Source organism: Diadema setosum, chromosome 9, assembly GCF_964275005.1.
Source record: "Diadema setosum chromosome 9, eeDiaSeto1, whole genome shotgun sequence".
NCBI lineage: Eukaryota > Metazoa > Echinodermata > Echinoidea > Diadematoida > Diadematidae > Diadema > Diadema setosum.
Genome location: NC_092693.1, coordinates 10,593,392 through 10,665,480, shown reverse-complemented (window position 1 = coordinate 10,665,480; position 72,089 = coordinate 10,593,392). Strand labels below are relative to the sequence as shown.

Below are 72,089 nucleotides of genomic sequence, written 5' to 3'. Positions count from 1 at the left end.
TGTTCCTGAATATCAGTCTTTTTCCTGAAGATACTGTTTATGCATCTATTTCATCTGTTTCTTCTGGATGGCTGGTAATATCTCTTGCCTCTCTTGTTCGGTCATTGTGACAAGAATAATGAGCCGTTACAGAACAGAAGTATTAAAAAAAATCATATCAAAAAGATACCTTGAAATTATGAGTATACCAATGTATACAGAAAAGCAACATGACTATTTTGAAATACTTCTGATAATACTACAGTCGAATCCTGTTATAACGAAATGCTTGGGATCACATAAACTACTTCGTTATAAGCAAATTTCATTGTACTTCAGCTAGCATTGCTTCGTTGTAAGCTGTCATTCGTTATAAGCGACTTCGTTGTAACAGGATTAACGTGTATTGTTTTTATCAATGAATCTAAGCTTCAGGCCTTAATCTTCATATTTTTTTTTTTTACTTTATGCACCTCCCTTGTCCAAAAAAAGGGGAAAACTTAAATGATAAGTCAGGTCTTTGCGCGATTCTACATAGTCTACACTACAGCATGTTGATGGCGGCCATCTTGAAAAATGGATGCCATTTTATTTTAAGACATCAAAACATAGTAATATCCTGAAACTAACCTCAGATTTGAATTCTCCATCCCTAAAAAACCTTTAATGCCCATTTTGGGTGTGCTAGGGGGGTTAAAAGTAAGTAAATAGCATTTTCAAGATGGCCGCCTGTGGCCATCTTGGATTTCCGTGTATATCTCAAATTGCTCAATGCTGACAGAGCTCCAGCATGTGGATTGATGAAATAGAAGGTCTAAACATTCAATATCACTTAAAAAAAAAAAAAAAACTATAACATTCCAATGCAACCTTAGCCCAAAAATCAGGGTTTGGCTGCCGGACTATACCGCTTGACTCCACACCACATATTATGTACATGCTTGGTCTTTATACATTCTGCGCAAAACAAAATATTACTCGCAAATTCAATCGTCTGATTTAAAATATCAGCACTGGACTCTGCATACCCATACTATACAAACAACAGCTAACCAACACATTTGACACTGAGAACAACAGTCCTTATGATCAACCAATCATGACGTCATCTAGGCATCATTTTGTGGTTTCATATTAATCATCCGTCATTAATCATCATATGTGAAGAACGCATCCACTACTCCCAAGTTTAAATCCACCTTAAAACACCTTAAAAACACATTTGTTCAAAAAGTATTTTGAATGAGTTATATTTACAATTACCAGCATCTTTCTTAACATTTCTTTTTCTTCCTATTAAAGAAAGCATAGAGACACACTCGCAGTAATATGCGCTATATAAGCATTATGGTAAAAGAAAATAATAATAATCCATATCTTCACTACCCTTGGGCCTTAGAGTACATTGGCATTTACATATTTAGGGACAGTGATTTCCCGCGGTCGTAGAAAACGGACGGAAAACACAGAAACGGCAAAATTCTTTTAAATTACACTTTTGATTATTGAATTCAATTTTAAAGTCTGCTACCAAATATTCAAATTTCATATTGATAATATTCAGATATTAGTTTGGATTTTTGATACCACATATACAAAAGGGGAAATTTGAAGGCAAAAATGACATGTCAACAGTCAATATGTTTTACATTAACGTTAATACAGGAGATAGCAAAGCCAAGGACTAGAGAATAGAATGGAAATTTTCCAACTTGATTTCAGCCTTCCAGATATTACATTTTGAAAGTGAAACACTGTAACTTACACTTACAGGTGACAGCCTTGCCCTAAATGAAGTTTTGTCCTTGATTTGAAATACGTACCTCACTTTTGACATTGACAGTCACTTTCAGGTTCACGGCGTCCAAAGTACAGTCCCACACACCAAAGAACCTATCCCTGTCCATGGCCATTAACGACACCACTTCATCCTGATTTCGCTTCCCTGGTTCGTTAATGAACAAATCGAAAATGGCTGTCCCACCACCCTTTACTGCAACATTTCCCTTCAAAAACTCACGATCACCCTGTCCATATGGGTACGTGGACTCACTCTGGGTTGATGTTCTACGTTCCAAACGCTCCACAAGGAAGAGGTACACAGTACAAGATCTCTTACTCTTAGTCTTACACGTGTAAGCCATCTTATCTTGGATACTCTCGAGTTATAATTTTTATAAAACCCTAACGTACGTTGTATGTATATCAAGCTGTCACGGTAGCTACGTCTAACTGTACTGCACTACCCATATACTACCACGTGACCAATGGCCATGTACACGTACGTCGGTATGGAATGCGAAATCTAGCAAAATTCAAGGAACCCCTATCCCTGATCAGGGATTTTTCCCTCCACGTGCGTGCACCATAATTTGGGTCTGGACAACCAATGGAATGCCAAATGTTGCAAAATTCAAAGAACCCCTCATAATAAGGGGTTTAAATGAAGACCCCAGTTTTCCGTTTTCTAAAATACAAATTCCGTGTTCTTCTGCGTTCTAAACTTCAAAATATGTGTTCTTCCGTGATGTGTACAAAACATATGGCAGAGCACTAATTAAAATGAGTAAAAATGTACTAAAACTCAACTTAACTAAAGACTGCGAACAGGTTTTAATCATGTCTGTGCTTGCCGTGACTGATCTGTGATTGCATTTGCTTTTTTTTTAAACGTATTTTGCTGTTATTTCGTTATTCAATTTTTCTGGCCTGACAAATGGCGTTTTCCGTGAAATTCTGTGATATTCTGCGTTCTTACCAAATTCCATGAAATCTTTCCGTTTTCCGTATCGCGGAAAACTGGGGACTCTAGGTTTAAAACCCCTGATCAGGGGTTTTCTCTGCACATCCCATAGTTTTGGGGTTTTGGTCTGCGCAAGCAAACACAAACCCCTGATCAAGGGTTTTTCCCTGCACGTGCGCCATTGTTTCGGTCTAATGAAAGCAAACAGACAAAACCCCCTGATTAGGGGTTTTTTCTCTGCACGTGCAATATAATTGTGTTGTACAGCAACCACTTCTCAGATTGAGCCAAAATTTTGAACGCCTGTACCATACAAGACCAGCCCATGATCACAATATAACATCACACCAATTTGATAAAGATAAGATCATCTTATCTATACAAGGTCAGAATACAAATATCCCTTTGTTTCACGGTATCTCAGGAAGCATTGTTCCAATTGAACTGAAATTATGTATACATAATACAGAAGATGCCCAAACAATCATTTCATGAAATAACAACTGATTAAGGCGCCATCTTCGAGAATTAAATCAATATTTTATTTATATCTCAATAATCATATGTAGCTTCTGACTTCCAAATTTTGCAGACAAGTTGGCCCATAATTAACCAATCATTTCATAAGATAACACCAAATTGGTAAGGCTCCATCTTCCAAGTGTAAATTTTATTTATATCTCATTATCCAAGGGAACTCATACCTAGATATTCTGCAGGCACTTAACACATCACTAACCAATAATTTCTTATCAACATCAACTTCACTTTATTGGATATGAGGAGCTCGGTGCAATATAATCCTAAACCACATATGTATGATTCTGAGATAATCACTTTTAAAACTTTGTAAAAATCCATAAATCATCGTTTTAAGTCACATGTCTTCAAAGTTAGTCATATGAAAAAGTGGTTACAGCTCGTTATTCCGAAGGTTTGTTATTCCGAAGGCTCTTTAGTCCGAAGATTCGTTATTCCGAATTTCATTTTCGAATTAACCAATCTACGGAATAACGAACCTTCGGAATAACGCCACAAATGTTCGGATTAACGAACCCTTTTTCATTTTCGGATTAACGAACCTCTGGGTATAGGGAATTTGTGTGTTTCGGATTGACGAACCTTCGGAATAGCGAACCTTCGGAATAACGAATGGCACCTGAAAAAGTAAAGTTCTACTAAAGATAAATTTGTGTAACTTTAGAAGATCAACATTGGAATATAGTCATTCATAAATGTCATTTCTATCACGTAATTCTGATTTGTAGGTTAGCACTATACTGATCCTGAATGTAGTACCTTTGCTAATACATGCAATATCCCATAGGCAATTTTTGTCTTTCACCAAAAACTAAATTTCATCGCAAAACTCATACTTTTTCAAATATAATTTGTCGTATTTGCGTCTGTATGATGCTGATGGCATATCACCTATCTTGTCCTTGTGACAAGATCATATCTAGTTTTTACAGTGTAAGCAATTGTTGGCCCTACTCTTTTGTGCTGTGGGTTCCTTTTCCCAGTGAGACATGGAATATGCAAAGAAGACAGAGATACCAGAAAACTCTGAATAGTGATGTCTGTGAAAAGACTTTTATTTGTCATAAATTTCATGATATCATACTCATACATTCATGTACACTGTATGTTACAAGTTAGCATTTTGCATACCTTCTTCCTTTTTCTTCTCTTTCGTCGTCGGCGGCCTCTCTGCACCCATTGCTTCTTCAGTTTGGCCTTCACGTATGAACTGTGATTTCCTGGTAGGTTAACAGATGACCATGGTTTCAAGAATGGTTGAGATGTACTGTAACTCTGGTAGGTGATGGTTTGGCGGTAGAGTCTGTGGTTTAGTAACAGTACGTACTGGTTTAGACGGTTGTCTAAAACCATCAGGAGAGTCCACTGGCTTTAATTTCCCTAGCTTGCATCTGGGGATGCCATCACAGTGTTTAGTATTTCTCCTTTTCTGATCTTGTATGACTTTATCGAGAATAGTGCTGGCCAATGGCTTCAGATGAGGTGTTGGTTTCTTTTTTGGCTTTGAGGGGTGTGGATTTTTTCAGCTCTAGAGGGATCTGTATGTGGTTGCCTGGTGTATAGATGAACCTCTCATATAAAGATGAAGTCCATCTGGCTTGAAAAAAAAAAAAATCATCCTCATTGAAGAGGCTAGATGAGTCAAAAATTGCACAATCCTGAAGCTTTCTTGTGAGGTTCTCTAAGTTCTTGTTGTTAAGTAGACTCTATCCCACTTCACATCCAAGTGGACCCCATGGAAACTGGTGCAGCTAAATATGGGATACACAGACATCTCAAATGGAAATATAAAGAAAACAAACAAAAAAACAAATTAGTATAAAAGTATGCACTGCATCAAAATGTGATGTAAAAATATAATCTATGGCTTACGATTGTAGCTGTTTCTGTTTTCTTGTTCTCTTTGGTCTCTTTGGTCAAGAGATAAATCAGAACTTTCTGCTTTTCAATCAAGAGGACATATCTCGCCAGTGAAAACGCTTCTGTAGTCCCTTCAGAGTTTGCCAGATCCCGGTGAATCTCATCTCTCACGTAGTTCCCGAGAGTGCAGGACAACCGTTCAAGCAAGATATAATCTATGGCTTACGATTGTAGCTGTTTCTGTTTTCTTGTTCTCTTTGGTCTCTTTGGTCAAGAGATAATCAGAACTTTCTGCTTTTCAATCAAGAGGGCATATCTCGCCAGTGAAAACATTTCTGTAGTCCCTTCAGAGTTTGCCAGATCCTGGTGAATCTCATCTCCCACATAGTTCCCGAGAGTGCAGGACAACCGTTCAAGCATGTGCACACTGTTCTTTCCGCATGGAAAGTCCAATGACTTCAAACGCGAGAGCATGAAATCCCAGTCATCATCGGGCTAGTCTTCAAGGTCATAGGTGTACCTCCTTCGCAACAGCAATGACATGCATCATGTTCCAATTGTATCTTGCATTACAAACAAAGCAAAATGAGGCAATGGCTATGAAAGCTGGTGATTTCAAAAATTCATCGTAGTGATTATCGAGGTAGCAAAGAATAAATCAGTGTATTTTTGCTCTCTTTTCCCAGAAAGATGGGGTTTCTTTCACTTTGGGATTGTCAGATGAGCAATGATTTGGTAACCTTCTGTGGGTAGATATATTTGAACTTCACCAGTTCCTCAATGCTAGCTGATCTTTCACAGGCTACCTTTACCTTTTGCACAAATTTCTTGTGATTTTTGTGAGTTCCCTTCTAGATCTGCTATGATTGCGACAGCCCTAGCCTTTTGCACAACAGTTTTTTTGCCTATTGCAGTAAACTTTACCAAACTTGTAATATTTACAGTGTAAGCAATTGTTGGCCCGACTTTTTTGTGCCGTGGGTTCCCTTTCCCAGTGAGACATGGAATATGCAAAGAAGACAGAGATACCAGAAAACTCTGAATAGTGATGTCTGTGAAAAGACTTTATTTGTCATAAATTTCATGATATCATACTCATACATTCATGTACACTGTATGTTACAAGTTAGCATTTTGCATACCTTCTTCCTTTTTCTTCTCTTTCGTCGTCGGCTGCCTCTCTGCACCCATTGCTTCTTCAGTTTGGCCTTCACGTATGAACTGTGATTTCCTGGTAGGTTAACAAATGACCATGGTCTCAAGAATGGTTGAGATGTACTGTAACTCTGGTAGGTGATGGTTTGGCGGTAGAGTCTGTGATTTAGTAACAGTACGTACTGGTTTAGACGGTTGTCTAAAACCATCAGGAGAGTCCACTGGCTTTAATTTCCCTAGCTTGCAACTGGGGATGCCATCACAGTGTCTAGTTTTTCTCCTTTTCTGATCTTGTACGACTTTATCGAGGTCAGTGCTGGCCAATGGCTTCAGATGAGGTGGGGGTTTTTTTTGGCTTTGAGGGGTGTGGATTTTTTCAGCTCTGGAGGGATCTGTATGTGGTTGCCTGGTGTATAGATGAACCTCTCATATAAAGATGAAGTCCATCTGGCTTGAAAAAGAAATCATCCTCATTGAAGAGGCTAGATGAGTCAAAAATTGCACAATCCTGAAGCTTTCTTGTGAGGTTTTCTAAGTTCTTGTTGTTAAGTAGGCTCTATCCCACTTCACATCCAAGTGGACCCCATGGAAACTGGTGCAGCTAAATATGGGATACACAGACATCTTCTCAAATGGAAATATAAAGAAAACAAACAAAAAAACAAATTAGTATAAAAGTATGCACTGCATCAAAATGTGATGTAAAAATATAATCTATGGCTTACGATTGTAGCTGTTTCTGTTTTCTTGTTCTCTTTGGTCTCTTTGGTCAAGAGATAAATCAGAACTTTCTGCTTTTCAATCAAGAGGGCATATCTCGCCAGTGAAAACGCTTCTGTAGTCCCTTCAGAGTTTGCCAGATCCCGATGAATCTCATCTCCCACGTAGTTCCCGAGAGTGCAGGACAACCGTTCAAGCAAGATATAATCTATGGCTTACGATTGTAGCTGTTTCTGTTTTCTTGTTCCCTTTGGTCTCTTTGGTCAAGAGATAAATCAGAACTTTCTGCTTTTCAATCAAGAGGACATATCTCGCCAGTGAAAATGCTTCTGTAGTCCCTTCAGAGTTTGCCAGATCCCGGTGATTCTCATCTCCCACGTAGTTCCCGAGAGTGCAGGACAACCGTTCAAGCAAGATATAATCTATGGCTTACGATTGTAGCTGTTTCTGTTTTCTTGTTCTCTTTGGTCTCTTTAGTCAAGAGATAAATCAGAACTTTCTGCTTTTCAATCAAGAGGGCATATCTCGCCAGTGAAAACGCTTCTATAGTCCCTTCAGAGTTTGCCAGATCCTGGTGAATCTCATCTCCCACGTAGTTCCCGAGAGTGCAGGACAACCGTTCAAGCATGTGCACACTGTTCTTTCCACATTGGATGGAAAGTCCAATGACTTCAAACGCGAGAGCATGAAATCCCAGTCATCATCGGGCTAGTCTTCAAGGCCATAGGTACCTCTTTCGCAACAGCAATGACATGCTTCATGTTCCAATTGTATCTTGCATTACAAACAAAGCAAAATGAGGCAATGGCTATGAAAGCTGGTGATTTCAAAAATTCATCGTAATGATTATTGAGGTAGCAAAGAATAAATCAGTGTATTTTTGCTCTCTTTTCCCAGAAAGATGGGGTTTCTTTCGCTTTGGGATTGTCAGATGAGCAATGATTTGGTAGCCTTCTGTGGCTAAATATATTTGAACTTTTCCAGTTCCTCAATGCTAGCTGATCTTTCACAGGCTACCTTTGCCTTTTGCACAAATTTCTTGTGATTTTTGTGATTTCCCTTCTAGATCTGCAATGATTGCGACAGCCCTAGCCTGTTGCACAACAAATTTTTTGCCTATTGCAGTGAACTTTAGAGTCTGTGGTTTAGTAACAGTATGTACTGGTTTAGACGGTTGTCTAAAACCATCAGGAGAGTCCACTGGCTTTAATTTCCCTAGCTTGCATCTGGGGATGCCATCACAGTGTCTAGTTTTTCTCCTTTTCTGATCTTATCGAGGTCAGTGCTGGCCAATGGCTTCAGATGAGGTGTTTTTTTTTTTTGGCTTTGAGGGGTGTGGATTTTTTCAGCTCTGGAGGGATCTGTATGTGGTTGCCTGGTGTATAGATGAACCTCTCATATAAAGATGAAGTCCAACTGGCTTGAAAAAAAAAATCATCCCCATTGAAGAGGCTAGATGAGTCAAAAATTGCACAATCCTGAAGCTTTCTTGTGAGTTTTTCTAAGTTCTTGTTGCTAAGTAGACTCTATCCCACTTCACATCCAAGTGGACCCCATGGAAACTGGTGCAGCTAAATATGGGATACACAGACATCTTCTCAAATGGAAATATAAAGAAAACAAACAAAAAAACAAATTAGTATAAAAGTATGCACTGCATCAAAATGTGATGTAAAAATATAATCTATGGCTTACGATTGTAGCCGTTTCTGTTTTCTTGTGCTCTTTGGTCTCTTTGGTCTCTTTGGTCAAGAGATGAATCAGAACCTGCTTTTCAATCAATAGGGCATATGTCGCCATTGCTAAAAGGTTCTTCATTCCCTCTTGTTCTCTTTGGTCAACAGATAAATTTGAACCTTATCCTTTTCAGTCAAAAGGGCATATCTTGCCAGGGAAAATGGTTCTTCATCGCCAACGTAATTCCCGAGAGTGCAGGACAATTGCACACTGTTCTTTCGCATGGAAAGTCCAATGACTTCAAATGCAAGAGCATGAAATCCCAGTCGTCGTCAGGATGGCCTTCAAGATCATAGGTACCTCCTCCGCAACTTTGATACCTGTGTTTGTAAGTGCCATTGGGTTGTGGGTTATGCTTGAAAATGTAAAACACTTGCAACCTCTCAAGGTTTTGTTTGTGTGTACAAATGCTGCCCATCATCATGCCCAAGTTCTATACTAAAGTGCAGTCCTTCCCATTGTACCACTTGTCAGTCTTATATACTTTGAACAAGTTGTCCACTCTCTTTCCCAAACGTAGACGGGGCTCTGCAAGTAGGGCATTTAGATGCTGTTTTGAAGTTGCGGCAGCTCTTTTGTGACTGTCTTTATTACACTGGACAGCAAAAGAAAGTACCCACTTCTGTCAAAGGCCGCACACAAATATTCACCCCCTAGAAATAAACAATTTTTGTACACAGGTGTGCTACAATGCCCCTTACTAATCACATGCACATATTCAAAGCAAGTGAATGTCTTCATAACAAAGAAGAACTTGACATGCACAGCATCTTGGTCACTGTATCAAAAGAGTATACAGCTGAATATTTGCCAGATATTATCTCTTCTTACCTTCGGTAGCGTCCTGTCTTTCATTTGCTGCTGCATCTTCCCGCCCGGTATCCCTTATTAGGGCAATACGTTCCGTGGCATCCAATACTGCCTGCACCGTTCGATCTCTCCTCTCGCGGAGAATGAATTTCTTCTTGTAGCTTCAACAATGAAATTTAAAATGAGAGAGGAAAATATAAATACCGAAATTCAGCTATTACAAGTACATCCTTTGCCAAAGGTTTTAACAAAGTGTAATAATGCAAATCAAATAATAACATAGCACTTGCTTTATTAGTTATTCTTATGACATGAGTCAAACTTTACTTTCTGTTCGTTACAAAAAAAAACCCCACACAAAACATCAACAACAAAACATATACTATGTATTGCGAACAATGTTTATCTTGCACTGGATTTTTCCCCCTTTTTTAGCTCACCTGAGCCAAAGGCTCAAGTGAGCTATTGCGATTGCCCTTCGTCCGGCTTCCATCGTGCGTCGTCCGTCGTGCGTCGTGCGTAAACTTTTTACATTTTCATCTTCTTCTTGAAAACCCCAGGACCGATTTTCATCAAACTTGGCAGGTAGCATCCCTAGGGAGTTAGGAACTCAATTTGTTAAAATGGGCACCATGCCCCACCCATGCCAGGGGGCCCCCAGGGAGGCCCAAACCCCCCAAAATTAAGAAATCTGTAAAAATCTTCTTCTCTAGAACCAGAAGTGATAGAGCTAAGTTAATACTATGAGTTAGTACATTGATGACTGTAGTTTCAAGTTTGTTCATGGCAAAATCAGGGGTGCCCCCTTGGGACCCAGGGGAGGGGGGTGGGGAGGGGTTCTCATGGGGCCTAAATTGTACATTTTCATCTTCTTGTTGAGAACCCCATGACCCATTTTCACCAAACTTGGCAGGTAGCATCCCTAGGTGGTTAGGAACTCAATTTGTTAAAATGGGCACCATGCCCGACCCAGGGGGCCCCCAGGGGGGCAAACCCCCCCCCCAAAAAAAAAAATAAATAAATAAAAAAAAAATTAAGGAATCTTTAAAAATGTTCTTCTCTAGAACCAGAAGTGATGGAGCTAAGTTAATACTATGAGTTAGTACATTGATGGCTGTAGTTTCAAGTTTGTTCATGGCAGAATCAGGGGTGCCCCCTTGGGACCCAGGGGAGGGGGGTGAGGAGGGGTCCTAATGGGGCCTAAATTGTACATTTTTATCTTCTTCTTTAGAACCCCATGACCCATTTTCACCAAACTTGGCAGGTAGCATCCCTAAGGGGTTAGGATCTCAATTTGTTAAAATGGGCACCATGCCCCACCCAGGGGGCCCCCAGGGGGCCCAAACCCCCCAAATGAAGGAATCTTTAAAAATCTTCTCTAGAATCAGAAGTTATAGAGCTAAGATAATACTATGAGTGAGTACATTAATGACTGTAGTTTTGAGTTTGTTCATAGGAGATCCAGGGGTGCCCCTCTTGGGGGCAGGGGTGGGGGGGGGGGGGGTGGTTGGGAAGGTCCAAATGGGGGCCTGAATTGCACATTTTCATCTTCTTCCTGAAAACCTCATGATGGATTTTCATCAAACTTGGCAGGTAGCATCCCTAGGGGGTCAGGATCTAAATCTATCAAAATGGGCACCATGCCCCACCCAGAGGGCCCCAGGGGGCCCCAATCCCCAATGATTAAGGAATCTTAAAAAATTTGGGCCCTTATTGTACATTTTCATCTTCTACTTGAGAATGCCTGGTCAAATTTTAGTAGAGCTGTGAATAATTTAGATTAGTGACTGCGTGAAAGGTGAACTTGCGATACTCAGGTGAGCGCTAGACCCGAGGGTCTCTTGTTTTCAGAATGGTGTATTAGTTATCGAAAGTTTAATCCAATTATTTACTGTGGATCGAGGAGGCTTGCGGCAAGATAGACGTGGGTGTTGTCTTCGGACAAAACGCTGTATCCACGATCTCCTCCCACTTGCCTAGAAGGTGATGCTGCGTGCTCCCGACTCCTTGTACGGGAGCACGCCTCACAGATACTGGAAGCCCTCTGGAAGTCAGAAGGTATGAGGAGAGGGTGGTTTCGTTGTGGCTGGATAGCAGTGTGGCTTGATGGTAGGGGTCCAACATCCCTACCACCCTCTCCATCGTGTCACACACCTCCATCCAGTGCCTGTAGCTTCTTGGCAAAAGAACTTCATGATGTCTCATTACACGGTCCTGGATGAGGGCCTCGACCGCCAAACGTTGCGGCAGTATTACACGCAGCATTTGGAGCTTGCTGCTCCATCTCATCTCGTTGTTGAGTTTTAGTTTTGGTCTGTCGCTGCTGGGATAGTGAAGGCGAAGCAACTCCTCATATCTTCGGCGCACTGGTGCAGAGTTGTTTATCTTCGAAATTGCCTTTCGAAGCACGGTAAGTCTGTCTGCGACGCGGCGTTGCGCCGTAAGGGCGCTTTGCACGGCAATGTTTAGATTGTGCGCCATGCACGACACGGATCCGAATAACTTGCGTCGCTCTTCAGTGTCACGCAGGCACCTGCGAATGTTACTCCCATTAACGGAAACTCCGAACATCAGCCCCATCCCGGCGATGACATCTCCACACCATTCATCGAAGATGGCCTTTAACCGGTCCCATATGTTCTCCGCCGTAACAGCCTCCCGGAAGTGAGAAATACTCACTAGAGCGCTTCATGGCTTGGGTGCCTGTGCAAATGAAAAACGAAGATGCAAAACAAATCAACATATTATCAGTATCAATTCTTGTTTCTGAGTGTAATGTAGAATATTTATCAACATACCCTTCGAAATATAATGAAATCTTAGAAGTCACAAGTAGAGAACATACAAATTAATGTGACATATTTTGTTTACTTCGTTTGTGTCTCACATTAACAGTCCCCCATAATCTAACCTCTACAAGTATCATACTGTATCAGGGAAATTGTAAGATATAGGCCTATATATATGGACAATATAATTCATAAGACATTGCTACAGACGAATTTGAAAAATAATACATATAAGAAGAGAATAGAATACTAATGCTTAATGGTATTCCTCAACAAATTTTCAAAGAAGTGAATAAACCCCTTAGAAAAAATCGCCAGTCGACCTGATATTTCAATAAATGTGAGGAGAATCGTTGAAATTGAATGTGATGGATAGTTGGCACAAAATATTTGCAATTTACAGCACCAATACTGATAACAAGATTAAAGTATAAACAAATGAAGTATTATATTGTAAATCTGACTTACCATCATCTCTTCATCCTTGATGAGCCAGTGGAGAGTGACACACATGTAATCAATATGTTGTGCGCTCCTCCAGAAGTCTGTGGTGAAGCTTATTCCGGTAATTGTTCTCCGAATATCAGCCATTATGGCTGATTTTACCTCCTTGTAAAGCTCTGCAACAACTCTTCTCGAGAAGACAGGTCGTGACGGAATTCGATAACGCGGATCAAGCGTGTGTAAGAGTTCGTTAAACCCTTTGTTTTCGACGATGCTATACGGACGAAGATCTGCGGCAATCATCAACCCGATTTTCCTCGTGATCAGGCGATGCTTGGGATGATCTTGGGCATAGGGCTCGCTACGTGTGAAGTAAGAGGAAACAGATGTCTGTTGCTGTCTGGCTGTCGTAGTCGTCATTGTTGGTGCAGTTGTAGTGGATGCTTGTTCCTCAACATCGGTTTCCTGGGGCCTTTGACCAGTCCTCGGTCGAGGCGTATACAGGCAACTTGCCGAGTGACAAGTGAGGTTTGTCATCGTGCACTGTCTCCTACTTGTCCCCCTGGAGACAGCCTTATTGCAGTGAATGCATATCGCTCTGCATTCATTATTTGGATCAACTCGGAAATGATCCCACACGGCAGATCGTCTCCGAGATCGCAACTGTCGAGGATTGCTCATGATGATAATCGGTCAGAGTGTCGAAAGCGGGTGACGAGAAAACTCAAGCTTTTTTATATCATCCATAGTCTCCCTTATTCCTCTCAACAAAATCCACCCTTGAGTCATTCTTAGCAAGGCGCTGTCGCAGATTGTAAATTATGATCACTCATAGCGGCTTGTGGGTGTGGTCTCCCTTATACTTTTTTTTATGCAAAGGTACAGCTCACTCCGTGTTCTGACCTGCCAGCATGCAAAGGCTATTCATGTCCAGCCAATGAACTGCTAGATAACTACATGCTGACCACACCACACCAGGTCCCTGCAGCCAATGAACATGTCGGTAATGCAACATAGCGATTTTTCTTCTATTTTTTCCTTTAACGTTCGCATCGAGGTAAATGATAAAGGCCACGTTAGCATCGCAGATTGCCAAAAACTTTTTTTTTTTTTTGTCGGAAGTGATTAATCATTCTGCATTTTCTCAGAAAGCACTTGGTATTCCTGCAGTGCATTGTCAAATCTGTCATGACAATATAATGGAAGAGCATATTTTTTTAATCCAAAACTTATTTTGTTGTAGATTACAAATAACGAATAAAAATGAATGGAATGAACAGAAGACTGTAGCAAAAAAAAGAAAAGAAAAAGAAAGAAAAAATAAATAAATCCGCATTGTGTGAAACCTTGTAATGACCACCAATGAAACAAATTGGTGGGACAAAAAGTAGACTGATGTTTTAAAATGCATAACACATTATTTCATGCCGACAATAATTAACCTATAAGTTTCTCCCATTAAAACCAAAAAATTGAGAGACACATATCCTATTGATACTTGTTCTTGCGAGAACGCATCATCGCGGCTCTATTAAGAATATATAGTATAATCAGCAGGCTATGTGGAGGAAAATCGGGTGTCAAATTATTGGACGCGGTAAGTCTGTAACGGTGCTGTTGAAAATCCAGTACGAAGCTGTGAGGAACCTATCTCGATCTCATAAACTGAGTCACACTGCTTAATACTAATAACCAACAATTATTACGGACACTTGACAAAATCTCTTTTAGTGTCATGTAAGGAATGTTGTTTTTTTTCCTCCTTTTATCTCAAAAGGCATTGGACATATTAATAAGGACGATATCATAAATTTACATGTTACTTCAAGACACCTTTCCTTGACAGTAGCGTGCATCCCTAGAGTCAAACAGGAAGATAAATCCTGAAATGATACACATGTAGCAGGCAATAACTGGCTTTTAATAATTGGCGACGTGATCGGCTTCTTGTGCATGGTACATTTGAATTCTATAGCAGAAAAAAATGTTATCTTACACAGACGGAGAAAGAAATTTTTTTTTCTCCATCCTTCACATATACAGCGCACTTCAGTGCCGTGACCGGGACGGTCTTGACAGCTGGTTTTGGTAGCAGTTTCCCGGTTTTGAAAGTTGCCTCATGTATCTTGGAGTGAATTTCCACTCTTGCACAATTCCCCTCTGGTATGATCATCTTCGCAACCCTCCTCTTGAATACCATGTAAGTGTCCGGGCTGATGTCTGTATTTTGGAGTTTACAATCTGTGTGGTATAAACAAATCATATGTAAAACAGCTACAGTGATAATTAACTTTTATGGTACATGAAGTTGTCTCCATACATGCAACATTTTCTGAAAGGTACATGTTCAAATTATTGGATGCGGTAAGTCTGTAACGGTGCTGTTGGAAATCCACTACGAAGGCTTCTTGTGCATGGTACATCTGAATTCTATAGCAGAAAAATGCCATCTTATGAGACAGACGATCACATTCGCAATCTTACATTTTACGCTCTGCAAATCTAGTAGTAAATCTGCACAAAACAGCCACTCAAGCAACATTTACTATAGTGGAAGCAATTCATGTTGGTTGATAAGAACTTGTTTTAACATTTTACAGAAATGTTATAATGTTAGAAATATGAAATTACATAACAATGAAACATAAATGACAAATGAAATGCAAAAAAAAAGTCTGTACAGTGCACTCCCATTATAACGAACACGGTTACAACAAAATTCCGGTTACAACGAAATTAAAATCAAGGTCGCAAAATCATTGGCTCTTATGTTTTTTATTGTTCATTTGTTTAGTAGTAGCAAAATTTCAATATGATGAAAGAAAACTGCCGGTCCCTAGGACTTCGTTATAATGGGAGTCCACTGTATGTGCATAAATATTCTCACACCAGAGAAAAAGAATAAAGGTACAAACCTGTTGACTGCTGGCCGTACTTGAGGCATTTGTAGCTATTGCGCGTGATCGGCTTCTTGTGCACGGTGCATCATTAGTCTATATAGCAGAAAAATGTTATCTTACATTTCACGCTCTGCAAATCTAGTAGTAAGTCTGCACAAAACAACCACTCAGGCAACATTTACTGTAGTGGAAGCAATTCATGTTGGTTGATATATCAAGAACTTGTTTTAACATTTTATAGAAAACTTAATTGGTACATGACTAAAGCTATGATTGAAGTCATGAAACGTAAGCGAGGCATGATTACCTCAACAAAGTCTAATATTGTACAAAATAAACAATTAGAGTGATGTCTTGCCTGCAAGTAGCAATTTGTGATCATAGTGTGTTTCAATGTAAGTTCGTTGATTCCACCCTAACTTTATCTAATCTAACATGCAGCATTTTTGCGCGACCTATTTTACCTGTCAGCAATCTAGCTTTATGGTAGTACAATAGGCATTCAGGCTTGTACCTTTCATAACAATTAATAACAATTATTAACAACTATATAATAAAAGAAGAAATTAAAGCCTAGCAAAGAGGAAAAAGGAGAAATACAGGAAAGAAAAAAAAAACTTCAACTCAAGACAGCTCCCACCTCTCCTTGGGTACATTTTCTCCCATGATTATTGACAAATATGTGTTGTTCACATCATAAGAATTTTGCATTGTCATGATCATACTGTATATGACAGTTCGAATACATACTGGTTCTTCTTGTCCATGCCTGATTCAAGTCTTTTCGCACAGAGTGTGTCCATAGCACTTTTCATTTCTTGTGTCATCAAGACTGCAACGGTACGTGCCCGCTTCCCAACTAATTCTACTACATATGGGACACTGGTGCTCATTGGCTAAACAGACACTTTATTTTAAGTATACCTGTTCCACAGCACGAGCAGCTGACCACACCATCCGCGCCTGCTCCTATGTACATGTATATCTGATCCTCCTTTACAAGGAGTCCGCACTCCTTCACCTGGAAATGTGCATGTCCCGCTCTCTTCATCTCTTTGATATACGCATTCCTGGTTTCTTCCTCCATTTCTCTTCCATATTTCAGGGACGGAAGATTAGAACTTGCCGTAGAGTACCCCAGTACCCTCCGAAGCAAAGGAGCACTGTCAACTGCCTTGCCAGACCACTGGAGAAGACTTCTCCCTCTTGTCAGCACTTGATGGACAACTGAATTTGTGATGCATCCTTTTTTTATTATGTTCAAACCACACTTTGTTGCTTGACTGGCCAGGTGTGATCCTCTCCAGCTCACTTGCTGTCTGTGAGCTGTTTATTGGCACATTAGCTACAAAATCTTCCACGCTGCTGGCTTGATCTGTGAGAAATGTCAAGGGAATGGGAAGATGACTCATTTCTACTACTGTCTCGTGGTGAACATTCAAGTCTGATGATGGGTCCATGGAACATGGAGTGGCGAATGATGCTCCCTGCTGAACATATTGAAAGCTGGCTGCCTCTTCGAAGTCGAGGCAAAGAGCCCCGACCAATGTCTCCAACGCTGACGAGGGCCTTGTTCCACTTGATTTTGCCTCGACTGGCGAAAAAAGTTGCCTCCATGAGATCCAGCTGGGACTGACAACCCAATCCACAAAGTACGCCCAACCAAAATCAAACCCGAGGTGAAAGGCACGGAAAGATCTTTTGCGCCAACTTGGCTGTACATGTATAAGGTTCGAGAATAGAAGAACCCTGCAGTATTGAGGTTTTTCCTAGCAAAAATGCCCACATGTAAGGAGATGGGGGCTGGTACAGAGCAACATAATCATGTGTAGCTTTCTCAATGAGGATCAGTAGGAGGCAGTTATTCTAGTACCATTGCCACAATTGAAAGAATGTTATCTTTTCTGAATACGTGCATCTCCTATTTTGAACAATACTCCCTTTGCAGTTTAAGGACACATGCACCAGGCTGTTTGTGAACAGTTTCATTTTGTAAACTAGAGAAGCACTCTGAGAGTGCAGACCTCTGCCAAGCATGAAAATCAATTTCACTACTGATCTTGTTCTTCCATAGAGATATCAGTGCTATATGGATAGCATTGTGTGCTGAAAGGTGTCTGCTTTCCCAATATAGAAGCCTTTGTTACGTCATAAACCCTCATCTGCACAGCGCGCCTCACCCAAGCAAAAAATAGAGCACGCACTTTAGTGCGCGCAGGCAAACCTCAAATAGGCACAGCCTGAACTCCCAAGTTCATTGACTCTACCTGCTAAAATATCAAAAGTCCTTCATAAATTCCCCAAAAATTCTCAGATCACTACCAAAAGTTAATTGTTTGGTACTTGTGTCATTCTCAACCTTTCCCGCAAGTTTCATCCCAATCCGTTAACTACTTTTTGAGTTATTTTGCACACGGACAAACTAACTAACTAACTAACGAACGAACACACAAACCAACGGTAACGAAAACATAACCTCCTCCCTTGGCGGAGGTAATAAAGATAAACAGGCAAGCATTTCAGTACATGTAACAAGCCCTTTTCACACTACTCAGTAAATTCACATTCAATTGCTAAAATGCACATGAAGTTCTTAGAATTCTCTGATCTTACCTTCCTCCTCTACTACGGGTGTGCAAAACTCGGATTCACTTGCTTCACTTGCATCATGAGAACTGCACAGGCACTCTGTAAACAATTTTTCAAAAGCATACAACTAGACATTACTTATGTTGCAAGTTCTATAGGGAAGATAGGTGCTTCAATTTGTAACCACTAAGCGGTACTATGACTATCTTTGTAAATATGGGTTTCTTTTGTCAAGAATCAGCTCATGACAAGCTATACATAAGTACCCATACAGTGTGTACTAAACGTAAATGTCCCCCAAATTATGTATACCATTTCCTGAAAAGATGTTATATCTTTTTGCATGTAAGAAATCCTCATCTTCTGAAAATTACATATCAATTTCCAGAAAATAGTATAATTTTGACTTTGGGGACATTTTCTGAGCATCATACCCTTAGATACATTCTGCACAATGGGGGTTAATCAGGCTTGACAATCTGTTATCGGTTCATTGGCCATACAAGTTAAATGTAATTTTAGTTTTTGGTCATGATGGAGTTGAGACTTTGTGTTCACGGACAGTACAAAGATACAGAGGCCCAGAGTCTAAGACCAGTTTGCTAGATAAGGATTTAAGCGGTTAGAAAAAAAGTCTGTAATGCTTATTTTGACACCATTTGTTGCTTATCAATTACAGGTACATGTCATCCCCTTGTGAAAAATTTTGTCTAAGCCATAAAATCCTGCATCTTGATATTTGTCTTGGGTACAAAGGTCTCAATCCCAACACTGGGTAAAATTTCATACCCTCATCAGATCCCACTTGCACATCCTTCAGGCTTTTTCCAGCTAGACCACTGATGTCCCCACTCTCCATCTTCAGCAGTACTTTGGAGAGTTTAGCTACCTGCAGTGTTGAGTCTGGTAGGCGGTAATACTCTCGATGTGTCCGTACGTCGTGTCCAAGAAAGCCTGCGAGTATGTCCAGCTCGTTGTCTTGCAGGTTCATTATTTGAGATACTGTGGCTATGTGTTTCCGAAGTCTGGTAGCTCGCAGAACTTCCGGGTTTTTCGTTTCACACCTTGCTGAATGATTTCGAAGAGTGTCTGTTCCACGCAACAGAACCTCCCGGCATACCAAACAGGTACTTGTTGTGTTCTAAGCCTGCCTCTTTTCTACATTCAGTTAGAGTGTCAAGAACTGCCTTCATTTTGGTGGTGAAGAGAACGGCAACAGTGCGGGAACGTTTCCCGATTATTTCAACTCTCCACAGTGCCTTACACAGTGCCTTCTCAACTACAGACAGGGCCCCATCTACTATACATGTCTCCCCTCTGGCACATTTGTTGTAATCATTCAATGTCATTCTCGACACCTCGCCGGGTCGTTTTCTGTTGAAGACAATTACTTGAGACAGCAGGACTTCAGCTAATTTCACCCATGCTTTCTGCATTTCAGACCCAGACCACTTCAGTGGCTCTTCATGATTTGTTTTTGCCTGGTTTTGAAGGTATCTAGATAGCTTCACCACATCTTCTGTCAATGGGAGTAGCTTGGGGTTGTTGCGTTTGGCCTCTTCAAGGGTTCTCAGAGCGTGGTGGCTCACCTCCCCCTCCCAGTGCAAACTGTACAATGGAGCAACTGCTCTGCATTTCTTTTCAACCTCTTCATCACCGGACATAAGAGCTTCCCCTCAAAGTATCTCAGCTCTAGTGCATGTCTTTAGACTGTGCCCAATCTTTAGAGCCAGGCTTGGAGTTGTGTAGATGTTATTTTCTCCATTGAATCCTGAAGCTTGTCTTGTAGCCTTAACTATGTAATGAAATTTCCTTGGGCATATAAGGTCTTCCATTCGAGCATTTGGCTGCTCTGTGAGAATTCTATATTCCAACAACATCCGTGCCAGCTCACGTAATCGCTGCCTTATATACCCCTCCTGGTCCCTGGTGTGTCCATGCTTCAGAGTCAGCTTTTCACCAAACAATTTTATTAGCCTGTCAGACCTGACCACCCTAGCTATGTTGTCATCCTTCATGTTGGCTAAAATTTCATGTGTTCTCTTGCTTACTCCAGGAGTGTTAGGCAGCAACATTCTACTTGCCTTCGTAAATCCAGTCCTTCGTTTCTTTTTACAGGGTTCATCAGTAACATCCGATTCATCAGTTGCCTGACTGCATTTGTGTTTCCACAGGTCACTTTTCGCAAAATAGCCGTAGGATCTTGTGCAAGGCAAATAGTCTCGAGCATCAGCCTTGAATGATGGCCGATAAACAACTATGAGTGTACATTTTCCCTCCTCTAGAACTTTACCATTATGGAGAAAATTCCCGTAATTCCTCATGAGTGTCAGGAGCTTTTCACTTTTCTTTGGCTCTTTTGTTGCAAGCCATTTTGCATACATATGTACATACATGTATACATGTATATGCAGCAGCATAGCACTGAGAGGCAAGTGATGCCTCAGTTGGAAAATGGAGTGACAGCAAATTAAGCACTAATGGTAGTAAAATGGCCACAATTTCATTAGCGATTGCCGACTGGTGGTGTTTCGCCCCTTAAAAGAGTATACAAAAAAAAAAACCCCATAAATAAATGGTCATCACTTTCTAAAACCAACAAGTCGGCAAGCCATCTGTGACAACCCCCCCCCCCCCTCCCCCTAACAGAAAATTCCTTTGCCATGCTGCTAGTCAAACTTAAAGTAAATGTCCACAGTGGCAGTCTCTATGGAAAGGGTCCACTATTGCAGGTTATATAATAAAGGTTGTTTACTATCAAACGTGACTGTGAATAGTAGTCTCTATGAAAAGGGTCCACTATTGCAGGTTTTATAGTATAGGGTTTTGTACTATCAGGCCTAATTGTTCATAGCACAGCTACCCCTCTTTGGAAAGGGTCCACTATTGCAGGCTATATGATAGGGGTTGTGTAATATCAAGCATAGTGTTAATAGCACAATTATGGAAAGAGTCCACCATTGCAGGCTATACATGTATAATAAGGGTTGTGTACTACCCGAGTATCTAGTCTAATTATTAAAGGGCAAGTCCACCCCAACAAAAAGTTGATTTGAATAAATACAGAAAAATTCAACAAGCATAACACTGAAAATTTCTTTAAAAATCGGATGTAAAATAAGGAAGTTAATTTCCGGTTATGTTTGGTAAGGATGGAATGTCAGTCCTGCTTCAAAGGCCTCAGGAATCAATGTTCCAATGACATACTATCATTATCACATTCCCAAGTCCTTCAAATAAAGCAAGGTCCAACTGAACACCATTATTAATTTGTTAACACCAATTTTTAAAGCACTTCTCAACTACACAACATGTACAACATGGGAGTGTATGTAAATTTTTGACCCACTGATTTTCCAGAATTATGGATAAAGTCAACCATTAAATATGTAACTGAGTTATCATATATGAAAAATTAGCCATGAATATTGAGTAGACATACCATTTCTCTGATTTGATTAGAAATAAAAGTGCTTGAGCAAGAAAAGATGATGAAAATTTGAGAAAAACTTTTTTTCTACCAGGTGTATGTAAACTTTTGGCCCCAACTGCATACAATGTTTTTCGATGGTTTCTTGTCAATTTGAGGATGCTGATTCCAAATCTGAATGATGCCACTCACAAAACCTTAAACATTTTCCGCAAATTGACAAAATCCTAGATAGCCGCCAAAATATGCAAATGAGCCATACAAATCACAAAATTTGCACACACACTAATCATAAAATGCCTGTAATTGTGATGTATGAATGAAATACTGTCTGAAAACATGATTTTTAACAAAATCTTTAATTTCTTATATGATAAAATGCTGCATTTTGAAATTCAAAATGTAGCCATAGGCCCCTAGAAAATGTACTATGTACAATATGAAAGAGTGAGCACTGTCTGACCACAAAGTGCATGTAATTATGATGTACACGTGTGAATGAATTACTGTCTGAAAACATGATTTTTAACAGATTGTATCATTAATGTCATGTATGCGATAAATGCTGTATTTTTTTTTTATTCAGAATGGCTGCCATAGCCCCCCCCCCCCCAAACTGTATTATGTACAATGTAAATGTAGAAAAATGATTTTCACACGAGAGCAGTATTTGACCATAAAATGCTTGTACATGTCAACAATGTTGTGAATACATGTGCAGATGTTGCTCAAAGTTTATGTGCATCACAAAAAGATGACATTCAAATTTATCAGACCTTTGAAAAAATGAAGGGACCGAAATATCTTCTTCTGTTTCAGCATTTTCAATTTTTTGAAAAGTATTTATAAGTTGATAACAAAATACCTGAAAAATTAAAAGGTGTAAAATTTCTGAATATTAGTAAGCACTTTCAAGAAATTTTAGAGTTGGCTAGTTGACCAGAGGGAGAGCCTTGGGACCAAAGAATAGAATTGAACTTTATGTTTGCCTACCTGTAATTTACACCACTGTGTTTAAAGTGGAACACATAAGAGTCTTCAATGGTCATCTCCTCGTCATCAGAGACTAAAGAGACCTCGCCTCTATATTCCAGGAGAAAGCTGCCTTTTTCAAAAGTCCTTGATGTAAAAAGACCATATCCTTGAAAATACAAATGTTTGTGATTGTGAGGGTTAAAGTAAATATCAAAAAGCCCTTGTTTCATACTTGTAACGCAACTCAAAAAGTATTTTATCAATTTTTTGTGTTTCAACAAAATGACGCACAAATTTACTAAAGGTACATGAGGGGTCACTGGTGTTTTCACTATGAAATCATGCAGTAACATTAGATGCAAGAAAAAATATTGCTCTTTTGTCAGCATGTGCCTTGTAACCTTAGCCAGTTTTTTTTTTATCATTAAAACACATTTTTTTTTTTGTGTCTTCACTTTAGCCTAGTAGTCCAATTACAAATGAAACACTGACCAAAACAAAAGACAAGAACCAATGAAAGCTTATCATTACCATCCAGTCAAACTTAACCAAATCCAATGTTGATGGAATCCATTTACAGTACTGCACTGTTATCAGGTAATTACTACCAATGATGAGAATCTTACTTTGTGTATACTGATCCATGGTCCCTGCAAGAAAGGAAAGCTGGGAGAGACCATTCTGGTTCTCGGCCAAAAGAATCTGATAGCAGATCTTTTGGTCTGGGAACCATCCTGAGGAGCCCGATGGGAAAGGCACATTGAATCAAACTTTTCCAAATTTATTCCAAGTCACTGATGAAGGCAGAGATTATCAGAAAATTTAGCGATCCACACCCATAATAAAGACAAACAGCCCTCACCCTCTAAAACATACAAATTCCCCAAAATGTCCTGATCCACTGTCTCCCTTTTGAAACACAGACTTAACTAGAAGCAGTTAGAACTGTAACTGTATCTGTAACTAGGCCTATCTCAGTATCTATAACAGAATAATACTGCACACACTTGTAAAAATTTATTCCATATTTCATTCTAAATTTACAGTTCTTGGCAGCACTTATTTAAACTCAAAGAAAGGTTGATTATCTTACCAATCACATCATCTATGTGTCGTTTTTCAAAGCCACTCTTGTCTTGCCCCAGGCTGCAGAAGTGCTCTGCTTCAGCTACAGGAGACAATCTTTTTCTCCTGGAAGACATGCTGTTCAAAGCAAAACAGATGTGATGTTACAGTTATTTAATGTGACAGTTAATGTGACAGTTATTCATTGATATCCAATGAATACAGAATAGACTAACTTGTTCCAAATTAATTTGCAAGTCAAAATCTGCAAACTGATAATAGGCCTGTACTGTCCACCTTTCAATTATAGACTTAAGTTAGAGCAAAAAGGAGACCTTTCCATGTATTACAAATCCTGTTCAAATGCTCCCAGAGTCCCATTTTAAATGGACACCTTGACCTAGCCCTAGGTCCTAACTTTAGTTGTTACAGTTATTGTTAGTTACTTTACTATCATCTAGGGCTAGGCATTTGTGTTGTGCCTTTGGTAGATCTAGAGGTCGAGTCATGATAGTGTGGCATGGAGTTTTGGGATCGCTACATCGGCGATACCCTTTGACCTAGGAAATGCATGTTAGAGCAAAATCAGCTCGTCCTCAATGGGTTAAAGGCACATGGACCTGTCGGTTTAGTCAAATGCGTATGTAGGCACACAGAGCAAGTTTGCCATAGAGACCTAAGCTATTGACTCCTCTTTGGCACTTATGCTTTGACCCTTTTCCACAAGTCTGGAGAAGTCCGGTCCCACTGTAGTTAGTGGTCGGATCACAGTTCGGCTCATGATTTGGCCGAGGGGGATGACAGCTTTAGCAATCTTCTTGTGTGATGTCATACCGAGAAACACATAATATGTATTGCTTCCTGGCATCACTACAGTCTGCGTGATGTACAGAGAAGACAACGAGGGCAATGTTACCTAGCAACACCTACATGCTTAACTCTTGATGACAACTCAACTTTGGCAATATTTGTATCAATGCTAACAGTAATCGGTATTATCACCCAACAGCCCCCTCGCAACCACCAGGTCTATCTGCTTGTAATAGGTGGATGCATTTCCAATCTGAAATTAATTTTATAAACTTGGATAAGAAAATCATGCATTTCAATGATATATACCAGGTGTCCCTGAATAAGCGGAACGGTGGATTTTCAGTACCTTGCGTTCTAAAAGTGATATACCTTTTGACATCATTAGAAAGAGCATCATCCGCAGAAGACGATGATACCAAAATCATCCCGGGTCTCTCTTTTTTTCTTTTTTTAAAAAAGATTTTTGATTCAGCTCTAGTGTAAAGATTGCCTATAAAGCAAAAACATTAACCATCATGATGTATTGTGTTTATTCATGCTTTTACTAGTGATTATGTTGCATGTCCTTGGTGTTTCAGAATGATCGTTGGTGTGTTTGTGTGTGAAATTGGTATAAAATGTTTTTAATTCATACAGAGCTATAATCCAACCCATTTTCTATTCTTTTTCCTGTAATTCCTAAAGCCACCTCACACTCGTCTGAACTAGTCGAACAATTCAAAAGGTCAAATTACTGCCCAACCTAGTTGAGTATACTACAGAGCATATAAAAAAAAGGTTATCAAACTATAGAGGGCCGCCATTTCTTAATTGTCGGTTATGAAGAGCACAATGTTAGTTGTAAGGAAAGGGGAACTCTTTCTCTTTCCATTGATACCTAATTTTGTTGACAATTGTCTTGCATGTCCGAGCACATGGACTCTAAAGACAACAATGACAAATAGCACTTTTTCTAAGTGTGCGTGTTATTGTGAAAGAACAGTGGATGTCTAAGTTTTCGGACAAAAGGCCATGTTAAAGGTTATGAACCATAAAATGTTAGGAGAAAACCTAGTAAACACAAAACATAAATGCAAACCTGCATTCGTACAGGCTGACCTATTTCGCAACTTTCATTGACATATCTCATCCATGCAGTCAGACATGCATTGTTCTTTTACAATAACACGCACACTTGGAAAAAATGCTATTGTCATAGTCATTAGAGTCCATGTGCTTAGTCATGTATGACAATTGTAAGCATAATTAGATATCATTGGAAACATTGTGCTCTTCATAACTGACAATTACGAAATGGCAGCCCTCCAAAGTTGGATTACCTTCTTTTTTTTTTTTTGGGGGGGGGGGATACTTTCTGTACAATGTATGTGTATACAATACATAGGTACGTCTTGATACATTAGTGGATAGTCTTCATGGATCTGCACAAGTCATGATTGAGCTGTGTGTGTCAGCCTGTAGAGCTACAATGTATGTGTATGTGCATGTATCAATACCTACAAACTTTGTCATGAATGTAAAAACCCCAAAATACAAACACACAGACATCCCACTCATAAATATGTCTTCCCCATGTTCCTATAAAACGATGCTTTGCAGTTCTATGATGGTTGTACTTAAAACTCATTTGCTTGACATTGGGACAGCCGTCATTGCACCGTGTCCCCTAGTCGTAATCATTTCTGCTGTATGTTCTCTGTGTAATGTTTTTGAAATACAATTACTGTAGAATGATTAGTTCTTACCAGTTTTAAAGGACAAGACAACCTTCATATACATGTTTGTGTGAATGACATCTTGAGACATTTTTATCCTTGTACATCTTTACATAGCTTGTGTTGTTGTCTATCTGTTATCACTTGTATTGTCTTGCACATTTTGAATATACTGTACTGGTATAATGTTGATAACAATTGAATGCAGCAATATTATTAGAACACATCAGTAAGAGTTTGAAAATTGAAAAATCCACTCAAAAGCTACATGTATGACTTTTTTCAGTTTCTGCTCCGTCGGTCACTGCTGGATAAGAAGATTACTTCAGCTTTAGATGTCACATGTGTAGGATTGTGTACAAAATATGAAGGAAATGCAAAATATTTCCAATATTTCTTGTATGATAAAAGAACACTTGATGTGCCTCTTTCAAAAGGCATATGTCAATGAAAAGTAGAGGGAGTGCTTAATTTTTGAAGATAAAATTATAAAATGTTAAATTCTCTTTATATCTCCTACAATTCGTTCTAAATATGTGATATATACTGTACCAGTATTCTCATACAGCAGTGTTCTGTTAGTATTGCTGCATTCACTTAATGTTCATGTATATAAAAGTTGACTTGTCCTTCGAGTGCCTGGCCTTTTATACTAAGCTCTGCCATTTTTCTAAGATATGCCGTTCTGACATATTATTACTTCTTTGTCACACTACTCCTTAGAATGTTACAGTTTATTCGTCACAACATATGTAAGTATGTCCTGACAGGAGACATGTGTACATATTCATTCTTCAGATAATTTGAATAATCATTCCCACACCTTCAAGTTGACGTATCAATACAACAAAGTTAAATGAAAGAAGAAAATAGAAAGAACATAATGCAAGTATATCCTGACAGGAGACATATTCATTCTTCAGATTTTTCTTTTAATAATCATTACTTCCACACCTTCAGGGTGATGTATCAATACAACAAAGTAGAAATAAAAATTAGAAAATAGAAAGAACATAATTCAAGTATATTCTGACAGGAGACATGTGTACATATATACATTCTTCTGATTATCTTGATAATCATTATTTCCACACCTTCAGAGTGATGTATCAATACAACAAAGTAGAAATAAAAATTAGAAAATAGAAAGAACATAATTCAAGTATATTCTGACAGGAGACATGTGTACATACATTCTTCTGATTATCTTGATAATCATTATTTCCACACCTTCAGGGTGATGTATCAATACAACAAAGTAGAAATAAAAAGTGGACAATGAAAAGAACATAATTCAAGTATATTCTGACAGGAGACATGTGTACATATATACATTCTTCAGATTCTTTTAATAATCATTATTCCCATACCTTCAGGTTGATGTATTAATACAACAAAGTAGAAATGAAATTAGAAAATAGAAAGAATATAATGCAAGTATATCTTGACAGGAGACAAATTCATTCTTCAGACTTTTTAAATAATTATTATTTCCACACCTTCAGGGTGATGTATTAATACAACAAAGTAGAAATGAAAGTAGAAAATAGAAAGGACATAATGCAAGTATATCCTGACAGGAGACATGTGTACATGTTTATGTGACTATTTAGTAAGAAATTTTAACTGCATTATCTCCACTGCAGAGAATATCACCATTTTACTCTGTAATACTCTTATCTGTGTTTAAAATTAAGGGAACTCGAAAACAGGTGTACCTGTGATTTTGGTGCGCACCTCTGCCTCCCTCTGCTTAATTGCCCTTCTCAAACCGTCTTTGTACCCTTGGAGTTGTTGGAGGATAGCCCTCACGTCATCTTTCTCCAGTCCTGGGAAGACTGGAGGTCCTACATATGTGGCCACAAAGTTCCCGAACTTCCAGAGTATGTCGTAATACTTGTGTTTAGTCTTGGGAGCGTAATTCTGTCCGCACATGTGCTTGGTTATGCTTAGGTGTCATAAAAAGAACTGATGTTAAATCATATGAAACAATGGATCTTGACATAAAATGGACATCAATAATGAGAGTAATTTCACTTTACATAATGGAGTATCGAATGTACCTTTCATGTAATTTCCATACTGTGAAACACAATCAATATTCTCAAATTGCCACTGGGATTCAATGTATGTAGAGTAGGGAATTTTGCATGAATTCTAATTTTGTGAAGCATGGCTCTCGCAACATTGATGAAATTGAAATGCATGCAAACATTCTCTTTTCTTAAAGTATGCCCTGAACTTCTTGCTGAGAAAGAAAGCACTAGTCATTGAATAAGTTAGTATTACTGCTGATAATGTATATACACAAAACAAAAAAGACGTTCCACTTTAAAAAAAACTATAACTAGCACATACCTTTTTGAGCCAAGTTCCTGAGAAATCCATTGGCTCTTATCATTTTATGCTTCAGTGTGCACAATGTAGATGGTCCCTATTTAAATTTTGCATTTTGATCGAGTGATGGGATGATAGATTTACTACAGTTTTTTCTTATCAAGTATGAACACAAACTTGTGGAGAAATCTACAAATTTCATGGTACCTTTTGCTCTATGAAGAAGCAAATAGCATAATCCTCTAGAGGATGGTGAAGGTGCAAATAACTTGTAACAAAAACATTTAATCTTAAAAGGGAAATCCAGACTTAATACAAATTCATTTGATAAGAAAGAGAAAAGTGTTACGAGTTCAAGGGTATAGACTTAATCGAAATCAGATGAAAAATAAGAAAGTTTTGATATTTTGGAATTTCACTACTTTTGGAGAAAACAGTTTATGAACAGTCTATATGCATGTAAATGGAAAAATAGCATGTCATTTCCTCTAAACTTACTATATCAATTCATACATAATGTTTTGAAATGTCCACTTTTTTTTTCATTCAAACGCAATTATGCTCAAGATTAAAATCTTCTTACATCTAACTGACCACTATCTTTTTAAACATAATAAATGGAAAATAGTGAGCGTATGATATGGTTAGCTCACTCATATGCATATTTATACCCTATGTACAACAACCGTTTCGGAGAATTTATCAAAAGTTCAAAATTTCATAATTTTCCTATTTTCATGAGATTTTAGCCTTCTCTTTTCTCATAAATCTCTGAAGAATTCACTTCATTTTATCACCCAAATTTATTTTGGAACTGGATTTCTTCTTTAAGGTAATAAAGGGGAAATGTATCACCAAGATTTTTTTTTTCTTGATCAGTGGTGCTACTGGATCAGTTATAAGCAATATAGACATTTGTGGTGATTTGCACAAAATTTGTCACAATCTTTAGAAATTGCAAAGTAACCCCAAAAGCACAATTAAAAAGGATACAAAATATACCCCCCCCCCAAAAAAAAAAAAAAAATTACTTCATTTCTATATGAATCATCACATAGACAATTTACATCTTTCAAAAAACAGACAAACAAAAGGTAATTCAGGGTCAGTAAACACTGTTGTGAAAACCATGTTATGGTTTTTGTCATTCATACTTCATTAAAAAATAGCCAAAGGTTATTCTAAAAATGCATGGAAAAAAGAAAAAGATATCACGTATTGTTGTTGGGTTTTTTGGTGGCTTCAGACACCTGCGAGGAATTTAACACACGTTTAGACAAAAAAATAGTGCTTACGTTGTCAGGGATTCTGTGGTTAAAAGGTTTCTCAACCCTCCAACGATGTCAGCCATGGCAGACAACTGACTCACATGCTGTCGTACGGTTGAACTGTTGTCACTCCCACATTTTCCCATCAGATCAAGCTGAAATTGCTTCAGTATTTTCTCCATTTCTATTCAGCAGGTTTAACACAATGATTAGCAATTCCATATTTTTGTCAAAAGAACATAAGTAGCATAATTTTACGAGAATTATTTCATTTACAATTGCAATATTCAGCTCTTCCTCGTCCATTATCACCTAACTGCATGCAAAGAGGAAATTGTACTTTGATATTTATGCAAAAGAAAAACTTTTACATATTCCATTACTAAACTCTGTTCAGTTGTAACTGATCACTGTAGTACGGTAAGCATTTAATGCTATCTTTCAATGATACAAATGAATGCTCACAATACCTAGGTATATATGTACATATATATATACACACATGTGTATATATATACAGTTAAACTCGCTTAAGTCGATCTCCTCGGGACTGAGCAAAACACATCGACTTAGGCGATTTTCGACTTGTGCATAAGTCGAAAAAAAATCGACTTACAGTTTCACCACAGGTACATACATGTATGTTTAATGTACATGTATGTTGTCTACTCTGGAGCCGAGAGCTGGAGCGGTGTGCCGCAGCATGGGTCGCCCAGCAGGGCCGCGGCTAACTTTGCATGGACAGTGCATTAGCATGGCACAGGTCCGATTACTTTACACCCTTGTTAAACCTCGGGGAAGTGAATATGAACGATATTTGAGCAGTGATTGATTCCAGTTTACCATACCGTGGCTTGAAATGCGTGTAGAGGTGCAATTCCGATTTACCCTTCCCGTAACTTTCCCCCTACTTTCCGCTTTGAAAACTCAGCAGCTTCATCCATTATACCACTCCACTGCACAGCGCTGCAAATGCCAAGCTACAGTGTACATGTACACTGCAAGCTCAATACTGTACATGTAAATGAACGCATGTGGTGTACTGTACGAACGCTGTACGTACAGGTACGTAGCGCGACAGCTGACAGGGCTGTACCAGCGGACCTCCAAATACGAAGAGAGTTAAACGATCCCATGTGATCGCTTTGAATTTTGATTTTAGATCATTTTTCTTTTTTGGTCACCTCAAACTCATCTGACAAACAAAATAATGATGAGTAATAAATAATGAATAATAAATGACAGTGATTTATTACACAATAAAATCTTATTCAACTTAGGCACAGTGAATTCAATGGTTTTTCCGTGAAAGTGTTCTTGGAATTTCATCGACTTAAGCGAGTATTCGACTTACAAAATTCGACTTGTGAGTGAATTAATACACGTACATCAATGGGGAAAAATCGGGACTTTTTAAAATCATTGACTTACGCGATTATTCGACATATGCGACGTCGACTTAGGCGAGTTTAACTGTATACACATATATATGTATATATATATATATATATATATATATATATATATATATACATATATATTCTTAGAATCATTAATAATTGATCATTCTCTTAATGAATAATTCGTCGTAAGAACTCATTATTTTTTTTTCTCTTGATGATACGTAGAAAATAAACAAAATCTTCTCTAATAATGTATTCTTTATGCAAGAAAGCAGCAGTACACAGTTAGTTTCTCATAGAAAGGCATGAAATGCTGGGAAACTATGCTATTATTCAATCAATCAAATGAATCAATCTAATTCAATGGAAGGTGGCTGCTAAAAAACAAAGAAATACTGTGATTGGTGATTGCAACAGTTTTAATACATGTAAGAGCTGACTTTCTTGCAACATGAATAACAACTGCTGGAAAATTGAACCTCCAGAATTAGATGGATGGGCTGCTGCAGCTATATGCCCCTTCATATCTGCGGACCCTCTTGACAGGTCATGTTGGGTACTCAGATGAGTGTCGATTCTTTGGACGATTGCCGTGCACCCTTTCAGAGGGCATTTAAAGAGCTTTATGGGTCCTGTTTTTCTTGAAATCGGTTGACTATTCAACCAAAATGAAAGGAGAAAAAATATTTAAGGATGCAATTCAGTGTCAACTTATCATAGTTTACATGTATTGAGTCAACTTGAATCATTGAGACTGATATAATAGACACAGAATCACAGACGTACCATTTGCAGTCAAAATTTCTAAAGGCAAAATTCATCATTTTCCAATGTTGGAAAAACTAGAAATGTCGCCATGGTATGCCTGCGCCATTATACATGGTTCTCCGAATAGGTCTATAACACAATGTCTTGACAATGTGTAATGACAATTTTACATAATTGGCAAAATATGAACATGACAAGATTGTCACCAATGCATTGAATGCTCACTTTCCTTGAACTAGGTGTAATTGGATGAATATGGCTATATTGTCTATGGAGTGCAGGTATCTGGAGATTTCAGGATTTGTACCCAACTTTTGAGCCTTTTATAAGTTTTTAGCACTTCCACTTGACCTTTGACCTTTTGGCAAGAAACTTGCAAGAGAAGCTGTATTGAGTAATACATGCACACAAAATGTTGTACCCTAAGTTTCAAGAGAAAATCCTGCAGACATTGCATCTAGATAAAAGAGGGAAATAATGACATTTTGATGAGTTCACCTTGACTTTTGACCCCCTGACCTTTGACTATTAACCCCTAAATTCCCTACATAATCACTGCCAGTCAGTACATGCATATATACCTAGTTCCATGAAGATACCTTGAAATATTTGTGAGATATGGAGGAAAAAGTGAAATTTTAATATTTTCACTTGACTTTTGACCCTTGTATGCCAAAAAAAGAAAAGAAAATATGTTGAATTTTCTTTACATTTTATTTATACTGTTGTACTCATATGACATCACAAGCTGTAGTAGTATCCTCGTCCAACAGTTCCAACACAAAAATTTTAACATTCATAATTGTTGCATTGATTGTCCAATTTTTCTCAAACTTTCACTGACATGTTCTACTATTCTGGATGGCTGCATTTTCTCAATCCTCATGTTTATGAAGGTGAACTTGTCCTTTCAACAAATTACACTGAACAAGGATGATGACATAGGAGGTTCACATATTTCAGAAATGTAGTGCAGTGTAATTCCATAATAAAATACCGCTTGCAAGTTCACCTGTGCATGAGCTATGCATGTCTTCTCCTTTTGTTCTGCTTCTGTGAGCCCCAACTCATGCATTCTTAAATGGTGACTCTGCCATGTCATCATCCTTTTCGACATTGCAATTTGTTCTAAATTCTGAAAATATTCAAAGACCCCGTTTACAGTGCGAGGCTCGGCCGCGGCTCGGCCGCGGCCGAGTCCAGCCCCGCTTCAGTGTAAACGCGCAAAAGGCCAAATGCGAGGCCAAAATTGGCCTCGCATTTGGCCTCGCTCTGGAGGTGGTCTCGGCCGCGGCCGAGCCGCGGCCGAGCCCGGCCTTTTCTTGGTGTAAACGCAAACTGGGCCAAATGCGCGGCCAATTGCGCGGCCAGTTTTAGTCTGGCTTCCAAACCCTCTGCCTGTATCTTTCGCTGTTCAGGATATTAACCCCCTCAACGTCGAAAACTAGTATAGTTTAAGATGGTTTTGTCTTGCAAAGGATTTTTTCCTTCGGCAAAGGCCTTTGCCCGAACGGCGACTTCGTCGCCACGGAATTCAGTTGGCAAAGGGTCTGAAGACCAGACAATACCAAATTGCGTTAGTTTACAAGCAGAGCGCCACTACGACCAAATAATGAAAGGTTTGAATCGAAAGCGCGGCCGAGCCCAGCAGTGTAAACGGACAAAATTGCGAGGCTCGGCCGCGCAATTGAGGCCGGGCTCGGCCGCGGCTCGGCACTGTAAACGGGGTCTTATTCTTCATCCCAATCATCACAAATTCTGAAACTTTGTCCTCATTATAACTAATTTGTAGTTTTTCAAATGCAAAAATTGGAAAATCAACCAGTCTCTTTAAGAATGAGATTTCAATGGAGCTTTTATTAGTGTTAATTGACATGGAACCAGAAGGGAAATTTTTGCCATAAGCGACTTGCAAAATTCACAAAAATAAGTCCTTCATGTAAAAATACAATAGACATGTATACCGTATAACAAACTACTCATACACTGCAGTTGTAATATTTTCCGTGAATGTTTGGTATAATATTTCAGGACAGATATTCATCAAAACAGGCTTTATGATGCTGCCAGGCACCTTTTACATTAAGAAGTGAAGTACATACGTCTCGACCATTTGGTTTCGAGCACCAATCCGCTCCTCTGGAGTAAGCTCCCCATGCTTTCTTTTAAGGTGCTGCGCCATGCTGGTGATCTGCTGGCCACAGAGGCAGCATGGCCTTGGGATAGTCTGCCGTTTTTTCCCTCGTAAGAAAACATGCAATATTTATAATTGAAGGTGAACCTACTACTCAAATTCTGAAACAGAACTTTCCAAAGCATTTATTAATAAAATATAAAATGTCAAATGTTATGAAATAAATTACACCCTCTCTAAAAACATAAATATATTCACTAGTGTCATTTTTTCTGCGTAAACTTGAAGACAAAATATTTTGGGTACAAATTATATTCTTGATCTTCAAAAAAAATATATCGCACCATAAGGATGCACCATTCAATCCATAGGGAATTGTTTGAATGACATATACTGCAGTATAATAATACCCAATAACCAATATCTGTATGTTATTTGATAATGTCAGAGTGATGGGGGTAATCATTTTGCCCTTTTATTTTTTCTTATCTCAGAGCCCCTTTTCACTAAAGGACTTCATTAATCACAAATATATGCTACTTCACTTCACTGGACTTCATCAAGACTTGAGCAGACTACACTTAGAAGGGGGGGGGGGGGAATCTGACTTCAGAATATAAGCAAATGCCTCCAACATCTTTCAGAGGCAGAGGCTTGCAAATAAATAGTGTAAAAAATGATTAAAAAATAATAGTAATGGTGAATTATAGAGCTAACATGTCTATCCCTCAGTGATGCTCATAATGATGTTACCTTTTCGTCCTCCTCCATTAGCGATGGCACTTTCTTCTGGTGTTTCTGTAGAAATAAAAGGAGTTCATATTAGTACAGTAGTGCTCAATGATAGAAGTCAAGCCAATCAAACAATTTTCACCTGACCTTTGACCTCATGATATTAAACTCTCTCTCTGCTGAATCTTTATGTAGCAGCACAGGAAAACATGTTTCAAGGAATTGTATTTGGGTATTGCATAGATATGGAGGAAAAGTAATAGTGAAATTTTCAGCATGGGACCTTTACCTTTGACTATAAACATGTTCAGCCATACGTACAACTTCACACACTCATCATACATATTCATGCCAAAATACACAGCCTAGTCACTGTAGGCCTATAAACAGCGACAGGGCTGTACGAGAATGGCCCACAACACGGAGCAAATTCAGCACGAATCTTACGATCGCATTGAGTTTTGATACTTGACGTCATTCTTTTCGTCACCTCAAACTCTTTAGATATAATCTTCATTGATGACACTACATAGCTATGATTTCGATACACATTTCAAAACTTACCAAAAATGATGATTACATGCAGCATGTACATCTGATTATCAGAGTTCATCCGCAATCTGAATGCACTTTCAAAGGTATTACGCTGTCAACCATATTGCTACCGAAGAAGGTACTCATACAATATATCACTGCACTTCCAGCAATGCACGAGTGTGCATAATTTTAAGAGTGGTCAACATGGCATTTTGAATTCTGCAACGATGAACCTGAACGGTCAGGGATTGCGCTAAAAAGTGCCTTTTTTTTTGTTCTGTGGACTTATCACGAGGGCTCTCTAGACTAATGTACCTTCTGTAATATAAATGTACACTTTACATGAGTATCAAATCCCAACCCCCCCCCAAAAAAAAACAACAACAAACAAACAAACAAACACCTTAATCAACAGCCAAGCTCAACATGCTCAACAAAATGCACGTATGTACCTATTGATCACACTTACCTATCATAACTTGTATGATGATGTTTCCTTCCATCTGCACGGGCAAACAAATATTGGATCAAAAAACAAAAAAAGAACAAGCAAACCCCACCCCCCCCCCCCAAAAGAAGTCATTTATCATGTCAAAATCTGTCTAATATATTAATTGTGTAAAATCTGTTACCTTTTATGCATCTGTTAGAGTGCAGAGACCACTTTGCAAATCATAAAACCATACGTAAAATGTTACCACAGTACTTCCGGTTGAGTGTTCGTGGTAGTTCGTTGATTTTGTGAATCATCGCACAATCTACTCCGAAAAATTCAACAATGAGGTCTGGATACCAACAAAACACCAAATTCAACTCAACCATCAGCAAAATACGATGTAGCATTGACAATTGTAGGTGAGTGGTAATAATCATCTTATTCTTACTGTTGTTAAAATCAAACAAAATAAAAGACATTTTTTGTGATTTTGCCGTCAAAAATGATGATCGTTTACAACGTTTAAACATTGTTATATAGTAACATTAGGGTCTAATACTCTTTAGTTAGACGCTCTAGAGACTAGCTCTAATCTATAGTATAGATAACTATACACAGCCCAGTCGCCGCTGTACCGCGTAGCGTATTAACAGCGTCTGGTCGGGCTATAGTATAGACAGCTGTGCAAAGCACAGTGGTACGTACGTGGTCTGGCCAGGCTATGCGAAGCACAGCGGTCTGGTCAGGCTAATGTAGGCTATGAATAGATTAGGACGGGAGGCGTATGTGTACAATCATTTACTTTGATTGCCATGCTTGCCATTGATCTCACTTACATTCGTATTTGGCTCTCTAAGTTACACTTACAGCTAAAACATTAAAGGCATAATTTACCATTTGCAGATGAAAGCATTAGTGCTTTAAAATATTTCTAAAATGTGAGTTAGGGATAGAAACAACCACTGTCAAAATCTGAATTCATATAATCAATGTTAAGTGTTGTTAAATACACAAAATGTGAACAATAGTTATAATAAAAATGTTTCCAGACTAAACCGTATACAGTTACGGTTTACTGAGAAAAACCCTGATATCTCCTTATATTTTAGGTTTTATTGCAAATATTTCATATGGTAGGATGTTTTATGATACAACAGACCTACACATATGCATCAAATGTGATATCTTGAACATTTTTGAAATCACTGCTCCCAAAGGTAAACTGGACCTTTAACTGTTTACAGAAGCTCTAACATTACACTAAGTCACTAGTAGGACCTACAGGTCAATGAATGTCCCCAATTTGCAACGGCAATGACATGAGCGATGAGTGTCATTGTACTGTCACTGTCAATAAATTGTAAAACGTTATACCACATCAATTTTCTGACTGAATTTGGCTGATCAAAAATGTGAAAAAGTGGGACGAGTCGTCCGTTCAATTCAATCGAGTTCGCCAAAAAGAAAATACCCAAATACAAAATAGTGCATGTATGGGACTGGCCGAGGACATGATACTACTTTTGCCTAACACCATTAGATCTACTACAATATCGAGGAAACAATGGTCGATTTTACTAGTTAAAACTCACTCGTTCTTGGTATAAACTTCGCTAAATGTTACACCTATGGTGTCAACAAAGCAATCTTAATTCATTCTATTTAGTTAAGTTTCCGAATCAAGGCGAATTTTTACCTTTTCAGTAGCTCTCGATCCCAGCCGTTACTAGTGTTACTGTTAGTCCCAGCTAGCTCGACTCGCGGGCGCGAACATCCAGAGTAGATTTGAATTAATCGATGCGCGCGCAGTGTGCACCACTCGGCACATCATAGCAATTTTGTGCGACACATACACTCGTAACTGTCGCACATCTAGGTAGAGAGAGACAGTTACATATCTCACATACACTTCTTATGGAGTTTGGAGCGACCGTGACAATCTACCTTGTGCGACACTGACGTCCAACATCTCTCCCTCTCTCTCTCTCTCTCACACACACAAAGTCCTGGACATATCACACAAATGAATATGTGTATATACTACAGAGTATATATTCTATGCATTTAATCTTGTCATGGGATATTAATTCTCAAATTATTCGACATAAATCATAAATGGCTGTTAGAAAATCTGTAATACAAAATACAAAATTATTTAAAGCCCAAGTACGCATTGGCAATATCGTCTGCATGCACAATTTTGGCAGATGCAGTGCGCGTGCATATGTACTTGCCACTCTCACTTGCCACTCTTAGTAATGGTGGAGAGCTCTCCATGCGATCACAGCGATTTAAATGAGTACGCCCTCTAGCGATATGTAAATACAGCTCTATGCGACATCCACACATCCAGAGAAACTGGCAGTGGATGCATTGACCTGCTCAAAGACCAGCCCATGCACCCCCTGAACTAATAGGTCAGATATGGGACCCCCTGATGAGCAGGATCAGAACATACCCCAGGGTGCCTAGCAGGAGGATGCGCTCCAGGAAATGTCAGTGCGACTCCCACATCACGGGGTCGTGAGAATGGTGACATTGGTCTCAGAGACCAACTTCTCTGACACCCGCCCGAGACAGGGCAAGACTTGAGCACCTCCTCAAGTACACTGTACATCCTCTGGGCCAAAGCATAGCTGTGAGCCTTTTAGGGATGGACATCAATGGCCTGATACCAGAGGTGCTTTAGCATGAAAGGCAATCTGTGATAGGTCTCTGCTTTGTGACAGTTCTTTCCTGAACCCCTCTTGAAGTTGAATGGGAAAACTGGGTTGAGCGGTAGCCCCTCTTTGTACGTGTGATGGGCCTCCATTTGGTCCAGCAGGAACTGTGAGTCCTACTTTGTGCAGGAATAGGAATAGCATCTGGTTTAGAGGGGTAGGAGGTATCATTCTGAGCTTGAACCTGTTTATGATGCATCATAGTCATGGTGGTTAAAGTGAGCACTGCAGATGAGGATGTTGGCGTAGTGTTGCACATCTACCATGGATAGTTTGCGTTTCCTGGTAGTGAAGGCAAGCCATCTTCTTTGAATAGTATTGAACTTTCCCGCCTCAGAAAGCATTGTGCCTGGCATTACATGAATGAAAAAACTGTCACTGCTGCAGTTTGAACAGCCATGGACAATGCAGCGGTTTCCATTTGTTCTAACCTGGTCGGCTCTTGTCCGACTTGGCTCCATTGTATCTGCAACAAAGAAATATTACGGGTCTTCAGATTAAAACGGGAAGGCTCATATTCATAACCCTAATTTAATAGGTGTGCTTATTACACAGACTACATGTATGCTGCAATAAGAGCATAGAATGAAAATGAATATACATACTAATATTCATGCATAACTTTTCAGGTTTTTGTAACATAAAAAGTATAAGAACCTCCAACAATAGGTGGATGTAAAATGGTGATTTTGACTTTAAAAAAAAAATTAGTGTTTGAGTAGTTTCCCATTTCTCCTGTTTCCCGTATTTCTTCCATGTTCGTGGAAGTGAGAGAAGTGAAGCTAAAAACAAACTGAAGTTTTGATTTATCATTTGTATTCAATGTAGGTAGCCTAAACTGTACGTAGGTCTACATGATGTTGGTGTAACATCTAATTTTGAGAGCAGGGTTCTGTATAAATTCTAGGAGGAGTTAACGACTGTTTAAGAGTAGAGACTGAGGCACAAAGCACAAGAAAAGGTCTAGATAGTTAACATCTGTTTTCTTAGTACTCAGCAAGCTAAATTCAATTATATTAAAAGTACAAATCAACTAAAATTATCATGAACAATGTCCATATTTCTGATTCTGTGAAGAAAACATTTGACAACTTTATCACCTCGCCCCACTTTGTCTGTGGATATCATGGGGAATTCACACTTTTAACTACCGCGCCGCATAGCAACAGCGCAGTGCTGCTTCGTACATGGTTATGACATGTTCTGAAACTTAATTATTCATATTCCTACTGGCTTAAGCTTTCCCAAAATGTATCATATGTACCATATGATACATACTTATGAATATGTACCATATGTACCGTATTCATCAATATCAAGCCATTTTTTTTTCCTCTGGTTACAATGACTTAACAATAACCAGTTCCTGTGGGAATTTAGTGGTTATTGCAAGGAGTAGCAGCAATCATTTTGAAGGCAGTCAGGTTTGTACACCTGCCTGCCTCTAAAAACTGAAATTGTGGACTGCATTTGTTACTGAAAATTAGATACAAAACATCTTTAGAAATTATATTGATATAGTATAATATCTTGAATTTACCCTTATTCAAAAAGAGAAAAAAATGGCTTAAATTGTGATTTTCTCTATGATTGGAAATCCATGTTTTTGGTTTGTTTGATTGTTTGTTTCTATGTTTATTTGGGGTTTTTCTTCTTTTTTTTTGTTGTCTTTATTTATTTTTTTTTTCTGTTGGGGGGGGGGGGGCTCTTTGAGGTGTGAGACAAAGCTAGTCAAACATGTGAATGTGTTGACCCCCCAGTTGTGAGTCTCATGCAAAAGAATGAGATTTGGTAGGCCAGTATAAAGAGGTATATGATGTATCTTATAACGGTATGTGATACCGCCTTGGTCTGTAGAACCTGTGTTGGTTTCTGATGACTTCAGACCAATAAAACTGTCATTGCTTTCTGTCGGTTGACAGTTAATCAGACCAGGAAAACCTCCACTGGCTATTCTGTCGAATATCATCTAGAACCAGATGAACCAAATGATGGCATATATATACAAGGTGTAGCTCTTTTTGCATGGCATTTCTTGTACTGTAATTTTTTTTTTTTTTTTTTTTTTTTTACTATTGAATTCACCTTGTAGCTGCCTGATGATACTGAGCATAAAAATGTCATGGTCCTCCAATCATCCTGTTGCCTAGTGGTTGGCTTTTACATTCTGAGATAGCGGTACAGTACAACTTGGCAGGATGCTGTCTTGGAGTGTGTGTCATATCTCATGATAGTCATGCCAATCATGATATGAGCTTGTGCAAAGTCGAATGATATAAAATAATATAAAATCTGTGGACAGAAGATGAAATGGCAAGAGATTACAAAGTTTTCCAAGAATCATGTTGCAATATCTCCAAACGTTCATATTGAAGTGTCTAGGTAGTAGCTAATATTGTAGCTTATTTCTTTCATCCTTAAACTTGCTGAAATGTTCATTGTAGAGAATTTAACAAGAGCTCGAACACATTTCAATCTGTTGTGCATGATGCAAGAATGCAGAATGATCATTCTCTCTTATTATTTCTTGGTGCTCAATGTATTGTGTATCTAGTATATGTCATGATTTACTTGATTATAAATGTTTTTGGCAGATTTATGTAAAACAGTGCAATGTATTTGCAAAAGTGTTTAGATGTTTTTTTAGGGTTATCCTCTTACTGTAATCATGTAACATATATGCATCCTTTTTTCAGATTATATCCATGAAGAGAAGTCAGTGGGACTATTTTATTGAGATATTGGTCACATATTGTTGTATACAAATGTACTTCTGTGTCATATGTTATGATTATGAGTACTAATAGCTTATAATCCAATCTGGAATACATACATTTGAGTTGAATGCACCCTGTTAACATTCATGAGCTGCATTTTTCTTTTTTTTTTTTCTCTTGCTCAAGTTGGAGTGGCTTTGATGGTGCATAGAATTGATAAGCACTGTTGAATCTGTTTTATTTTCTTTCCATTTAAGAAGTTTTTTTTTTGTGTGTGTTTCTCTTGTTCTAATTCATGTTTCTTTTGTGTTGCATTTGATGCATAGAAAATTCATGTATGTTAAAAAATTGTATATATGTGAAAAATGTACTTACGGGTAAGGCACTATCTACACTGCTCCCTGTCATTCGATAGTAGATGTTTCTATTGTAGTGATTTATTTGCAGAAGTTCAGTCAAGTCTAATTTTATGCCATATCATCTGCTCGGAAATTTAAAGCCAAGAAGTAATACTGTACCCACAATGTATGGTTCGTAGCAGTAAATGCCAAAGTTCGAACAGAAACATCCAGTGCTTTGAAGGTCAACAAGTGTACACTTGCCCAGAAGTCTTCACTAAACATCATTGTCTGTTCGCTGTAGGCTCCAGGTTGAATCCTAAGAATGTGCAAGTAGAGCAGAGTAGAGAAAGACTGTTTTTTACATCCCGTGCAAAATGATTTACAGGAAGTGCAGGGCTTGACATTCAGTGTAAATTGATGTTAGGCCACCAAATTTTGAAAGATTTTTATCTTTTGGTGGCCCAATTGGGCAACTAAGAATTAAAATGGATTGTTATGTTGTCTTTCATTCTGGGCCACTACATAATTATCTCCCTTCAGGCCATCAAAATTTCAGATTCAAAGATTTCAGTGTCCTAAATGGGCCACCAGAGAAATAAGTTAGTATGGAGCCATAGGGAATGTAAGGTGCCTTTGCTTTAAATGTCATTTGATTAAAAGGTGAACCTCCTTGCATAATTGAGAAGCTGATATGCTGCTTGTGTGTATCAAACTGAAAGATATGCTTCAATTGTCAAGATAATCATGCTTTGTTTCAGTGTTGAAATGTGTAATTTGATAGGTAGCGGCATTTTTCAGCTGAAGATTAATCCCTTCCGTGTTGTTGAGACGATGTGAAGATATTGTATCTTGTTATACCTTATGCAATGAATATCTGATATGATTGTAAACATTGAGAAAATTATACAAGTACAACTTGACAATCACAAAACTGATGTGTTAAATTTTTCTTTGTGTTTTTATGGTGTGTGTGTATGGGGGGGGGGGGAGGGGTTAAAGCGTATCGATACCCTGGAAATCAAATTTGTGTATAGCTAGGATACACAAAAACAGCCATAATTCACCTGTGATAGCCCCAAAAGTATACATATTTCGATAAATGAAATCACTTGTCTATAACAATATGGCACTTGCGCTCCGCGCATTATGCGTACGTATTCTAGCTGTACAAATATCTTTTTACGAATAATACCGAGATTCTTTATCAATCAGTTAGCGAGGTATCGATCAAATAGATGAGAGCATTGCATATCACTGTTGTTCAAAACGTATTTGGAAAACATATATAGCTCAATCATTCAATAGAAAGAATTGGGTGATCAACTAGTCTATTTCAAGTCATTTTTATTTTTATAGACTCCTTACAGTTGACATTTAAATCTCATTAAATAAGATCAGAGTTACAGTTAATATTTTGCTGAGGGCGTGTCTCAAGTATAATCTAAAAATATAGCAAACACGATACTCGGGCTATTGGTACACTTTAAAGGGATGGTGTAGTATTGGTGGCGATGAGCATTAGGCTTTTTACTGTATGCAAAATACCAAGAAACCACATATGAAATAGAACAGAGCATGCCATTCTAAGAAGAATTAAAAGTTCATTTGATGAAAATCAGTTTTGGAATGGCTGAGACAAAAAACAAACAACCAAACAAAGTAAAACAAAGTGACTGTAATAAAGGGTGGGTCCCACCTTTTATTAGGATTGCTCTGTTTTGGATTTCTCAGCCATTTCAAAATCAGTTTTCATTAAATAAACATTGAATCCCTCTTGGAATTACATGCTCCTTCACATTTATTAAGAGGTTTCTCATTATTTCACCAAAAGTGTTAGAAACCTGAAGTTGGGTCTCAGCAAAAAAAAAAAAAAAAAAAAAACCAACAAAAAAGCTAGCGTACTTCCGTATCCATGTAGATATCTCAAAATTCACCTTGCCAAATGGCACCAAACTCACAGGAAATACTTTATGATTCATATCCAACAGCTCACGTTAATTGGAAACAAATCACATGTCGGGAAGCGTAAGTGTAGATGTCGACTTTCCTGTTGGCGTCGCTAAAAATAATCTGAATCTGCTCTACGACTAACACGGGTGATTGCGGCCAGGCCCTACCTACCTGCTGCGCACGCACAGACTGAAGTTAGCCATTCAATATCATGAGACAAATCTTTCAAGTAATCGGGGGCAATAAATAAATGTACAAATTATTTGTGGTAAGTTGAATGAAATATGTAGTTCCTATATCACACAAGTCGCAAAAATCATTACACTTTTGAGTTTAGTTCTCGCGTAAATTCCCCGTTCGCACAGTACTAGTCGGCTAACTTCAGTTCTAGATTGTGCATCTTGCATTCGCCAAGATCTCTCGCGAAGAGTGAGTTTTTTTTGAGTGACGACTTGAAAGTCGACGTCAATATTGATACTTCTCGATTACTGATTTCGTTCAAATATGAGAGAATACTTTGAAATATGCTATGAAGTATATCCTGTAATTTTGGTGCGATTTGGTTTAGTGAAATTTGAGATATCTACATGGATAGAACAGTACACAAGCGCCGCCTGCTAGCTAAATTAGGCCTAAGCGTCGTCTGCTACTCGATACGAATTAACGCACGCGTATGCGAGCACTTATAATCAGCAATAGTGAGAGCACCTGTGACATCATAACATCCGGGCTCATCAGCTCATTAGCATAATTCTCACCTAAAAAGTTCCATTTTTAACATTAAATTACGGACTTAATCGTTATGAAATTTTGATTCTGTTTGCACCGCTGGGTCTTTTAGAATTAAAAGAACAACAAATAAAAAAATAAAAAACCGGTAAAATGCCCTTTTAAGTGGACTCATTATTACATTATTTGTTTGGTGTTTATAAGCTCTGTGTTGTACTAGACATGCCTCACAGGACATACTTAACATCACCAAATCCTATTGAAACTTTTTTTTTTCAAAATTGAGGCAAATACTTTCACATAATGAAGACAAAATTATAATGGAAAACTTCAAATGGCACAGATGAGCTGTCATGTGAAAGTGGCTTATCCACAGTCTTGTCATATTTTTGTATATTTTTAGTTTGTATATCTGTAAATATGTACATATATAAACCCCTCCAAAAAAAAGTCCTGCAATTCTCGTTTAATGTATCATACTACATTTAATTCAAATGTGACATCACAAGAAAGCCTGACTAATTTTCCTTACAATAACAACTCACTTGTATATATTATGCATTCCTGGAATACACAGTACGACAGAGTATGAAGAAAGAACAAATGTGAAAAGTTGCAAAATGGTGCAAACATGTTATGTCAAGCAGTATAATTCTTTTTTCTTTTCTTTTTTTTTTTTGTCCTTGCAGGGAAGGCATGTGCTTTAAAAGAATGCAATGTAAGATTACTGTTAAATTCCAGGCTTCATCCATGAATTAAAAACTGCAGTAGTATCTGCAGATTAAAATCAAACATGGAGGTTGACCAAACAATCATTTGATGTGTAGGAAATGGGAGTTTTTGAGAGTGCTCACAATTCAGCATTGCTTATTCAAGTGACCTTTTTTTTTTTTTGCATCAAAACAATAGCAGAATTGTTGCTACTTTTCACCTTTGAACTGTCCCCATACTCGGCTGTTTTGCACATTACGGGAACACCCAATCAAAGCAAGTGAGGTGTCAATTCAAAGATAATTGATAAGGCTTTTTATGATGTCATACTTAAGAAAAATACTGCCTGTATAAGAGAAATATAATATATTGAACTTTAATTGCAGAACTTATTTTGAGGGGTATATCTATCTATCTATCTATCTGTCTATATACTGTATACGCCGAATATTCCGTGAGGTTTTTATTTCCGCAAATTTCGCAAGTCAGCTGCTCTTTGCCAAATTAAAAACATGCGAAAATATTGGCTCTAATGACGATATGAATGTGACGTACGCATATACATTTCTCCGTTCAATACAGGACATTACGATCGCGAAATTATTCGCGGCATTAAATTTTTGCGAATTAGAGCCGACGGCCTCTTTTGTGGCATGAAATTTTCGCAAATTGCCACTGGTGTGCAATGCATACAGCGTTGACAAGAACTTTCGCCTGCATTCTATTTTCGCAAATCTTGGTGCTCTCGAAATTCGCGAAATTATATTGCACGTGAACATTCCTCATTTTACAGTATATATATAAAATAATATATACATATACTGTATTTGGGGGCATGGGGGAATTATATAAATGTAATTTGTTAATATTTCTTATGATAATTCGGTAATGGGGAAATTTTATAAAAAAGACAAAAGCAAACATTTTGATGAAACAATTGATCCCATAATTGATAAATGAAAACTAGTAGCCTAACTAAACTTTACTGTATAACAAAAGGATATTATTTCCTTTTTTTATAGGATTAATATTGCATCATTGATTTTTTGTACATTAGCAATTGCCCTTAGTGCATTAAAATGCGCTAAGGTGAATTATGTGACAAATCCATGTGGCAAAATATAGGGTGCATTAGGAGAACTCTCCAATTGCGTGATATTCTCTGCTGCCCTCTACGTTTCATTTTGCGCAGTTTCAAAAGTGTAGGGGTACAGGAAAACTCGTAAACAAGCTTGAAAACGCTAAGGGGAATCAAATATTTCGCCCTAAGGACAGATTCCCCTTAGGATACCTGGTTTTCACACAGAAATTCCCCCTATGCCCCAAATTATATACTTGTATATATATATACACACTTACATATTTTTGTATGTATGTATATATTTTTGTCCCTTTTGAAATTAGTATGTGATCATGTTATTTTTGCAAGGGTTCAATATATATATATATATATATATATATATATATATATATATATATATATATATATATATATATATATGTATATATATATATATATATATTTATATATATATATATATATATATATATATATATATATATATATATATATATATATATATATATATATATAAAGAGAGAGAGAGAGAGAGAGAGAGAGATTTGGTGTTGTTTTTTTTTTTTTTTAACACATGCATGTCTTCAGACCATTCTATAAGAATCAGGACATGGGATGCAGAAATGTAATCTTCTGGACATATCATGCAGTTGAATTAATTCAACCAAAAGACAAGAAGGAAATCTAAATAAACAAGAGACCCACGGGTCTAGCGCTCACCTGAGTATCGCAAGTTCACCTTTCACGCAGTCACTAATCTAAATTAGTCACAGCTCTACTAAAATTTGACCAGGCATTCTCAAGTAGAAGATGAAAATGTACAATAAGGGCCCAAATTTTTGAAGATTCCTTAATTTGGGGGGATGGGGCCCCCTGGGGCCCTCTGGGTGGGGCATGGTGCCCATTTTGATAAATTGAGATTCTGACCCCCTAGGGATGCTACCTGCCAAGTTTGACGAAAATCCATCATGATGTTTTCAGGAAGAAGATGAAAATGTATAATTCAGGCCCCCATTTGGACCTTCCCAACCCCCCCCCCCCCCCCCCCAGAGGGGCACCCCTGGATCTGCTATGAACAAATTTGAAACTACAGTCATTAATGTACTCACTCATAGTATTATCTTAGCTCTATAACTTCTGATTCTAGAGAAGATTTTTAAAGATTCCTTCATTTTGGGGGGTTTGGGCCCCCCTAGGGGCCCCCTGGGTGGGGCATGGTGCCCATTTTAATAAATTGAGATCCTAACCCCCTAGGGATGCTACCTGCCAAGTTTGGTGAAAATGGGTCATGGGGTTCTCAAGAAGAAGATGAAAATGTACAATTTAGGCCCCATTAGGACCCCTCCCCACCCCCCTCCCCTGGGTCCCAAGGGGGGCACCCCTGATTCTGCCATGAACAAACTTGAAACTACAGTCATCAATGTACTAACTGACAGTATTCACTTAGCTCTATCACTTCTGGTTCTAGAGAAGAAGATTTTTACAGATTCCTTGATTTTGGGGGGTTTGGGCCCCCCTGGGGGCCCCCTGGGTGGGGCATGGTGCCCATTTTAACAAATTGAGTTCCTAACCTCCTAGGGATGCTACCTGCCAAGTTTGATGAAAATGTAAAAAGTTACGCACGACGGACGACGGACACCGGACACCGGACGACGGACGACGCACGACGCACGACGGACGCCGGACGAAGGGCGATCGCAATAGCTCACTTGAGCCTTTGGCTCAGGTGAGCTAAAAATATACTGCAATTTGCCCTTATAATGGCACCCTTGTCATCTCTCTATCTCAAAAGAGCAGCTATGTCCTTCCTTGCCTAGCTTTGCTCAAATTTTAAGTGATTGAGATAAGCTTTTGAAAACACTACCACTTTCTTTCATATTCTTTTTTTCTTTTTACCTAAATATTGTACAGTCAAACATGACAGTGTGTGCAGACACAAGGAAACATAAACAGACAAAAATCAGGCATCAATTTGAATTCACATATCACATATCAGAATTTAATAATGTGACTCGTCACATTCAGGTTTTTCTCTACAAATCCTGGCAGACAATGGCAGGCATACACTGTATGCACACAGTATTGAGTAAGACAAGGAGGAAATTTTTGCCAGTAAGGAATAGGAAAGAGAGAAATGTCATAAACAGGATGATGCACCAACTGACTGTTTCTAACAAAACAATCATACATACATAAAATCTTAAATATCCTATGACAAACCACTGTCAACCCTGAGGCAGTATCTTCAATACAGTGGGCCATCCACACTCAAATTTTCCTCTGGCTCAAAAAGCACCTCAAAAATACAGGGTACCATGAAATACCTGCCAGCTTACAAGCTTAACTAAAATGGACAAGTTTTTGGTACATTGCCGATCAAGATCTTGACAAATTGCTACTGGAAGCCATTTGCATTCCCTAGTTTTAGCAGGGTGTGGACTACTGCATAAGCTGTTATTTTCATGAGGGTTTAATTTTTGTGAATCTGCCAATCACTGTTGAACCGTGAAATTAACAACACACAAAAATATCTTGACCTGACAAGCATCAGTGCACTTATGACAGCCTTGAGGTCAAAATCACGAAAACATCTTGCAAAAATGTCTGTGATCTCCTCATTCACGAAAATATCTTTACGGGAAAGTAACAGCTTATACAGTATCCTCACCAAAATTCTAAAGGGATTCCACACAAGACTATCAACCCTTAAGAGATGGTAATAAGCCAAGTGGTTGTGCTGATCCTTAGCAAATCTGGACACTGCATTTAAGAATGTCACTTCAAAACTGCAAGGTATGTATACTGTGCGACTCACTGAAATTTCACACAAACTGGAGTTGCAAATGGGATAGTTAGACAATGCTGATTTCTGCTCACAAACGCTGTAGAGTGGAAAATGTGACGAAGGCATGTTTTCAAACAAAAACACTCTGGTCATGTTCATCCTGTAACGTTATGTCTAATACTCAAACGAAAAAGAGCAAAGACATTAAAGATGTAAGGGAGAAACTTCTCTTTTTCTCCACACATCAAGGGCTATTGACATTCAAAACATACATATCTATAATTAGTATTTAACAATAAAAATATCTCAGTTTCACAAATCATCTCGAACGCCAAAGCCAGGCCCTTTGGGCGGCTCCGTCAAGCTCGTCAGACCGCCCTCTGGTTCTGATGCAAAGCGTTTACGCCTGTTGGTAAGAGAGAGAAATAGGATGCCAGTTATCAGATTTCACAATCAACATTTCCATAACTTCTATAAACCTGAGCTGCAAATTATCACATTCGAATATCTTTTTCAATAATTTCATCATACAAATAAAGAAATTGGCCATATCATTAAAGGTATTGTCATGTTTCACTGTAGTTAGGATTATCAACGTTAGTAATAATATTGTCATTATTATCACTCTTATCAACATTATAATAACTTTTTTAATAACATTACCATCATCATTACCATTACCAGTATTATATATATGTAACTACCGCTTGTACTACCTATCAAATAGAAGACATGTAGCACAACCTTTTTCATGGTTGAAAATTCTGATTCGCCTATCACAGACACACACACACTCCTCGTTCCCATTCAATTTTGCATGAACATTACTGTATCACTCATAAATAAATGCATTACTGTCTCTTTAATATAAATGGGGGGGGGGGGGTGGTTCACTCATTGATAACTATCAGGTATTTTCAAGTGATCCCTATATTGAGATTTATCAATATTTTTTGGTCTTCAGCAAGTTTCCACCCATGATGTGATATTACCTGATGCTTATAATTCACTAAAATGCCCCCTGCATTGCAATAAATTCATCTCAAGGATACCAGGTATCTCCTGTAACAGTTCTCTGTGAAACATATAGCTACTTCTTTAAAAAGAATACAACTCTGACCTCCAGATAAGTGTGTTATCACCATGCACATTGCAAAGACAAAGTCATTTCACAAGCTCAGCTGTTGGCATTGAATCAATTGCACTAGCGAAACAATTTACACTACTGTTCACCCAGTTTACTTACTAGTCACTGGTTACATGAGAAAGTCCAATGTATGCCCTTTGTGCATTCATTAAATACAATCAAAGCCTTGCCAAAACATGGAGCAAGAGAGAGTGAGGCTCACTTCTCTACAGAAATTACTTCAACAAAAACAGCTAATAGTCTTTGGCAAATAGTCTTTGGCAGGACTTCTTCTCAGTGCAAAACGAGACTTCTCACTACCACATCAAAACTGATCATTCTTCTTCTTTTTTAAACTAACCTTGGTCCAGCCTTGGGCGTCCTGCCAGCCTTGAGATCATCAATGATTTCTGACATGTCCTTTACTGATAAGTCCTCATAGTAGTTGTCGTTAATCTGGACCATGGGTGCGTTCACACAGGCACCGAGGCACTCCACTTCGGTCAGAGTAAACATCTTGTCTTTCGTCGTCTCGCCAACTTTGATACCTGAAAACCAAGAGGGAGCAGCAAACATTATAATCATGCAGTTTTGTTTTAAATTAATGCTTTGCCCAAGTAACGATTGGTGGTATGACAGGATTGGTAGTGAGGAAGTGATTGGAAGAGACAAGAATGTAAAACAGATGTCCCAAAATGCTACTTCTGAGAGCTTTTTGCTGGAGAAAACCCTCCCATTACTAAGACCAATCAAAAATGGATTACTGGGGCTGAATTAATATTTCAGAGCAGTACTTCACATTGTTAAAAAGGGGAACTGGGATAGACTTCGCATCATTTGTATAAAGACACAATTCACATGCAGACACACGTGAAACAAATAATTTGCAGTAGTGGCAGAGACACATTGCTCAATGAAAGCATATGATTAGCATAGTTTTGTGTTACACACAGATTCTGATTCATGGGGGTATATCCTGTTGAACACCATGAGTTATCTACATTTAGAATTCTTCATTCATTAGTGATGCTGACAACACTTAATGATTTTATTGATTCATGCATAGAGCGAATCCTAGCTTTCAAAAATTGTATCGCATTGCTGGCACATCATAAAAATATGAACATCTCCGTGCAACTTGGAAAAGGATTTGAACTCAGACAAATCTCAACACAAGAGATACTTTTTGATGTGGCTCAGAACTATACCAAATATATCTTCAAATCCTACATGATGGTATGGTTGACCAGGGGACAAGTAGAATGCTGCTGATAAGCTTAAATCTCACACTTGGTAAAACCTTACCTAGCTTTGACTTGATGATGTCCAGAATCGAGTCAGAGTCTCGCAGCATACAGGGTGTCGTTGTGCAGATTTGGATGTGGTATTTGCCCACGGGGTTCCTGCAAAGAAATGGGGGGGGGGGGGTTGGAACCACAATGAACAATAAATCATCTCTCTGCACTAAGCATTGCAACATCTCCTAATGCCTATGACCTCCGAATAAGAAAAAAAAAATGTAAGACTGCAGCAAGCACGTACCAGTAGCACAACAAGTAGTGGGGCTAAAGGGGATACCTCAAAAGAGTTGAAAGTACACAAAGACAGGGGACACTCAACAGTTATGAGGAATCAAGGATACACTAACATCAATGCCTTGCTCAATTTGGTAACCTGAACTGTATACTGACTATTCCAAGTACAGTGAAACCCCGTTATAACGAGTTCGGTTATAACGAGGAACCGCTTATAACGAGGTGATCGCGTCGGTCCCGTTTTCCTTTGCGTGTAAACCTATGGCAGAACGAATCGGTTATAACGAGTTCGGTTATAACGAGATTCCGGTTATAACGAGGACATTTTCGGCGCATCATGATAAAGAAAAACATAAGAAATTTGATCGGATATAACGAGGTACCATTTCTTGACTTGCCGCTTTTCAAACACGAGACAAATGAAACATTGAAAATCGAATTCACGCTTACGGCTATCCATGTCTTTTTCCCGTTTTGCAGAGAACGGTTCCTTCCATGTTTTCTTCTAAACCACGCAAAAAAACACACAAAAAACACATTAATACCATTCGATGTTCCTACTAAATTATTAAACATAATCACTCGATTTTCTTTTACGCGAGATCACACGCGTGCGTAATGTTTTGCAGACCACAGCGCAAAAAAGATAACGCACTCAAAAACTTTTCATGTAGCGACACTCGTGGCAAATATGGAAATCGGAATGCGTTTGCAACTCAACATTATATCCTTTCCATTTGTAGTCCCGACTTCCAGTTCTTTTGCTGGTTAGCAAATACAAGTGTATGATTATAGCCGAAATAATTAATGAAATCGCGATATCGCCGTGACAGTAGCGTAAAAATAGTTGAATAACGCAATCCTGTCGCAATTTTTTTAAGAACGGATGTATACAATGCGAAGGGATTTTCGGCAGATGATAAAGAACGCATCTTTAATCCTTTCGGGCGAAACGATAATACATTGTATGAGATTACAGCCGAAATGATTCATGAAATCATCGCATTCCCGCTGGGCACCAACAGCGTAAAATAACCTTGCAAGTTACGGTAAACGACGCACGAATGTTACTCTGAAATCATCGCGATCTCGCCGGATGACAGTAGCGTAAAAATAGTTGAATAACGCATGTTTAGCTACTTAATCGGTGTTCAGAAGAAGAAACAAACGTATTTAACAATTTGAATAGATCTGGGTTTGTTCATTATCACAATTTTGACAACGCATTTCACAATGAAGATTTTTATTTCTTTCAAAATGGTCTACGAGTAACAGATTTGGGTAAAAAGGATCACAAACTTCTAAATTCAATCCTGTCGCTTATTTTTCAAGCACGGATGTACAAAACGCGAAGAGATTTTCGGAAGAAAATGAACAACGCATCTTTAATCCCTTCGGATGCGACGAACATACATTATATAAGATTTACAGCCGAAATGATTCATGAAATCATCGCATTCCCGCTGGGCACCAACAACGTAAAATAACCTCGCAAGTTACGGTAAACGACGCACGAATGTTACTCTGAAATCATCGCGATCTCGCCGGATGACAGTAGCGTAAAAATAGTTGAATAATGCATGTTTAGCTACTTAATCGGTGTTCAGAAGAAGAAACAAACGTATTTAACAATTCGAATAGATCTGGGTTTGTTCATTATCACAATTTTGATAACGCATTTCACAATGAAGATTTTTCTTTCTTTCAAAATGGTCTACGAGTAACAGATTTGGGTAAAAAGGATCACAACCTTCTAAATTCAATCCTGTCGCGTTCAAGCACGGATGTACAAAACGCGAAGAGATTTTCGGAAGAAAATGAACAACGCATCTTTAATCCCTTCGGATGCAACGTACATACATTATATAAGATTTACAGCCGAAATGATTCATGAAATCATCGCATTCCCGCTGGGCACCAACAACGTAAAAATACCCCGCAAGTTACGCTAAACGACGCATGAATGTTACTCTGAAATTATCGCGATCTCGCCGGTTGACAGTAGCGTAAAAATAGTTGAATAACGCATGTTAAGCTACTTAGTCGGTGTTCAGAAAAAGAAACAAACGCATTTAACAATTTGAATAGATCTGGGTTTGTTCATCATCACAATTTTAACAACGCATTTCACAATGAAGATTTTTCTTTCTTTCAGAATGGTCTATGAGGAACAGATCTGCGTAAAAAGGATCGCAACCTTCTAAATTCAATCCTGTCGCTTATTTTTCAAGAACGGATGTACAAAACGCGAAGAGATTTTTGGAAGAACATTTCGGGCGCAACGATCATACATTGTATAAGAATACAGCCGAAATGATTCATGAAATTATCGCATTCCCGCTTGACACCAACAGCGTAAAAATACCTCGCAAGTTACGGTAAACAACGCATTTCATACAATGTGATTTTAATATAATATAGGCCTATACTTCTCAAGAACATAACGTGCACTATTATGCGAAGAGATTTTCGGAAGAAAAATAAAGAATTAGCCTATTTCAACCCCGACATTTTCGCCTAATTCACAAATAATTTCCCTTTGTTCTCTCGATAATAATGATCCATAATTGTGTAATAACAATGCAAAGGATGTTCTTAACTTTCATTGTTGGGTATATTATGACGTCGTGCTAATGTTTTTCTTTGTTTTTGATGCGTACGGTTATAACGAGGTACCGGTTATAACGAGGTAATATCGCCGGTCCCACGGACCTCGTTATAACGGGGTTTCACTGTAATGGATAATGAAAGACATCTTGTGAAATTGCAAATGGTAGTGTGCGCAAATCTTTGTATTAAAATGAGATGTACATGGAGGAGGCTTGAATCAGAAAATATCCTCACAATACAGAGTCAAATTATGAGGACTGTAACCTCCATGCACATTGTACAAAACCAGCAACATCATAATAGGAGCACAGGTAAACTGAATCACCAAAGGCTTGTTCTAAAAAATCCCCCCCCCCCCCCATCAAAACTAGGCCTGCTGATTTAAATGAAGTATAATGAAGTTTGCCAACACAATATTTTTGCTTGTCATCAGCCATCCACCAATTGCTCATGTCACTTTCTGGCACACAACATGAACCCTGCAATACTTTTGGAAAAGAGGCCCCTACCTGTTGAACATGGTGTAGAAGGTGGCAACCTCGTACACCCGCATCCTTGGCATATCTAGGATGTCTGCAACTTTGTTCATGGCAGAAATGGGTGTCCAGCCGTGCTGTCTCTGTGCAAGGTCCAGTACAGGAATGACCGCTGCCGCCTTGTGACCATCTGGGTAGTTGGCTATGATGTCATTTACTCTCTGCAAATATTCAAGTAAGTATAACAATTCCTCAACAACAACTTCATCTTTGTAAATCATTTTGCAGAGGCTACACAATTTCAGTAAATTCTCTCTCAACTGGGCAAATCTTAGAGATAACAAAAGACAATGGTGGCAGGAATTGAAGGTTGCTTAGCCACACAAAATACAGAAAACAATATTGCTGAAATCACTCTCACAATGATAATCATCTGCATTGTACAATCTAATATTCATAATGTCCATTTCTGCAATATTCACATAATCTTGTTACAGTTCTTTCCATCAAGTTTAATATTCAGCTGTGCAGGTCACATGACATCACAATATCTTCTTTTATCTCCCTTCTTTTAACCCTATTCTAACTGGGCTATTTGAGACCAAGTTTTTACTGGGGGGGTCAATTTGACCCCCCCTTCAGATCTTGGCCACCGATCGCGCGATAGCCGCGGAATTTTGCCTAAAGATAGAGCTGGATGTCAACTACAAGATTACATGGTCATACAAGAGAAAAATATTTCCTTTCTATTTTCAATAAATTAATTATGTAAATTTGTGCATGAAATCATACATATTTTCACCTATAATTCCATCAAAAAGACTGAAGGATTGCTAGATTTTTGTGTCAGAATTCCTAAAGACATATCAAACAATTTTCATATAAAAAAATAGCGCAATCAAAATCAATTTCTTTTGTTTTTTATTGTTTTGTTAATTTCTTATGTATTTTATTGTTTTTTCAACCTTTTGTTTTCTATTGTTTTTTTGCCAAAATTTGTTGCAGGCACTTTTTCAGGCTTATCTACACTAGAATTGATTAATTTCAATGGTTGAAAGTTGAAATAATCTAATTTATATCAATTGAACCAAAAACCACAATTTGCATTGGATTTGCACACGTGTCATGAATTTGAGCCGTTTTCGGGTTGATATGCCTATGCAAAACATTACGTAACTTCAGAATGGTGTACCCGGACGTCGCAAATTTGGTCTCAAAATTTGCGGGAGACTTGAACAAAGTCGTGAAACGACGCGGCAAAATCTTTGCGCGTTCCGGAATCGTGGCGCGAAACGTCGAGGGGAGTCAATGACCCCCCCCCCTAGTTAGAATAGGGTGAAATGAGTCAGTGCTCAGGAACCATAGACACTTTAATAATTCCAAGCCAAAGTGCTCTGCAAATTAGCAAACAATTATGTAGTAACAAACACTCTTTCACAATCTTCATTAACTAATAAATGATTTATAGACCTAATTTCCTGATAATAACAGAATTGCTGGTTAGAACCTTGCATTCAGACCCATCTTTTGGAACATATCAACTAAATGCTGTAAATCTATAATACTGTTCGATATATGTGTACCAGTTCTCTGAAATGAACAGGCTTGTGCAAGGACACAGTAAAAAAAAAAAAAAAAAAAAAAGTCACAAAAAATCCATTATGTTAAAACATTCATTCTAAGGTCAAGTATTTTGTACATAGAAAATGAAATCGACAAAATCTTGCTTAAAAAATTCCTACATATTTCATTATTTCAGGGTTAATAGTAATGATCACTGTGACCATAAAGGTTTTATCTACAGGAGCTTTTATGCTACTGTAATATTGGGGAAATAAACAGCTTTGAATATCTTCAGCAATTTAGCAGACAACATTCTACAGCATTATACATTAAACTAACGAAGATTTTGGCAGAAATGCAAGTGTCAAAGGAGATGCACTGCACATGATGAAATGTCTCTTTGAAATGTACTGCTTAAAAGTGGTTTACGGTAAATCCTTGTAGCGACTTACCTTCATATTTTCTGGGGTAAATTCAAATGGTGTCTTGGGATTGTTTTCATCTGTATCTCTGTGCTGTTGGTAGGAAAATAGGACATGTGAGGCACAACTGGGTTGCAAGTATAAATATGTATAAGAGGCATATTGGTGCTCGTTTATCAGTGCTACATTACTGCAGCTAATGTCATCTTCTCCGAATGGTGCAGCAGTCATAAAGTGAACACCAAATTTATTGAGAACACAGTACTGCTTTTTTCTTTTCTGTTTTTTGCTTGTTTTTCTGCATTCTTCACATGCACACACACACACAAATAAATATATAAACAATTCTTTTACTGGCAACCAAAACCTGGAATGCTACTTGCATGGCATATTTGGCCTTAGACATACATATAATCAATGTCTGTACTACATACCACAAACAGTTGATCAGAAGCTTTCACACTGCTTGAATGAATCGTCCTCAGCTGCCGCGCCTGTAAAGAAAGTAAGTGCAAGACAGGAATTTTACTAGTGTAATGCACTGAGTGTGATGAGTATATCATATGTAACATGTAGTTATCAAAATGAAACCCTTTGTAGTCAGGTTGCTTAATGTCAAATTTTGAGATTACCATTACACTTGGCAATCTCAAAGCTGAAAGCTTCTTGTGGTTTCACACTTGGCAAAACTGTGTGATACTTCTCAAAATTCCCAAGAACTTTGATTATCCCTGAACCATGAAGCTGTTCTGGGGACCGTTTCATGAAACTTTTTGTCAGTGATTTCTTTCGTGCGTCTGATTGGCTGATAGCAAATTTGTCTGTGAAAACCTCCGACGAACTCGTTGATGAAACGCCCCCCAGATTACTAATTTTTTATGACCAACAGTCATTTCTTTTCTGCTTTTACAAGACACTATGATTCCTTTATCAAATGGAAACTACATGTACACATATTGCATTCAACCAAGCAAGAAACACATACACAAGGCATGCCTTTCACACACTGGCATACATACAGATGCACAGCTGGCATATATGGATTACACAGAATATGGATTGATTGTTGTGGTTGTGGCAGAGCTCAGACTGTCAGAGTGACTTATTATGATGCGTACAAGGCCGCAGGGTAAGGGTAAGGGAAACTAGAACTTTTACAAATTATGTTTTCCAAAGCAAAAGAAAATGAAAATGCTTGAATAAAATGCATGCAAAAATTGTTTGTCTATTTACGGATGTGTGTCAAAATTTTGACAATGTCAATGGCGTGTACCAATCTACCGAAGGGTCCATCATATAATATTTGTGACCGAGGTGTGCATCACTTTCAATGTTTTATCCACAAAAAAGTGACTGAGGGGTGTGTCACAAACCATGTATGGTCGTCCAAAAAACAACCATGACACAGAGCAGAGAGTGAGAAGCTGAAACGGTTTTACATGTAGCTCTAAATTTATGTAAATTTAATCTGAATGATCAAAGAGTGTCGCCACTGTCTGTCGGTCATGACCCTGATAACAAGGTGAGCTGCCTTCTGCCCCTATTAAAACTCCAGGATTAACCTAAGTAGCGTTTTTCATATAAAAATCAGATGTACATCAAGCCATGAAATGAGATCAATTATCCGTAGATTGATACCTAATATAGACATGAAAAGTGTTGAAATCAGCCGATTTTTTCGTTTTCTTGTTAAAATCTTGCATTTTAATAACTTTTCGCGTTTGCGATTTTCCCATTGCAGTAGCGAGCGCCCTAGGGGCTGCTAGCGGCCCTAGCAGCTTCGATTTGCCGATCATCGTAAGCAGAGAGCTGAGCCAGCGCGCGGCATCCGCGGGCAGTCGTAAATCACACAACACCCATAGCGACTCCCGCGGCAGCAAGCGCGAAGCTCTTCACGGGCTCCGTTCGGGCAGCCAATTTCACTGAAACAGGCATTGCAAGGTCCATTTCGTGTACCGTTCTTGCCACATGCGCTAACTTGCGCTCGATAAATTTTCCTTTCAAAAAATCAGAAAACATCTCAATTTTGAAAAAAGTGAAGTTTCAATACTGCCATATTTTGCGCTATGTGGATTAAGTACAAAATACACCAAAGGTCACGACAAATAAGTGTGAAATTTCGACTTAGCATGCCGAACAGATCGTCCTCCTCAGGCTACTAGCGGTAGGTAGCAGACGCAAACCCACGTACAGGATGGCAAAAGTAGTTTAGGTTTGTGATTCGAACATGTTGTTTGCAGTACGGCCGTATTACTTTTAAAAAGAATGATATCGATGCACCCCTGTCATAACTGCTACAGCTAGCGATCGTCGCGAATGGGCTCAGAAATTGAGCACATTGCGTGTGTAGAAAACGATGTACATTTGTACATGTACATGCGCGACAGTGCCATCTAGTGCTGAATGACGAACGCTAACCTAAGTAAATTATTCCATCCCGGCCCGGGTTAGTTCCAAGGTCAAGGAGCTGCTGAGCTGAATAATCTGAAAGGGATTAAATTTACTAGGACCTACAATGTACGGTACTTCAAGGTTCAAGCAAGGATCATGGTTTGTCATGGCATAAAGTACAGGGCTGCCAACTCTCACACATTGAGCGTGAGACTCACACAATTCAACCAATTTTGACTGTCTCACTCTGATAAACAAAATCTCACGCTAAACCACCCAAATGAAATGTACATGACTACAAAAATAAATATATCTCTAAATTCTCTGATATTCCGAATATCGATATGCCCAAGCCCAAAATTTCGAGATTTTCCCGCACGGGTGTAAAGCTTAACCAATAATAATCATATTCGGTTCGTGCGCAAAGACGGGCTATTGGATTGCAATTGGTTTCTACCTATACCACGTGAGCGTAGCTTGTACTTTTGGCAAATTACAGTACATATGGCTATGATGTGTGCTTTACATCGCTTTACATACACTGACTGTGTACGTAGTACATGTACGTAAGTACGTACGGCCGCACAGCAGGCCGCCAGGCGCTCGCCAGGAGGTCGCTCCGCTCCGCTCCCTCGCACTAGTCGCAGTGTCTCACTCCAAACTCTCACTCAAGGTTGGCAGCCCTGAAAGTATGACTATGAGAATGACGATAGAGCAAGCCTAAAACAGCACTCATGATGAGATAAATTAGTAGAATCCACTAGCCCTAAGTAGGCCTAAGTAGGTAAATTATTCTAGCTGGCGCTGGCGCTGCTGATCACACTGATCTGATCACTCACTCAGCTCAGCTCTGCGAGTATTCCTCTAACGTTACATAGATTTGAAGGTACGGGACTGCAGACTCAACACGTATTACGTAAAGAAGATAGATGTGTGTGCAGTTATCTGCAGAAAACTGAACTTACTGATGATCGAACAAGGGTTGCAAGAGGTAGTCTGATCATTTTGCTTGCAGATTTTTCCACGTTAGTGTTAATACTGGATTGAAAAGACAAAATTCCAGGTGTTATTCTCGGAATTCGGCACTAGACACTGCCAGCGGCCGAATAAATTGTTCTATGAATAACTGATATCCTGAAATGATAAGAGTGGATAAAAAATAATAATTCATCAAAATATCTTTAATATAAATATCTGAATTGTAAATTATATATTTTGTAATTTGTTACATTTCCTATAAAAACCATTCAGGAATCAAATTTGTTGCAATTATCAACACAATTTGTTAGAGCCGGAGACACTTTAGACAAACAGCGCATGCGTGATTGTATTACATAATTGGTGTTGTGGGTCATGTTGCTAGTCCTTAGAGACGCTCCGTAGCCTGTCCGTACAGTACCGGAGAACTAACACGTTAGATAGACACACGATAGGCTGTGATTAGATCTAACGTTACAACGACTGTGATCTTTTGGGAGTGAAACATTTCAATGAACTTGGCCTGACCATGATACCTGTGACTTGTGATCAAGCGTTGTAAGTGTTCTGTAAAGATTGATCACGTTTTTTAAATAGGTTATCTATCTCATGATCTGGTCTAATCTCTCGTCAGTCTCGATCTCTGTCTCTCCTCAAAAAGTAACGCAAAGTTAGTGTTCTTTAAAGGTTTAGCTCCAGATAAAGTAAACTTAAGTCATGTAAGTTAACGAGTTAGAACGAGCAACTTAACGTTAGTTCCGCATAGTTGATCTGTTGATTTATGCCAATTTGGCAGTGTATACAACCACACGCGTGTGTCTTTACCATCCAGCCACACGAGTGTGGTTGTAGCCATGGCCCGAGTCGCTGGATACAGCCACACTTGTGTGTAATGTACATGTACATAGGGATACAATGTACACACACGGTACGGAGAAGATGATCGCCGTGCGTGCATGTCAAACACGTAAACGCCACACAATCAGCTTGCTCACAAAGTGATGAAAGTAACCTCATTTTCATACCTTTTAATATTGTTATTTTACAAATACATTTTTCGCTCCATTCTCATTTTGTTTGCTTGATATGATGGGTTTAGAATTAATAGCAAAGTTACAGCTGCCGCTAAATTGGGGGACTTTGGATTGACATCGCTAAACTGCTGGTGGTGTGCTAGCGATCGCTCAGTGCAGCTGCAGCCTAGCCAGCGCAGTTGCCGCCTGCCCCAGGAGGGACCCGGACTCGCGCGCCGGCTGCCTGTGTACGCTGGATCGTGGATGCGCGATTTGCGAGTACCCGAACGAACGATACGAAGGCGAAGTCTCAATAACGACACGATGTATCAAAATCAATTATAACTTTAAATTTACCTCATCAAATCAAGAAAATGAGAATAAAGTTAAAAATTTAAAAAAAGTAAATTTGTCTAGATGGTGTGATAATATTAAATGGGATTAATCTAGGAGGCAGGTTCATGTTCATTGCTTTGCAGTGGTGCATGATCGCGTGTTGATGTGGCCGGCCACACACATATTCCCGCTACGCGTTTGTGGATATGTACATAGTACAGTACATTATACACACGTGTGGCTGTATCCAGCAACTGGGGCCATGGCTACAACCACACTCGTGTGGCTGGATGGTAAAGACACACGCGTGTGGTTGTATACACTGCCTTATAATTTACAGTAGAATATGCTCCCCCCCCCCCCCCCCCCCCACACCAGATTTTGCTTGGGGGTGGTCACACTGACACAGTGCAGTGCAGAGAAATGTGGCTTTGAAGTTTAGTTTTTGCATTGGATGCTATTATTGTGTGAACACATCGAATAAAACTTGGACGGAAGAGATTCCTGACATGCTCTACAAAGATCCTCATTTCTCTTTATGAGCACTGGAGCAGTTAGAAATGTCTAATACCTAATGTAGACCTTTAGACCTGTCTAGAACCTAGATCAGATCATGAGATGGGATTTTCTGTAAGATGTAGGTGATAAGTTGTGGTTTCATATCCTGAAAGTGCATGTGGATTGATACGCTGTTTTTAAAGTTATGAGTGTGGAGGGTCCCATTGTATTATTATTATTATTTTTTTTGTTTTTTTTTTTTGCGGGGGGGGGGGGGAACATACGGTAGATCATGAGTGCATTTGTATGTTAGTTGTTCTGTGAAACTTGCTCACAGCACATGTACATTGTACAAAAGCCTGCATACGCAAATGAACGCTATGCCTTGGCAAAGGTCTTTACTGTGGCTATGCATTTGCAATGTGAGACAGACCTATTGTCAACGTACCATACTTTTTTCTTTCTTTTTTTTTAAATAAAGATGAGATAAATGTTATTCAACTTAATACAATGTAGACTGTAGTAAACTATCCAGCAAACAGTGACAAGGGTGCCTTCAAAATTAAAGGTAGATTATTTTGAATCACACCCTGATTCCAAAACTGCTATTTTCTACCAACTGTAAGTAAGCAAATCTCTTTATAACTGAGATGGTTTTGAATGTTAATCTGCAAATAGAAATACAGGTACAGTGTAGATATAGTCTAGAAAAGATAGACTATTGAATTGACACTCAGTGCACATATCCCATTTATCATAGACCACAGTCTACAGAATCCTGCAATTCAAATGAATTGTAACATCTTCATGTAATATACATGTGTATTTACATTGTACACGTTTGCATAACTTTATCCCCAGATGAGAGCATGCCTTTATGGAGTGGGATAGAGTACTCTCTCTAAAACAGGATCCGGAAAATCACCGTGTGTAATCAGACTACATAGGCAAGCATAATTGCTGTGCAAAGAACACAGGTTACACACAACTCTCAAAGATGGGGGACAAACCAGGCAGCACCAAGGCCTACAAAGGAAAGTTCTTTGACCTTCGTGTGAAGCTCTTCACGGAGGAGGTGTTCGTCATGAAGGAGATCTACAACGAGATGAAGGTGCGGGCTCTGAAGGCCAAGATGGAGTTCATCACAGGGGTGCCAAGCCACCTCCAGCGCTTAACGTATCTTGATGAAGGTATATATCATGCATTCTTTTGAAGAATCGCAGCTGCTCGAGATAGTGTATACTCTTTTCTTTATTGCATAGTGCAGATAGACATCTCAATTCCCTGCTTTGACATCTGATAATCTTAACCCTTGATACTAAATTGCATGTAATCAGCTTTGACATTTTAAACTCACTGAATTCCTGCCTAAAACAGCATTTTCGTCAAAACTGTTGCACATTATTAAAATACACTGTACAATATTTTGTTTTTACCTCACCTGTTGGTTGCAGCTTACAGTGCCATTCACCTTTGTTTATTTCTTATATATTATGTAGGTTCAGGGGGCAGTGGTGGTCAGGAGTGCTTAGCCTTTCAATAGCTCCTTGCTAGTCATATCATGCATTGTCTGTAAATCCTATTACTTGAGATCATGATGGCTAAACCCAGATAAATTTCTCTCTTCCCCAGCTGACATGATGGATGATAGTGATGTCAGACACCATGACATTGTGCCTGGTGCAATTATCAATATGGACGTCTGGAACACGTGGAAGAGTCTCATTGCTTCGGCGGCAAAAGGTGATATCCACCAGGTAGGTCAGGTCGTCACTGTATCTTTTTATTGAGAAGATTTGCCTGCATGTGCTTGAGACCCCTCAGTTCTGATCTGCCATCATTACCAGGCAAAAATCACTAGCTGTGTCACTATGCATGATGTACACCTACCTGTGTACCCTGTCAGGTGGACATGACATCACGTTGTGCAAAGTCGAACAAGCTCATTTCCTATGTTATAAGAGTTAGTCAGTTGCTATGGGATACACTCACCATGTTGAAGATAAAACATTTGCTGCATTGTCATGGCTGGCAAAGTATCAGAGGCAAAAAAGAAAAGTATTTCTTCAAATCTGTCAATCAGAGAGAGTCAAGGCTTTTGATGGTATCTTTTTATACCCTGACATTTTGTGTGTCTGATGAATGATCTAGAAACAATGTGAGCCTTTTAGATTAGAGTATCTGGCTTATTCTAATACATCATCTTTCAGACAAGTCATATTGCTACAAAACTAATCACCTCCTTTTTATTTCACATTACCATTATTGTATTCACAGTATCACAGATATATGAACAGAGTAAAATTGTGAAATATATCCATTGTGTCTTGTTGCAATTCATCCAGGTCATGAAATTGGGAGTGACAAAGGACACAACGTACGAGACGCCGTCGTCACAGATGATGCGGGAGAAATCAAAGCAGGCCTGGATTGCAGACAGGGCTTTCGTAGCACTCTGCATCGCAGCTCACAGGGGGCATGTTAACCTTGTACAGAGGCTTATCGTAGGAGGTAAGTACATGGGGGAGAAAACTTCACCCAAATCCCTTTTGGGGAGATTTTCTGTGGACCTGTCCTTAGCAATATTTAACTGCAAGATTTTCATTCTAAAATGACATGTAATACTGATACCAGGTGCATAAATTTGATACTTGTTAAATTGATCTTTTAATGATACTAAAGATAAAGCCTAATTTTTCCACTTCTCGACCATTTTCTGAAGATCTGTCAAACTAATCCTTTCCCCTGTGTAATTAAGCTTGGTTGCTAGATATGCAGAGACATTTCTGCGGTAGTTATGTTTCAGTTTTATTTCCACAAAATTGCATTAAAAGTTTCAAATTCAAATTCAAATTTATTTCATATTTCCATTTTCTCAATGATGACATTACAAAATTATTGACAAAACAAGAGTACAAAATATATACAATCATGTCTTTTGATTGTAGAAGAAAAAGAAAAAGAAAATATACTTGACACAAATGTACATGGTCACATCGTATGAAAATATCACTAGTAAGTATAAGAAATATGATGGGGCCTACATAAAAGCTTTAAAGCTTGTAAAACTGTAGGTTCCCAAGTTCATAGGCATATAATTTTACACGGAGAACGGATTTGTTTGTCTTGACCAACTAAAATTACACCAGTACAAAAAATCGATGAGTAATAAACTAATGAATCACATAGATATCGCACAAATCAGACTGCATACAAATCTCGCAGTGTTTGAATAACAAAAATGCTGTATTACAAGATGTATCGGTACCATGAAATCACTTGAATAACTTGGTGCTGAGGACAAGGACAAAAGACTGGGAGCATGAAAAGGTTGCTAAAGGCTTGGTAGTGTGTATCCACTAAGTAATAACTGTTTTAATTTGCGTTTGAAGGTGAATAAGGATAAGGAAGAAGTGATATCTAGAGGGAGATCATTCCAATATCTGGGTCCAGTAAATATAATTGTCTTCTTTGCAAAAATAGTGCGAGTACGGGGAAGGTGATAGGCGTCACTCTGGCGAGTGGGATAACAGTGGATAGAACGATTCCTTTTGAACATGTGGATAAAAACAGATGGTAATTCATTAGTTGTTAGTTTATACATAAAAATTCCGAGATTATAAGAAAATAACTCTGAAATTTTCAGAATTCTCTTTTGATGGAAAAAACAATTGGTATGGGCAAAATATCCGGTGTGGTTTATGATTCTTATTGCACACTTTTGAATACGGAGAAGGGAATCTAGTAATGAGTGAATTGCATTTCCTCACGCCAAAATTCCATAATTGAAGTGTGGAGATATTAAACAAGAATATATACTCTGCAAAATATGAACAGGAAAGAAATGTTTGAGTTTATTCAAAATGCCAATATTTCTAGACAAAATTTTACTTACAAAATTAACATGAGTTTTCCAGGATAATTCTTGGTCAATCCAAAGCCCTAAAAACTTTGTGTTATTAACCTGCTTTAAACATAAATCATTTATTTTGATATCATATGGAACAACATTCAAAGAATTACTAAATACCATATAATGAGTTTTTTCTATGTTCAAGGATAATTTGTTCACATAAATCCAGGATTGCACGGACCTGAGCTCAGTATTCATCATATTTATTAATGCAGTGTTCATTATTTCTTCATAAAGGAATGTGCATAGTGGATTTTTTTCTCTTGACTTTTTTTAGTTGTAGCTGTAAACAGACCACAAAAAAAAACCCAAAAAAAAAAAAATGATCCCACATGTGTAGCATATGCCAATAGCCCTGGAAAAAAAAAACCACAAGGGTACCGGATATTTACAGCATGTACACTAGACAGAATGAGATTGCATATTTTATTATCCTATTTCCCATTGTGATTTTAGGGGCAGATGTTCATGCAAAAACAGCCAACGGCCGGACTGCACTTCACATAGCTGCCGCCCAGGGTAAGAACAATGCCGTAGAAGTCTTACTGAACAATGGAGCCACGATAGACGACCCCGATATCGAGAACAAATCACCACTGGTCCTGGCGGGGCTTTGGGGACACAAATCATGCGAGAGGCAGATCTTCCTCTACCAGTGGCAACAGAGGGCAGCCAAACAGAAGCCCATCGCCAGGACGACGGGACGCATGGCGCACCAAATGTACGACTCCAAGCTGAAGACGTGGATGAAGGGCGCGTACTCACAAATGTACACCGCCAGGATACTACCTCCCGGCGAGTTCTCGGGGAGTGGGCTGGACGCTCCGAGACGAAAGCATCGGCCTGGCTCGGCTTCCAGCGGCTGGGCGAGTGATGGTGATGCTGAAGATGATGGCTGGTCCTTGGCTGATGGAGAGGAGGTTGGGACGCAAGTACGGTTGGGGATGGAGACATTGAAGAATGTTCAGGCAGCTGAAGCAGCCAAGAATGCTGGCAAAGGGCAAAAGTGAGTTCATCCCTCTCTGTATCTCTCTTCCTCTACTTATCTTTCATTGGCTCTCCTGGCCTCTCTCTTTCCACAGTGGTATCTTATTGTAACTGCTGGATCAAATTTTATAATGTCATTTGCAACTTATTAAACTTTAGTGAAAGAGACATTATTTCAACGTGAAATCCATCTCCGCTGCTAGCAACTGAGATAAGGGGGGTAACAATATTCAGCTTCTCGTTGTGTTTCCCTTGATGGATGTTGATGGGCAAGAAACTAATCGATGTTGTAACCTCGGACAAATGCTATTAACTTTTCTCCTGATTAGAATTTATCTGAACATCACAAGTAGGACTCAACAGGGAGTCATTCTTTTTCATTCTGAGAAAGTGATAGAAAACATGGAAGTTAAGCATCTTCAATGAAACAGAAAAAAAAAATGTCATGGAATCCTGTGCAATGCCTCTTTATAGCACTAAACATGAATATTGCACTTTACATGTCAAAATGTTAGCATTAGGAAGAATGTTAGAAGAAGAAAATATATTAACATTTTATATCCTGGTCCTGTTCTCACATAATGTTTGCTTAACACAGTATTGCTTCTGACACATTGTATGCATATTATAATATCACATTCCACAATGGTTTACATATACATGCAGAAAACCAATGAAAAGGAGGAATTGCTCTTGTAGAAAAACAAATTTTAATATAAAATCTCCATACCAAAGTAGCAGACCAGGGAAAAGAAAATATTTCCAGCTCATTAGACAAATACAAAGAAAGTAGTGTGTGTATATCATCAAAGTTGGTGCTTGATAAACCATTCAAATTAACTTAATCATGTGGTTTACAGGGTTCGATGGTCAGTCATGCTCTGTTGGAGGTATTTTGCTTTGCAGGATGTTACCAAAACATTGTGTTTTGGGTGATGTCCACTATGTGTATGGATAGTTTTGACAATTAAGAGCTGTCAGAGGGCTAGTTTGAGATGAAAAGTTATGTGGCTTAGGAAAAGAGGGTGGAAAGAAGGTATTGTTATGATACAATAAGATTATGTGGCTTATGAAATGTGGTTTACAGGGTTCGATGGTCAGTCATGCTCTGTTGGAGGTATTTTGCTTTGCAGGATGTTACCAAAACATTGTGTTTTGGGTGATGTCCACTATGTGTATGGATAGTTTTGACAATTAAGAGCTGTCAGAGGGCTAGTTTGAGATGAAAAGTTATGTGGCTTATGAAAAGAGGGTGGAAAGTAGGTATTGTTAGGATACAATACGGAAACAATATCTTCTTTCAGTCATGCTACAGTGCCCTCCTGTTATAAGGAAAATGATTATAACAAAATTCCAGTTACAGTGAAGTTAGAATTCAGGTGTCAAAATCATCTGCTCTATGTTTGTTTTACTGTTGATTTGTTTGGGTATACTGAAATTTCAATATAATGAAGAAAACTGCTGGTCCGAAGAACATTGTTATAATGGGAGTCCACTGTATACCACAAGTGTGTTGAGATCAATTATTTTCCTTATAAGTCCCAACTTGATTATCGACGTGATTATCAGCATGTTCCATATCTATGTCCACTAGTCTTGAAATGCGCTTGTAATCCTTTTCCGCAGGGGTGCCAAGGCCAAGGTAGAGAAAGGTCGTGACCGCAACTCGACGTTCGACGACTGGCTGGCCCGGAAGCAGAACATAGAGCGGGAGAAGATGAAAGGGAAGAAGAAGGCCGACGCCCGACAGAAGATGATGGACGAGGACAAGAAGAGACTCAATGCGGGCAAGGAGCCGACCAAGGTACCGAAAGGCGGCAGGTACGGCCAGAATCCCCGCAGCCCCGACAGGAACACGCCGGATGACACCGGCTTCGACATGATGAAGCTGAGGAAAGAGATGAACATCTTCAACCCCATTCAGATCCAAAACTGAATCTTTTTGGAGGTTCATGTTGTATCATGATTTGGAGTAATTTATTTAAGACTTCAGGAAAAAAGATTTCAAGAGACAAAGAGTGCTCATCATTGATTCATTGAGTGCAGATATCAAGGCGATTAAAGTGCATTCCATGAAAAGAACAACTTTTCCTCAAGGTTGTAGTCGTGGTCTTTGTTATCAAAACTGTTTGAGGACTTCAGATGAGTGCAGCAGCATCAAAGCTTGAAGGAGATAAGTTTCTGATGGTATGTTATTCCCAGAGAGAAATTAGACTGTATTTAGTTTGTAATAAGCCTGTAGCTTTTGAACATGATACATGTGCATGTATTTAGCATGTGGTCCAACTCATGTTTTGGTTAGCTTTAGTTTTCTGTGTAGCACTGTCACATGTAACATATGGCATGCATACAGCATGTTATTATATTTCTGCCTTGGAAAGTACCACAGGACTGCTAGTAATCCTTGTTGATTCAGGCAGACTTGGGCCAGCATCTCAAAGACCTCGTAGTATGGGGATATCATTAAGTGGAAAGGCTGGCCCGGTTTGGATATATTCAAGAGTCCCCATAATAAGTTGTGTACAGCTTTATCACTGAACTCTGTGTAAGTGCACACACAGCCAAAGAATCTTGACTGGAGTCTACTGTAACCAGTGAGTGTATTTTTTGATGCTCATATGTGCTATTCAGGGTTTTTTAATGTACCCCAGTGGGCAGTGAATGAATCAAGATTTCTCAGATCGAGAGCATCATGCAGTTACTTACATGCATCTCTCTCTTCATCATTCTACAGATGTGATGTGTGAATACGAGGAATGCAAGTCAAATGAAATGTTTGCCTGGAATAATGTGGAAATTGAAAATTGGTTTCTTTATGTAGGGAGCAAATTATCCTATCAGGCCAGACAAAGTATGTAGTATGCGACATTTTTGCAGCTTCATCAGGTTAGAATGTGATTGTCACAAGTATGATTGTGTATCTTACTGTAATGGTGAATACATGAGCTGGACTTTATCATGACAAAGATTATCTAATCAGGAAAGCAATGCATTTTTAAGAAAAAAAAAAAAAATCTAGTCATTTTTTTTTTCTGTCCTGCCCATCAACCCTTTTATGAATTATGTCTTTGCATTTTCTTTTTGTTTTTGTTTTTATTTTCTGTGCGTAAATGCTGTAAAGTGTATATATTATGGAGACTGAGATACAAGAAGATAGACAAATATTTTGAAATGTACCATAATCGTGCAAGCTATCGCAACAGGACCTTGAAACCAATGGTGCACATTGGTCTGTTTTGTGTTCGAAAGGATGTTGCTTGTAGTCATTGTGACCATATTTTTGTTTTCCCATTTCAAGTGAAATGATGCATAAGGATGTAATTTGCTAACTTTGTTGCTGTCAGTTACTTGTGGGCCATAAAGATCATTATCATGATAATGTAATTTGTTATTTATGTATTCTGCACCAAATCCACTCTTTACACTGCTGTATAATGTTGAGTAATATAGTGCACTAAGGTATAGAGTCATTTATGATTGATATAAGCAACAAGATATACATTGTATGTTACCTCATCTTCATTCATTTGCATTTTTTTTTTATCAATGACAAATTATGAGTTTTCTATCGAGTCAGTATGCCAGCATCAAATATTCAGAATCATTCAAAAGTTGTTGTGTTCAGGTTGTTTTTTCTTCTCTTTTTTTTTTTTTTTTTTTTTTTTTTTGCCAGTAGTGCCATATCAATTGAGTATATCAAATTTGTGTACAGTTTGTTTAAGGTCAGACGTGAATCTATGCCGTATCTTGCCCACTGCCCTTAATCTGACCATTTTATACAATTTTGATTATGTGATTACATTCCTTATTATTGTAATGGACGTATTCCACCGAAGTATGATTTGTATTGAATTGATTCATTGACATTTTCTGTTTGAAATGACTTCATAATTGCTGCAGTCCTGAATGCGTAGTGAAAACTTCATCTTATTAAGCATGTTTGGGGCATGAAATTTCTGGCGATGCAATGTCCTTGAGATGCATGTACACAAATGTGCATTCACCAATTCAGGCAGACATCTACTGTGGACAGCAAGAGCTTCACAATATTTCCATCACTCTTTATTTCTTACACGTGATAATGCAAATCTCTATGAATTTAGTATTGGTTGGTTGGTAATATTGAATCAATAAGTCTGTTTTATACATCAGGACATTTTGCTCTTTTTTAGTTTCCAGATAAACAAATTATGCTGAAAGTATCATGTGGAAATATTGCTTTGTATTGTTTATATGGAAAGATCATTTCCACTGAAACATTAATTGATATTTAGGCATCTACGATCACATATACCTGCAAAGAATAGAATATTTGGTATGAACATTTTTGAGCGTGTGACAGTACATATTTTTATGTTACATAAATTCATTCATATTTGCCACTTGAAATATTTCAAAACTATGCAAGTTTCAGTCAATAGTCGCTTCACTGGTTTCATTATACCATTACCATACCACACTCAAACCATACACAGGTCAGTTGTGGCCTGAAAAATTGTAGGGTAGACAAGCTGACACATATTTCAATCAAATTTCATATCAATGTGATATGTGTTGTCAATATAGCATTAATATATATAATGACAAAAATGCTTTTGTATTTAGCAGTGGTGAATGAAAATTTCTTAAATATCCTTGTTCAGAGGTGGAAGGGAAAATATGTAAATTGGCCTATATATTTTAAAGTATGAAAGGAAAATAGTAAATACCAGTAATGAAAGGGTGTAATGTAGCAGGTAAATGGAAAATTTTGTATACTTTGTTTGTGTTTTGCTTTTTTATTGGCTTCCATTTTTTTTTTTTTTTTTTTTTTTTTTTTTTTTTTGAGACTATACAATCCTGTCCCATTGAATGGTATTATGGGGTTTGCACACTCGAGGGCTGAATGGCAACCTCGGTCTTTAATGTCATAATTTTATCATGATTTACTAGAGAATTGCAAATGTGTAACATCAAAATCATGTCATAAATCATTGTAAACTGCCACATTTTCACGTTTCTATGCACAACTCCGTTGAAATTCTCCATTGCTGTCTTTCATATTATCTTGGAAGTGTCTGATCCGTCCTCTGCTTTTATGCTTTCAATGATGTGTGGTGATTAAACTCCTTGCAAGAATGATATACCATCAGTTTTGTTGTTTTTTTGTCACTTTGTAGTTTTCTGTTTATGTCTTTGTTTATATTCATGAGGCAAGATGTTTAACCAGCTTACATTCGCAGATCCACCATCTCCAAATCATATACTTGTACCATTGTCATTGCTTTAGTAGAACAAGATTGCCAATGGGGATGGCATAAACAGATTAATTCTTTGTATTCTGAGACTTAC

General features: G+C 38.4%; 3 protein-coding genes across 3 annotated transcripts in view; 1 reads left to right on the top strand and 2 right to left on the bottom strand.

The window, feature by feature from the left end:
• LOC140232831 (zinc finger BED domain-containing protein 4-like) overlaps window positions 1-13,561 on the bottom strand; it is a 21,299-nt gene extending 7,738 nt beyond the window's left edge. The window contains 4 exon segments of the mRNA XM_072312945.1: window positions 9,566-9,705; window positions 11,437-11,494; window positions 11,497-12,238; window positions 12,802-13,561. Coding sequence (XP_072169046.1) covers window positions 9,566-9,705; window positions 11,437-11,494; window positions 11,497-12,238; window positions 12,802-13,458 — 1,597 coding nt within the window. The 5' untranslated portion in view covers window positions 13,459-13,561.
• A 34,535-nt stretch (window positions 13,562-48,096) lies between these two features.
• LOC140232468 (NADH dehydrogenase [ubiquinone] flavoprotein 2, mitochondrial-like) lies at window positions 48,097-60,140 on the bottom strand. Its single transcript, XM_072312559.1, has 7 exons — window positions 59,999-60,140; window positions 57,077-57,136; window positions 56,673-56,735; window positions 54,691-54,878; window positions 51,342-51,439; window positions 50,398-50,584; window positions 48,097-49,316 (listed from the first exon to the last, which is right to left on the bottom strand). Exons 1-7 carry the CDS (start codon window positions 60,035-60,037, stop codon window positions 49,223-49,225), a joined length of 729 nt encoding a protein of 242 aa, XP_072168660.1. The 5' UTR covers window positions 60,038-60,140; the 3' UTR covers window positions 48,097-49,222.
• Window positions 60,141-62,846: 2,706 nt separating this feature from the next.
• LOC140233421 (uncharacterized) lies at window positions 62,847-68,695 on the top strand. Its single transcript, XM_072313528.1, has 5 exons — window positions 62,847-63,048; window positions 63,491-63,615; window positions 64,204-64,369; window positions 66,228-66,777; window positions 68,385-68,695. Exons 1-5 carry the CDS (start codon window positions 62,856-62,858, stop codon window positions 68,692-68,694), a joined length of 1,344 nt encoding a protein of 447 aa, XP_072169629.1. The 5' UTR covers window positions 62,847-62,855; the 3' UTR covers window position 68,695.
• The last annotated feature ends 3,394 nt before the right edge of the window (window positions 68,696-72,089 follow it).

Bases quoted from the DNA above. Each gene is read 5' to 3' on its own strand.
- LOC140232468 (XM_072312559.1), bottom strand. From the start codon at position 60,037: ATGATCAGACTACCTCTTGCAACCCTTGTTCGATCATCA. The intron at 56,736-57,076 runs GTATGTAGTACA...TCCTACCAACAG, and splicing joins CTTCTGATCAACTGTTTGTG to CACAGAGATACAGATGAAAA. The intron at 54,879-56,672 runs GTAAGTCGCTAC...GAATATTTGCAG, and splicing joins TTACCCCAGAAAATATGAAG to AGAGTAAATGACATCATAGC.
- LOC140233421 (XM_072313528.1), top strand. From the start codon at position 62,856: ATGGGGGACAAACCAGGCAGCACCAAGGCCTACAAAGGAAAGTTCTTT. The intron at 63,616-64,203 runs GTAGGTCAGGTC...CAATTCATCCAG, and splicing joins CAAAAGGTGATATCCACCAG to GTCATGAAATTGGGAGTGAC. The intron at 64,370-66,227 runs GTAAGTACATGG...TTGTGATTTTAG, and splicing joins ACAGAGGCTTATCGTAGGAG to GGGCAGATGTTCATGCAAAA.